Here is a 70,592-nt window from a genome sequence, read left to right as displayed (position 1 = left end):
AGAGCCCCCAGTGCAATGCTCTGTATACTTTGTCAGAACTCAGAATCATTTTTAATTAGCCAAATAAATGGTGTGATTCAACTTCTCTAATTCACCGCGTGTACTATAAGCATCCAACTAAACATATTAGACATTATAATCACACGTTCAATACGCGTAAAGCAAGAAATAATTTATACAGAAAAAGGGAAACAAGCACATGATGTTTTTCTCTCCTATGTATTTATTCTAGTGTGTAGCCTGATTTCATAGAGCAAGGACCCTTCCTCATGATGAGACAAAATTAAAATAGTTACAGGTACAGACAATTATGCAATGTCATACTCTATAATTATGGATTATTATTTTTTTTAACACTATCACTTTTGAATGCTTGCGCAATTTGTATGGCGTCATACAATTTAATTTGTTGCAATCCGGACAAGGAAATTGTTTCTTGAGAGTGCTTCCAGTATACATCGTTATCATATTGTATTTTTTTTTTCATATTTGTTTGAGATTTTGAGTGGATTCATCCCCCCTTTTGGTATGTACATGAGTGGAACCATCGTGATTCACGAATATAAAGACTGCAAGAAACATAATGATGAATGGATCAAAGTCTTTGCCGGAAATAAAATAACAAGATGAAGTAATTAAGCCGTTCACATGATCACATAAGGGGTTGCTTTCTTTAAGAGGGATGAAGGAAATTGTTGATGCTGCCCTCTGATTACGTTTTCAGTATATTTTTATCCAACAGTTCAAGAATTTTGTGTGAATTTGTACCTCAAAAAGACACAGAACACTTCTAAATTCTGAGAGTTAAAATTTCTCCTTAAATGTTCTGCAAAAAGAAAACACAATCACGAGATTGCTGATATCTTGACTTGTAATTTGATAATAAAGTGTGTTAGAGATCATCAAACTATTCTAAAATCACACTTAACCCATTAAACTATTTTTCGTTTTCTGCATGGTGAAATTGGATTATAATGAAAACCCAATGAAATTGCCCTATTCGTAGATTAAATGAGATGCCTGTCGACCCCAAGGGCACCAACAAAATCCACTGATCATATCATCACTGGCTAACGCCTCCAACTTTTGCTCCACCTTTCAACAACACAAAAACATCCAATTGAGGGTTGCTTGTGAATCAACTGATAAGAGTGTCGCAACTAATAATATTTCAGAGAGAAATACCATTCACTTAACTTGATGGCCTAAAGTGATTAGCAATGATGCAATATCATAATCACATAATTGTCCTTTCTTAAAGTAATTAAAGAGTATAAGTGCCCAGAATTTTATATTCAATGAGCTGCTCATTTTTGACTATGGTTTGGCTAACTGGCTTTATCCATTTTCAGCAGAAATATTAACTTTTGCTTGGAAAAAAAAATCCTAAACCAAATCTAATGATCTATTGACATTATTTAAGAAGTATCGTAGGAAGGTATATTCTTGATATAAAATAAGATGAAATAAGGAAAAGAACATTGACGTGTTGTTTGTGTTGTCAGCTGGCAAACGTCATCGGTGAGGTTTACATTGGATAAGGAAATAAAAAAATGGAAATGACTTTGCACTATTTTTTTGACGGCTTTCTACAAAAATAATCAAGTTTTTGTTAGAAGCTCCAAAGATAGTCTCTTTTAAAGGCTTTCCTAACTTAGGGATTTTGTGACTTTGAGTAGCGAATTCCTGCTAGATTTTGCACAAGCACGTTCACTGTCCTTTAAGTTCTAGGTATTCATATTTTTTCCTCTTAAAATTTTAAAAATTAAAAAATTCTTATGTATTTTAATTTATTTGTCCCTCCCGTCCCTCCAAAAAATTTCAAAAAATTTAGTTAATTCAAAAGTTTATATGCATATGTATTTCGTCTCCTCAAGCTACATTTCTTGATTCTATTCTGGATTGTACATATAGGTCTGAAATAAACAAATATGTTTAATCAGACAACAAAACTTAGTTGATTTCCCATGAAATTTTTATGTATAACTAACACACGTGATGAAATACATTTTGAACAGTGTTAATTTTCTAGAACATTTTCCAAATTAATTTTATTGAGGTGTAATAGAGAAAAGTTCTCTCCAATGTAATGGTAAAAAGCCTAGTCCCAAACTCTTGCTTTCACAATTGAACGTTGACTTTGACTTTTCGAATTCAGTACTTGGTATTATAACATTACATGTTTTTTGAAAAAAAGTACTGCTCCTTCATTCCTTCAAAAAAAAAAAATAAATAAAAATTTAGTCCTTCAAGTTTCTTATCAAATCAAATAAGCCTGTGACAAAGGTAGTAGTCTATCACTAAAGAGTAATACTTCTAGCATCATGGTATCATAGGATTTTTGTCTCATTAACAATGTTACGCTTGTTGATTCTAGAAATCCATATATTCTCGTCCCACTCTCAACAAATTACACATGCATACTGCCTTTTATTTCCAAATACAACGTTCATCAAACTCGAAGATTTGTATCTTATTTGTAGTACACTACAAAAATTTGGAATAATTACCCTCAAAAAAAGTTTTTTGAAGGGCCGTACCAAGCTAAAAGTGACAATCTTTGAGATACTGCTATGTAGTATTATCTATTCTTGGAACCAATCCACACCATCATGAACAAAAGACCAGAAAGAGTAGGCAAATTCTTCCTCCAATGGCGGTAATTAACCAATGAGCATTATCTTTATTTGAAGTATCCAAGTCAAAGGGCTGCGTCCAAAAACTCTCAAAGGTTCAGTAAATGGATAGTCCACTGAAATGTTGCTATTAGAAAGTGTGGAATCAGAGCTTCTAATGGAGCACAATTCACTGCACTGCAAGCAAGAGGTGCAGCTGCAGCGGCAATATTAGGCCCCATTTCTCTCTTTTGGTTGGAATCATAGGCAGACATTGCCGGAGATTGCTTGAATTGATGATTACCTTGCACCACATGCTGTGATTTTTCACTAGTTTTTTCCATGATGATTTCAGTTAATGTACGAGCTTGATTCAAGCGTTTACTAAGACGACCATGCCAATAAATTTTGACCTCATTATCTGTTCTTCCTGGTAGCTTCCAAGCAATGGCTGACCATCTGTAGTAGGAAAAACATCGCTACAGTGAGTAATTAGTATGACCGAAACATCTTTTTAGACCTAAAGCACGGCAAGAATTACTAAAGTAATGTTAGTAAAAAATCATACCTATTCCCGAATTGTTCATGTAGTTTGATGATTAGATCTTGTTGGGATCCAAGCTCGGAATAAACTACTATTAAGAAATCAAGTACACAATAATTTAATGACAAACAAGCCACAAATATGAATGATAAACGACACACAAGATTTAACGTGGTTCGACTCCATCATTAATCTTACGTCCAAAGAGAAAAAATCTGTTTTTTATTATGAAAGGGAAACCTTATACAAAAATATAATTTGAATCGAAATCTAACCCTTGTATACCATTTTTCATCTCCCAAGAATCATTTCTCATACCCCGTACATAAAACTACATGTCACCCTTGTGTGTTCTTGTGTGGTACTTTAAAGCATGTCAACCCACCTATTTATAGAGAATATTATTTGGCCAAAAACCAAATAACAATAAGAAATCAATGCTAATTCCTAGATTTCTACAGAATAAGAAATAACTTCTAAATCCTAAACAAAATAGAAAATAACTTGGCAACTACTTCAAATAACTAAATAATTAGGAAACCAATTACTTGCACATAAAACAAGAAATTTGCATAAAAGAAATTAAATTAATTTCCTAACAAATTTCCACGTTGACAAATATTTCTTTTAGCAACCACTTGCTTTTAACTACCAAATAATATGATACCAAACTATACATCTAAATCAACACCCTCCTGATATTCAATTGATTCAATTGGCAAATAAGCATGTGTAGTTACCCTAAATTCAACATCTAGTTGACTCATAAGAAGGTGTTTTAATTCACCATCTCCCTTCGTAAGATTTCTTCTCACTACTAATTGTAACTCGAGATCCCTTTGTGTGAGCTTTAACTCTAATCATTGAATCAATCAAGTGGTAAAATTACCATACTTCTTCCTATTCTCAAGACTGTTTTGCCATGTGTGGTTTCTAAGACTCTACCTACAATATAAAACTCATAACTATCAAAGTCTTCTTCGTTTGGAAATTAGATCCCTTTATTTCTTTAGAACACATGCCACACCACCTAAAAAATATAATTCGAATCTAAGAACCATCCGACATGAAATATCAACCATTGAAGTTGTGAGAATGTCTCCATCGGTTCATGTCCAAAATGGATAATGGATTTCACCTTTTTCTTGACTTTTGAATCACTTACCTAGATTCACCGTTAAGTATCTCCATACTTTCTAACTTCTCATCCTTTACTTTCAATGCTTCTTGTCAAACCCTTGAAATAAGGATACAACTCATTAAATTGTTCAATTAGTAACAGTTACCAACCCACTTGATCTCAATAGTCAACCAGGATCCAACTACTAACCCCGCTCTAATATCAGTTTGTTGGAATCCAAGCGCGGAATAAATTACTATTGAGACATCAAGAACACAACAATTTAATGACAAATAAGTCACAAACATGAAAGATAAATGACACATAAAATTTAATGTGATTCACCTCCATAAGATTTAACGTGGGTCGACACAACGTGATCTACTCTCGTAAATAGACTATTACTTGTAGTATATCACTCCTTTTTTGGGATTAGTCTATTTTTTTTAAGTACCAGAAAAATTTGACTACTACGTTTCTCTTTTGTGTGCTTTTCAAGTCAATTGAAAAAATTAGGAGTGTTAGAAGGAGAAATATCACTTGAAAAAATTAGGAAGAAAAAGAGATGTTGGTGATAGCGGCCAGGCAGAAAAGAAGGAGGAGGAGGAGGACTATAAAGAAGTTATAGCCTCAGTTCTTGAGTAATCCTGACCAGCGAACTTAGGCAGCTGGCGCCAATTCCAATGGCCATATCTCAGAACGTAGGCCCTTAACTTATTGTCTTCTTCTTCATTCCATGCACCTTCCTTTAATCCGTTTTTGTCAATTCTTGAGGATCTTACCATGTTGCTGATTCTGTCTTAGTCTCTGGCTTTCTCATCATCCACTTTTAAAGAAATACTAGTGCAAAATATCACTATATATATTGTACCAGAAGCTCTGGGGAAATAAAACGTGTTCAAAGTTAATTAAAAAAATTTGTTAAGGCCATAAAACGTGTTTTTTTGTCCACGATGGTGTATTCCTTAATACAAGTTGCGATCCCTTCAGGTGGAAGGATATTTCTTACCCTAATTGGCTAAACTTCACTTTGAACCCTTAATTATAGCCACACTTTCACTTTAGTATTTAAATTTAAATTTTGGATGCTTTATTCGTTGAAGTATAAAATTCATCCTACTTTGGTTTTTGAACTTTAATTTTCAATACTTTACTCTCTAAAGCATGAAAATGAAATCTATTCTACCGAATAGTGAGCAAGTGAAGTTTAAAATTTAAGTACTAAAGTAAGATGGATTTTATACTTTAAGAGATAAAGTATCTAAAAGTGAAGTTTAAAGACTAAAGTTGGATGAATTTTATATTCTAGAGGATAAAGTGTCAAAAATTAAAATTTAAGAACTAGAGTGAGTATATGTTTACATTTTAAGGGTTAAAAGTGAAATATACCCTACCTTAATTGCACGTGCAATGGGAGATAATTGCTTATTTACAATAGGTTTTACTTTAGTTAAGTTGATTATGAACGAGCTAATTACTGAGAATCTATTTTTAAAAAAATCATATTTGTATTGGATTAACATGTCCTACATTGTAGTTACATAAATATTTTCTTTTGTTTTTTTTTTATAGTAACCATTATAGATGTATGGTATATGTGTAAAAAGTAAAATTCAAACTTAATTGAAGTTATATATATCATACATCCATAGTTGCAATTAATGTAAAAAGTTTATTACACTATGTAGGAGAGATTAATACATATACCTTTAGAATTTTTTTTAAAGTTTGATTTAGTATGTTTTGACATGGTAAAAGCAATATTCAAAAGCATATTGCTGGTTGTTTCTCACAGGAAGTTTTTTCAGCTCAAAATAATTAAAAGAAAGAGCCAAAGTCTATCAAGCCAATCTCAAAACATCTTCTACCTTAAACTAAAAAGGGCATAATTTAGCTAAAAGTCTTCATGTGAAAAAACCCATCTTAACGTCTTGAAAATTAAGTTCCACCAGGAGGAAATGAGAATGGGAAGGATCGAGCTCTTGGAGTTGTACGAAATAGGGATCTGATCACCAAGAAGACTTGACATCAGAACCTCCATATTTAAACGTCTATAGGTAGAAACGATTTTAAGTTTGTGAGTCTATTTAAACTCGTTACAAGTTTATTTATTGATTTGAACAAGTGTAAAATTAGAATTGAGGAATCAAGGTCTCTGAGTTTTCTAGATCACTTCTTTAAAACTCTCCCTCATTTCACTTCGTCTTAATAGTCATTTACATCTTTAAAAATGACACACATCAGAAGATGTTCACTTGAAAAATATTTTTCATTTTTTCTTTTGGAATTTTTTTTTATTTTGTCATATTTTCCCCCTGTCAATGTACATATAAATGGTTGGTTTTGGGCTGAAGGAAAGTACAACATGAACTAGTGCATGAATGAATATGAGGCTGTATTAAACAATTTTAGATCAGCATATTGCCAAAGAGTCTGAATAGTCAGTGAATCTGAACACCATTCATTAGGTTGCAGAGGGCTAACAAAAGAGGAGGAGATCGATAATTATAAAATTCATGGCTCCCGACAATAATTTTTTTGGATTCCCACACATCTGAGATGGTCCAATGCAAGGAATCTGTTGCAGTGGTCCGCTAATTGCGGTAGCAAACTATTTCTTAACAATGTGAGCATTATTCAAGTTCATACAACTAATTATTGAAAATTTAAAATTGTTTACATGTTTCCTAATGGAATCTTGATCAATGATCTAATTCAAGAAACATGATGCATAGTTACAAAAGGTGTGCTAGCTGATGATAAAACCTATGCAAAAGGAGAACTTACTGATTCAATTCCAATAAGTTTTTCTCCTCAAAGAAAAGTTCTTGAAGATGCTTTTTAACCTGTTGAGATTATTGTACCACCCATAATGTTCCTAAAATCTCATAGTGATACATTCAAGATTCTTGTATGAAAAAACCCAAAAAAAAAAAAAAAGAAATTGTTGGATGAAATCGTACATGAAAAGAAAGACCTAGGTTTCTACTCAAAACTTATTTAGGCAAAATAAATACTTCTTCCTCTGTTTACACAGCCAATATATGCAAGTCTTGGTACTCCTAACTTAAAACGGACAATCATTTAGCTATTATATGAGTCATTATTGTAAACGAGTGATGGATGTATAACAACAGGAAAATGAGATATTATATGAGTTATCATTTGCCCCTTTCATAAGAACGAACAAAATGAATTGAACAACGAAAAGCGATAGATGGTAATATATCAAAATTATAGCCACAGATGGCCATTCTAAAGATAACCCCGTAAATTCCAACCCATATACATGCTATTCATCCAAAACATCATATACCCGGTCTACAAAGGCGAACGACTGACCCCAAAATATTTGACCATTATTTAGCTAGCTTGGACGTCAAAGTTTCCTTTTGCTTATGACAATTGTCCTTCCCAGGATGCTTGGATGTAACAGGTTGAAGTTAACCGGATAAGTCACCGAAAGAGAAAGGAAATATAAGCCAGTGCTCAATTAAGTAGATATATTTTGCTCTTCTAGTGATGATTAATTATAAACATAAGTAGCAATTTGGGAGAAATAGCTTAATTAGGAAAATTTGACATAACTTTTCTTGTGCAATAGAATCTGTTTTAACTTTCATGCAAACTGCAAAGAACTGTTTTTCACTCGTGATATATAAATGACAAACTCTTTTATCATTACCAGTTACTTAAAATTACCATGTACTCCTAAACTATATACCCTTATGTAACTATCAGATTTTAATTCCAACTCTAAACTCACGATAGTTAATATATTTATCTACCTAAATTCGTGTCAATAAATTTTGAATTCATGCCATATTTATGAAACAGCTATGTCTCGTTGTCAACAACAATGACTTTTTTTTTTATTTAATTGTATCTAGTAGGAAAGAGATGGGATTTAATAAATGAGGAGGGGAAAAGGGATTAGAATCCAAAATCTCTAAATCATGAAGGGTTAATCTTAACTACTAAATTAAAGCCTTCTTGATTGAACAACAATAACTAAAGTGCAAAATATGGGGAAAAGAGTTTTTATTCTACAAACTCATACGCAGATTGGTCAACACAAATTAGAAATAATTGGTGATTTTCTGCAAGTAAATTCAAAAAAAAGTGATAAGAGAGGGGAATGGTGCTCGGGAACCTTTATAACATGTTTGTACAAGTTTTATTGTCACCATGGCTTCTCCCAATTAATTGATTAATGTGGCACAACAGAAGTCCAAGGCAGTAAATTGCTAGGAATGACAGTTTAAAGGGTAAATCACAAATAAGTTATATCTCAGGGGGCTTTTTGCAATTTTTCCAAAGATAAGGATCTAATCTTTATAGTAATGTACAGTAAGCTATTTTTCTTCAATGTCCTTGATCTTAAGGCCACTGTGATCTATCTATGGAGTAGTTACACATTGGTAATCCTTCAGATATCTAATTATCCCGCTTTTATTGATTGAATTCGTGGAACCAATCAAAACTATCATCAAGAAAAGAGGAGAAAGGGTGCATGAATTCCTCCTCCATAGATGGTAACCAGTTGTTAAACGATGTATCCAAGGCAAAGGGTTCAGTCCAAAAACTCTCAAGGGGTTCAGTCAATGATTCCACTGAACTGTTGCTATCATCTGCAGCCCAGTCTGCACCATCAAAAAGTGTGGAATCACAGCTTAGGGAAGAGATATCCGTATAAGCATCAAGAGAATCAGCAGCAGAAGTTGTTGGATCCACTTCTGTCTTTTGATCAGTACTGGAACCAGATGTAAACATTGCAGAAGATTGCTCATTTTGATCTGCATCATCTATATGCTGGGATCCTTCACAAACTGGACTTTCTTTGTAGCGCTTTTTGAGGTGAGTGTGCCAGTGATTTTTTATATCATTATCCGTTCTTGCCGGTAATTTTGCTGCAATGGTTGACCATCTGTGATAGGGAAAATACAATGGAGTTAGTACTAAATTCGATTACCTATACATCATTTCAGTCTCAACAGCCATACATTGGATGTTGAGACGAATTTTAGCCCTAAAATCATGGCAAGACTTGCTAGAAAAACGACTTTAACTTCATACCTGTTCCCATATTGTTCATGTAATTTGATTATTAGACCCTCCTCTTCGATGGTATACTTGCCTCTTCTAACACCAGGCTTCAGGTAATTCATCCATCTCAGTCTGCAACTTTTGCCACACCTAGATAGACCTGAAAGACACCTTAATTTCGTAAGAGAAGCATATAATCCAGAATCAGACCAGAAAATTTGCAAACAAGAACAGTAGCTAGCTTTTATCTGTTGTCTTTGTTAGACTGATAAAATACATATTAATTTTGAGGAACAAAATATCCTGAGCTGCTTACCGGCAAATTTAGGCAGCTGCCGCCAGTTCCAATGGCCATATCTCAGAACATAGGCTCTCAGCTTGTTGTCTTCTTCTTCACTCCATGCCCCTTTCTTCATTCCATTTTTGTCAACTGATGGGGCTCTCACCATTTTGCTTCTCTACTGCCTTGTATCTTTCTCAGCCACTCTCAGAAACTATTGATCTGCTTTTAATGAGGGAAGTGAAGTGAGCTTGTGCAAATGTCAGTAATCAGTATATATATCAGTAGATAGCCACAAAGACTTGGAATTAGAAACGTGCTCAAATGTATAAATTATTCAGATGATAAAACGTGTTTTTTGTCCACATGGGTTAGACCTCATGAGTAATTGATAATATTCAAGTAGGTCGCAGGAGGTTTCCCAAAAGTTCTAATTGGTCAAGCAATGAAAAATGGCTAAGTGTCTGAACCGACCAATATAATGATAATAATAACAATAATGATAGACAGAAACATGGCTAAGTGGACTTCAAATATAGATTAGATCTCGAAGATTTGTTTTATATAGTTTAAAATTTTGAGGGTTTTCTAAAATATTGGTAGATTAGATCTCGTCTTAACACAAACTCTTTTTTATACATGCAATTCTACTAATATATGTTATGGTGGTTAGGTTTGTATTCCTCTTTTAAGGATAGTTTGAGTATTTACATCCATTTTCTCCAAGTCTTTTAATTTGTGTTAATGCATGAGTATCAAAATAACTTACATTTCATTATCTCCGGTAATCATTGGAAAAAGGAGGTCTTCATATATTCTTCACTTTTTACTTGGAATTAGTTTATTTGTTGCTCTTGGAGGAAGTGGTAGCTAACAGTAGAGTGCTTGGAGTAAGGATGTAACTAGCAAGCTTTGAAGTCACAAAATAGTGATGGGATTTTCAGCCTCTTACTGTACAAGGTGTAACATGGCAATTCAACATTCTATTTTCTTATGAATTCCAGGATGATTTTTCATATCTTTGGAGAACTTGGGTTCACATGTTGAAAAAGAATCTGAACGCTAATTAACAAGAACTACTGGTAATTTTCAAAATTCACCAGTAAATTGGCTTATGCGTTCGTTATATTAACAGTACTGATCATGAAATAAAAGGGATCAAATCCCTTTTATTACTCAATCTGTATATCCTCTGTGAGAATAATTTTCCACTATATAAGTTGTGTAGTTATTCTAGTAGTTAATGCACTTATATCTTTCATGCACGTGTAGCATTATAGCATCCGCATAAACTAATTACAATCATGCATGTTGAATACGCGTAAAGATAGACATAGTTTATATACACACAAGAAGTGCACACAAGATGTTTCTCCCTGGCTTCCATTCCATGTATACACCAGTATTCTGACTTCAGAGAGCTAAGACCACACCTGATGATCAGGGCAACTTAGAAAGTGACATTTATAGACAATTATGCAAATTTTAGTGAGAAAATACCATTCATGATTCATGACTTAGGCTTATCCGGGAACTAAGAACTTAGTTGGCCTAAAGTGATTTGATTTTGATTAGTGATGGTGCACAACATCATAATCACATAATTGTCCTTTCTTGAAGTAAGAGAACAAGTGCGTATATTACATATTCAATGAGCTGCTTTTTTTGACTATGGTTTGGCTTTACCCATTTTTAAAACAGAAATACCAACTTTTGCTTCAGAAATTCCAAAAGCAAATCAAATGATATGATGACCTTGCATCAGCAAATTACGGAAGTATCTTAGGAAGGTACTTTTTTTTTAATTTAAAATAGGATGAAATTGATAAGAGTAGAGTAAAATGAATTTTAACTTAAATTTGACATGTTGTATGTGTCGTCAGCAAGTAAACGTCATCGGCGTGGTTACATTGGATCAGGAAATTCAAAAAGGGAAATAATTTTAATATTACTTTTTGATGGGCTTTTTGCAATGATGATCTCAAATTTTATTTGAAATTATAAAGATAATCCAACTTGGAGTAGAAGACTTCAATGGACACTGTAATTGCGAAAATTACCTCCACTAGCGGATTGTAATGTATAAACAAAATGAGCTAATTATAACGTGTCAAATTATGTTTCTTTTGGAAAGAAATCTCACCCCAATAAATAAGTTGTAAGCCGCAAAGGACATCTTCTCAATTCTAAGTACCAAATGCAAGAATGAAAATCATATGATGTACAAACATATGAATAGAATGTAAGTATTGAATCATATTACGTACAATAAGGAAAACAAAATATAAGGTTGACAACAAAAATAAAAGATTGTTAAACATGCAAACTAAGTATAAATATCAACTCACAAGATGTAAAATTAAACGAACAAAGGATGAGGATCTAATATGTAAAGCTAATAACTCATGACACAACCCGAGCTAGTACTCCCAAGTCGCAAGGACCTTATTTTGGGAAGCTTTCGAAAAGTTGGACTATCTTTGTAATTTTGAATAATAATTAGATTAGTTTTCTCAAAAAACAACAAAAAAAAAACCCACTTATTGAAGAGCAATGTTGGAACACATCATGTGCGGGAAATAGACAGTGTGAACTCTCTCTGATCAATTACGAAACAGACAGAACATAAATTATTCAACCACAAGGTGTGAACTAAAAGTAAAAAATAAAAATAAAATAAAAATAAAGGGTTGAACAATCATGCATCATTCAAGGAGTTTCCTACGAATATTAGATAATTAAAATCTCAAGATTTGTGCTTGATTTTGGACAATGGTGACTTTCCAAGAAAGTCATTTGGAAATGGAAGAGATGTCCTTATCCTTCAAACTTAAAAAATGTTATCAGAAAAGAAAACAACGAAGAAAGAGCATGCGAAAGTGACGCGGGAGAAAAACTATCGAATTTTATGGTTCCATCATCATATACAGCGAGAGAAATAGCCGTTGCCATCGCTAGGAATTGTCAATCTCAAATTCCCTACATTCCGATTGATTTTTCAAAATCAGAACACGTTTTCTTTTTTATTTTTTGGTCAAATTTAAGATAACAAATCTCTTTATGAATACCACCCAATTTTTCTTTTTTTTTTCTTTTTTTTAACATACTGCCACCCAACTTTAATCTTTACAATTCAGGCTTTAGATGCTTAATTCTCCTATAGTACGTGCGTCAATATATCTTAGGTACAATGGTATGCGTTTCTGGATAGTTGAGATAGCTGGCTCTGTAAATCAATTTATGAAGGGACTTCACGATGAAATTAACTGTCAACCAACATATACGGGAGATACATCTCTGAATTAACAAGAACATATGATGCTGATGCATGTGTGAAGCTTGGAACGTCAAAGTTTACTTTTAGTTGTGAACATAGTTCTGTCCAACCACCATACAAGTAGTAAAAGGAGGCTGGATAAAAGCTGGCAAAGAGACGAGGGCAAATGATGTTGAATGTTTTTTGATTAACATATTCATGGCCATCCTTTTCCTTATTTATAAATTAATAGCACTACGTTGATCGAAACATAGAAAAGGTAAAACTACGCCATGATCTTTGAAGAATTTTGATTAAGGAGCTTAATGTGAAAATTCAACTTTTCAAAGTGCTCACAAGCAATTGGTACTTGTAGACGTTTGAAACTGAAGTTCAGACAGCTTTTGATGCGCTAGGAGTATTGTATACCATTGGCAAAGTTAGACAATGAACACTAAACACTTCTTGGGAGAGTATTTGGAATACTATTGATCAACAATACCAGTAAAAATCGCAAAAATGCGAGTGAAAATTGCCAAGTCCTTTGTAACAAATTAGAGGATATAATGGTCGAGGTTGAAATTTTAGGACGTAAAGATTTTGGGTTAAAATTTTTTTTTCCTTTCTCGTTTTTTAAATTCCATCCTTCTTTTTATTGGAATTTTTTTTTTTTAAAATAGAGGGTGGGATTTGTTAGATTAAGGGACTAGAGATAAAGTAGGAGAATAAAGAGTGCGGTCACTTTCTTTATTTATCAATTTGAACTTTAACCGCATAGCATTGTCAACTTGGTATTTGCTATTTCTATTTGGAATAGTAAAAAAAAAAAAAAACCTAATATTTTGGTTTCAAATCTCTTAAATGCGACACCTGGATTGGGCTTCATGAGTCCAAGCAATTACTTTTATTCTACTCAACGTAATTTTGATGTGATTGGGAGGTAACCAATTTGAGCACACGAAGCTTTGGATAACACTCGTCTTGACGAGGAAAGTGTACTAAATTCGGAGGCCCAGTTGTTGCAGGCATATATAGTATATTTTTGCTCTCTCTCTCTCTCTTTCCTAGGATTTCCTCAGAAGCTTTTGATTATGCTCTGTAAATTCAAACCAGTCATTTGATTATGCTTGAAGAGGAAAAATATAGTTATCTCATCAAATATACATGATGACTCGACCAATTATATTTTTCCCTCAGAAGTACTTAGGATTAAGGTTGAGGATATGAAGGGGCCAATATTGGTGAAAACATTGGACGTGCAAGTGTTATTAGTCTACAAATTAAAAACCGATATGCATAAAGAGATCAGGCAATCCTGCACAAAATTAAATGTCATGTTGATTCTTTAGTTGTACAAAAAACCTGAAAAACTACACAATATTGAGCGCAAAACATAGAGAGCTAGATACTCTTATGAAGGTATTATGTTTGTATTCTTGAAGTGCGGTAAACAAGTATAATCCTCGGAGCTTCCAAATTCAAAATTTTAATTGAATGCTGATTGAATACTAATTAGTGCAGAATAATCAGGCCACTTTTATTGTATCAACTCGTGAAACCAATCCATATCTTCATCAAGAAATGAGGAGGAAGCGTATGTAAATTCTTCCTCAACAGGTGGCAACCAGTCATAATTAATTACTTTAAGATTGCTATATGATGTGTCCAAAGCAAAGGGTTCGGTCCAGAAACTCTCGAAGGATTCAGGTAATGATTCCACTGAACTGTTGCTGTCTTCTCCAAACCAGTCTCCACCGTCAAAATGTTTTGAACCGCAGCTCAAGGGGGACAACTCGCAGTTAGTATCAGCAGCAATTTCAGTCTCCAATCCTGATCTATTTTGATCAGTAGTGGAATGAAATATGGATATTGCAGAAGATTCCTTATTTTGATCTGCATCACTTTCCATGGGTTGGGATCTTTTGCTAGTTTGCTCAATTTTATCCTTTGGTTTTGAATCTTGTTTGGTGCGCTTTCTGAGATGAGTGTGCCAATAATTTTTTACTTCGTTATCCGTTCTTCCTGGTAATCTTGCGGTAATAGCTGACCATCTGCAATTGTGGAAAAATCACTTCAATCAGGAATGACTACTAGCCGGACCAAAACTTTATTTTATTTTAGTTTTTTGCCTCTCTCAGAAGAAAATTAAAAATGAATTCAAGGTTAGTTTAGCCATTAAAACATGTCAAGAAGCTCTGCAGAAGGGATAGTAACTTTATACCTGTTTCCCAATTCTTTATGTAACTTCAGTATTAGTTCCTCCTCTTCCTCACTAAAGTTGCCTCTTTTGACACCAGGCCTCAGGTAATTCATCCATCTCAGTCTGCAACTTTTACCACACCTAGATAGACCTGAAAATCACCACAATTTCATTAGAAGAAGATACATTATTCAGTGTCACACCACAATTTACTAACTTCACTGCATTAACATTTCTCAGTTGCTGCAAAGTTCAGAATGATTGACACAACCACATCAAGAAAACAGTAGTTTTTTTTATGGTATACCTGCATTGTTAGACTAATTGCAGAACAAGATTTGAAATATTAGAACACTTCTTCTTAGTGACACAGACAAATCTATGGAACAATAAGGTTACACTTTTTGCGAATCTATCGATTTTAGTTTATTGACAAAATAAAGGACTAAAAGAATCAAACTAGAAGAAGGATCAAGATGGTGGCAGCATAGAGGAGGATGACTGAAAAAAACCGGCAAATTTAGGCAGCTGTCGCCAATTCCAATGGCCATATCTTAGAACATAGGCTCTCAATTTATTGTCTTCTTCTTCACTCCATGCACCTTTCTTCAATCCACTTTTGTCAATACATGTAGTTCTCACCATTTTGCTTCTCAACTCTTTTTTTCTCAATTTTCAATCCCTCAAAAGCTATCGTGCTTAAGGAGTGAATTCAGGTTGTCCGGATAACTAGTTTATATATAAACAAAAACGTGTTAGGCAACAATTTTTTTTATCATCTTCACAAAACGTGTTTTATCCACATGCATGCGCAGATCTCAAAAAAATAAATAGTACTTGTACAGGATTGACTATTGAGATCCACGCAGGTCATGGGAGGTTTTCATAGACTTCTAAATTCTAATAAGACAAGCAATCAATTCTAGCTTAAATGTGGACAAATCCAGCATTAGATCATGTTTAGGTTTTTAAATTCTATTGCCTCCTCTTACTCGGAGGGACCGAGGAAACTGGTCCAAAGGTGGACTCAGGGTGTTTGGTTCTTTTCATGTGTGGACTCGGGATCCAGGCGAGGACCACTTTATAGTCTGCGTAAATTTTAGGGGAGCAGAAAATTTTAAAAATTAAGGCATGATAATACAATTCTTGTGTTGTTGATGTCGCCGGGTTTGCCCTTAATTCCAGCCATGCAGAGCAAGAAGTGGCTAGCTAGTTTTGAGGGCTATTTTTAGTAAGATTTGTGCTGCAATACTTGAGCAAATAAGGTGCGGAAGTATAGTGATATGTGGTTCAAGGAGTGGTTTAGTAACTTAGAGGTCCAACATTTGGGAAAAATGCAAGCAGATGATTTGTTTTTGGGGATGATTTCAAGAATATTTTATGATAATACTTTATTGGAAAGTTCGTAAGTGATAGTATAAAAAGATGGTTGTGGAAAATATTGAGAAGTTTTAGCAATTTATAAAATGATTTTTCTAAAAGCTTGCCATCTCAACACGCTAAGGTCCGTTTTTTTTTTGTAAATTATATTGTAGCAATGTACTCTATGTAAGATTAAAAAAAAGGTAATTAGAAAATATGTTCAAGGAATATTTCAAAAAAATCCTGAAAAACTCACAATCTGAACAAGTCTTAAATTTTCTTCCGATGGTGAAATTCTCATTTTTCCATAGACAGTACCAAGAATTTGACTAAATTGATGTGAATTCGAACATGCATCTATACTTGCTCTCAACTTGTTTTTGTCTTTTTAGTTTTCTTTTTCTTTTTCTTTTTTTTCTGGGTCGTTAGTCTTTCTTCACTTCAACACATTTATCTTGAGGGGAGTCCTCAACATTTTCCTTCACTCTTAGCCTAACTCTGTAGGAACTATTCAAGACTGAAGTAAACTTCTCAACAGTCAATTCATAAAAGACGTATAACACTTGAAAACGTGCTCAATCGAAGATACATAATTCGGCCACAAAGCGTGATCCTATCCACATGGGGCGGCTGAACTCGTTGGATGTTTCCTTTTTTTTTTTTTTTTTGACGAAAGTTAGATATATAAACCTAATCCCAGAAGAAATCTCAAAAACCGGCAACTTTTGAGGTCCTTTCAGGGACTTATAAACCCAACCCCAAACCCCCCCCAAGAACCGATGTGGGATGGCAACCCCACAAGGAAAAGCCAGTAGGCCCGCTGCTACTAAGAAGTGACGACCCCCCACGAAACCCAGTATAACTACCCTTGCAGGAATTTGCCTCTTGACCCATTCCTAAGAAATGGCTTTTTTTTTACGAAAGTTAGATATATAAATCTAATCCCAGAAGAAACCTCAAAAGCCGGCAACTTTTGAGGTCCTCCCAGGGACTCGTTCGATGTTTCCTCAAATGTCGAATCTGAGTTTACTATTGCCTTGTACATGAAGCTGACTTTCCCCTCCAACGTGAAACAATGAAGGGAGAGAGCAGCCAATTTCATGGCCACATATGGCAAACCGTGTTGTACTTAAAACACAAACAAAAAAAAAAAAGAAAAATCATGGATTTAATTCCTATACATAGTCTAGTGCTCCGGTATATTAAATCGGTCTGTCTAACTGGTACCCCATGGGCACTCGTTGAAACATCATAATTTTTAAAATGTAAAATTGATTAGAGAAAGTAAATAAATATAAGCGAAGATAGGTAAGATTAAATAAAAAGAGTATGTAAATACAAATAAGGGTAATAATTGTTAGTGTATATATATACATGATAGGTTAAGTGAATATTAGATGTGTTAACGAATGTTCTATGGACGCCCATTAGAAAAACTCATATTAAATTAGTCGTAGAGTAGGCTAATTCAGTAGGAAAAGATTTTGTGATCACTTTTCTATTATTATGGATTTTAGTATTTTATGATGAATCACAACACCAAAAAAGTCCTTAGTAATGTTTAAAACAGTAACAAGCCATCCGAAAAGTGAAGTAGGGCAGACATCCGAAAACTGTCTTTGTGGATGTGGATTCCTGGCGTCTGAAGGAGGTAATCAAAAAGGTGGCTAGCCATGGATTTTTCTGAGTACTTTGTCAACTCAAACCAGTGAACGCTGTGAATGAAGGTACAAGATATTAGGGTTCAAAGCATACGCATATCGACACATGTCCCAGATGCCAAAGAGTAATGAAAAAGAAAATGACTTAATTAGTTTAGATTTGGACCACGAAAATTATTGTATGGTTTTTAGACTAGAAGATTGAAAGGTAAGATTTTATTCTCTTTTGTCAACATTATCAGATATTTGGGTAGGATTGGTCTACTAGTTCACTTTTAGATCATGCAATAACTATATGAATATTCTTGCATAAATATTGTACATCTTTTATCATCAATTTTCTTACATCATCGACTAAAATATACCACATGGTCTATAAATAAATAACAAACAAGCCTAGTTAAGTATTTTCCATATCCCGTTTGGATTGCTATTTTTTGAAAAAAAAATATTTCATAATGATTTGATATATATGAAATAAAAAGGTGATTAAAAAATATATTTGTAAAAAACGTAAAATTTTTGAGAGAAGAGCTTCTTTCATTCTCCACACTTTGATAGTAATAAAGAAACCGCACACTTTGGTCTTTCAAGATGGCACTCGATGCACTTCCAACACCCCTGCCAAATGGACGGGCTGTGATTCAAACGAGCCCCAGATCTGGCAATTTTTGGCTTGGGTGGGCTTTTCGTCTTTTGTTAAACAGATCAATAAATGAGACCCAGGAGGTCAGGCCTTCTAATTTACATGAGTGGGCTTTTCCACTTTAGTCATGTCATATATATATAGTAAAAGCACCAATATGATTTGATGATTCAGTGTTTAGTGGTTTAGTTTTTCTTTCCTCATATATCCTTATTAGTGGTATTAATTACTTTAATCTATTTACAAATATAAATGTAATTCCAAGTATTATTAGGGCTTTTTCCGTACTACCAACCTTTAAGTTTTGTTTTAGAACTAGAATCCCTTATAGAATTGAAATTGATTTGGAATGGTTATAGCCTTATAGGTTATTTTACTTGAAAAAACCTTTCTGTTAAAATTTAATGACCAGGCATTAGTGGCCACATTATTAAAAATCTTGACTAACTATGTGTATATTAACCTTCTTAAACTTTTATAAATTCCTGCCAAATTGATTAGATAAACAAAGAGAGAGCATATTTGGAATGATTTCTTTAGGCTTTTCACTTGAGCTGATACCAACTTTGCAATACATTTTGCTCAAAAAAAAAAATACTTTGAGATATATTTAATTAAAACATTTTTATGCAAAAAATTTGATATGGAATAAATTTCAAATGTAATGACTTTTGAAAACCAAACAGCTGTGGAAAGTAATTTCTTATTACAAACATGAGAAATTAAACAATAATAAGAAAAGATTTTCTTAAGACTAAGCTAACTACTTTTGACTTTTTGAAAGGAAAATTCTCACTTGAAACTAATGAAAAAAGACTAAGCTCCAAACCTCAAGCAAAATAAAGAAATTACAAAGATAAATCCCTGTACACATCTCTCTATACTTGAAAATTTTGGCCTGACAAACATTATAAATCATGTTTCAATTCAATTTCATAACAACTATTGGCAAACCCATCCATATGCACTTGTCTATTGTTGAACAAATACTTTGTCAATCATAAGTATGAAATATTAAAGTTATTTCTTTGATCCACTATATGGCCCGCTAGCCATTAATGTAAACTAATAGCAATGATTTAGTAATAGTACACTCATGACAAAAGAATAATTCAAAAAAAAAAAAGATATTTAAAGGAAGAAAAAAGGGAACCACTCAAGTCAAAGTAAGAAACTCCAATTTCTTAATAATCCACACCGAATTTTTTAAAGATTCTTAAATGAGTCAATATTCTTTAGGCTTAGGGAATTAAATATGATAGTAAAATCTATCTGCAATCAACGTATCGAATAAAAGTACGAAATAGGCATTTAGTAGATTGAAGTTGGTAAAGACATTTAGTCTTGATTGAATTTGGATAAAATATCTAGATGTACTTTCTAAGCAACAAAGAACCAAAAAAAAAAAAAGAAGAAAAAAAGCTACAGAAAAGAATGTTGTAAGAAGAAGTATCTTTTAATCTTTAGGAAAGAATGGTATATGAAGAAACTATCTGTTAATATATTAACTTATAAGTTGGTATGACATATAGCTTGTGTGAGACTCCGAAATTTTACTTGTCTTTATATCTCTCATTTGAACTTACTTGCCTTAGATTCTTGGTTGAATGTGAGCCAAAGGAGTGAATTTTGTTAAGAAAAGTTTCATAACCTTAAGTTATTAGAAAATCTAGAAATTTTTGCAGGAGACTCTGCGCAGCTTTGGAAAATTGGCTATAATTTCGTATAGGAAAGTCGGAATTGAGTTTCGTTTGTTGCTTGAAACAAGACTCATAGGGCTTCCTACGGTATAAAATTTAGAATTTGATTCAATCTCTATAAATGCCAGAAAATTTGCAAAGTTGACTGAAATTTCTGCCATGCACAAGTAAACATAGGAATGTTGTAGTAGCTTATGGCTCAATTTGGACCAACTTATGAACTAAATCTCTTTGAGGTGTCTTCTAAAGATTCTTAGTATTTGAAGTCTAGTTTTTAACAAGCTAAGTTATATAAATTTTTGATCTTTATAACTCAAGTTATAATTTTTCTAAAGGAAGGGTATAAGTTAGGGTTTTTGTGCATACTTGGTGTGTGTTTTTGTGTGCATTTTGGTAGTGTGATTGTGAGGACTTGTAAAATCCCTCATATTTTTGTAAAAAGTCCCTTTTATTTGGAATCCATTATTTTACAAGAGTTTTACTACTCATTCACTTTCTCAATAGTTACAATTAATCATAGAACCAAGGGTTTTCCCTTTACTTTCATCGTTAAGGTAAACTAGGGTTTTTACGTCTTTTGGTAGTGTGAGTAATCGGTACAGAGTGTGTACTAAATTTAGTGATTAAGAGTGAGTTTTAAATAAGAAAAAGTGTATGATTAGAAGTAATAATAATAAGTTAGTGAATTATAAGTGAAAACCCTAGTACGTGCGAGTTAAGGAAAAACGGTGAGAACTCGACATTTTTCTTATTTTCTAGCCCTAATTTAATTCCGTGCATACATTTTCTATACTTTCATTTATTATATTAATTTTCTACCTATTATTATAAGGGAATTAAGTTCCAAGACATTTTCCGCTATAAGTTAGTTCATGTGACATTAGTAGTGTATATTGAACATGGGACCCGCTAGTGCGGTACGTGCGATAATTTTTAACAACTAGTTCGTGAACTATGGAGATAATTGCAAAGATTAAACGTTATTGGGGCCATAGTGTGAGGATTAGCAAAGTAAGATATTAGGAACCTTAGAGCTTCTAGGATTTTCCTAAGCTCAATTGTGATTGGTGGAGAAAAAGTATCTTTGACCTTAAATTAAATATCTAAGTTGTTAGTAAATGAAAGGAAAACAAACAAAGCCAAACATTAAGACAAAAAAGAGAGGGAGGGCGTGAGCTCCTTGGATAGAACAAGAGAAAAGCTTCAACTTTGGGGATCTTGATTTCTTGCTCAATCTTGCAAACTAACCAATAGATTCACCAAATAATCCATAGAAGTTGCTTAGGAAGGTGGATTGCCATCTTGGAGTGGAGAGTTTTGGTGGTTCAAGTTTCCTAGGGGTTGTTGTGCTTCTCCAATTCTAGTTAAGGATGGTATTAGTTCATGGTTGTGCTACTTATTGGTTTACAAGTGAAAGTTATGGCTTGTTAGGTAGATTTCTATGGTTTTAGTAGTGGGTATAGTAAATTCCAGCTTTATAGTGTAAATTTCAGCTTTGATTGTTGGAAATGATGGTTGTTCTTGATGGTCATATGTAGTAATGCCTATACTTAGTTTATGGAAGTAAATTTATGGTTAAACCTTGTTATTTTTGTAGCATATAACATTCGGTTAGCATGAAGGGTTTGGATTAGGGTTTTGGTTGATGAACTTCTATGTACTCTTGTGTTAGTGATGAACTGCCCTGTTCTGACCAGTTTCATTCGGCCATGATGAAAGCTAAATTAGGCTTAGGTTAAAGCATGAAAGTTGTAGAAAATGATGTTATATAGCTTCCTGTAAAATTTCAGCTCGATCAGAGTACTGTAGCATGTGAAATGATAGAAATACCCCTGACTGCCAAAAGCCTCATTTCGTGGACAGTTTTGAGATTTCACAAGTTTGGCTTCATTTTTCACCTTGATCCGTATCAAATCAGCCTTTTGCCAAAACACAAAACTTTTATCCCTATGTTTCAGCTTTCCAACGCATCTGAAAAGCCCTCAAACGGAATTGTGTAGCTTGAGTTATTGCCGTTTGAATTTAGTGCTGACAACCAGACTGACCATGAACTTTGGGTTCTGTAATTTGCAAATTCGACCTAGATCAACTATGAACTGGGTTAAGTTGTCTTCATAAAAGTTGTAACCCTTTTGCTTAGTTTCGAAATGGTATAAGGTATACCCCAATCCGATAAATGTAGCTCCAGTTATGATCAAAATACTATAAGATGTCAAATCTGCTGTTTAGCTTTTTGTCTTCAAAATTGATTTCCGATTGTATTATTACACTTGTGTTATAATTGGATGATTTTGGAGTCTAATTGAAAGGCTATGATGGTAACATTGCTTGTGTGTGACTTTGGGGCTGATTTGAGAAAAATAATGAAACCATAAATGGCTGAAAAATAGGTAAATACAAAGGGCGTGCTGCTCAAATTTTCATTCGAGAACTAGACGTGTGCACTTGTAGTTTGAGCGAGGAGTTGGGGTTGAATTGAGCTTGAATTATCTAAGTTATTCAAATCCTCTTCATGGAGGTATTTAAGCTAGAATTTGGCCGAAACTTGTACCCTTGAAAAAACAAAAGTAACAACTAATAGAAATACGTTTTTCTTGTCTCTTCGACTTGAATGGTGATTTCAAAGTTTAATCGTTTCAAAGTTTCAAAATTTTAAGAGCGAGCATGAGTTTTACGAATATTCTCCAAATGAGTTTCAATTACTTGATTCTCGTTAAATGAAACGTTTAAGTTTCGAACCTTAGTGATTTCAAAGCTCTTAAATGGTGTTTTGTGGCAGATTTGGACTCCCAACAAGGAGTAATACCTGAACGTGATCCGTAGAAGCACTACATCTTTGGTGAGTGCTTCCAAATACCTGATTGAACTTGACACTTAATTTCAATACTTGGCCAATGTGATGGAATGATATTTGATTGGTATAGTCGGGCAAGAGTGTACTTTATCGCACTTGCCCTAATGTGATATGCACTTGTTTATTGTTGCAATTGACTTGATATGCTTGTGCTTGACTTGTAAGTGCTGAACGGCAGTATGTACCACACTCAATCTGAGTGAGAGGTGCCTCTCATTCCCGTCTCCGTACTTTAATCTTGATTCAGTCGATTGGAGATGTTATCTCATCGACTTCTTGGGGATCCCAAACCCCACTGGCTAGTTAATCGAGTCGAGCCGGCAAGGGTTTGGTCGATTAGATAACGAACCATGGGTATCTAGTGTTGTCGAGTGGAGTGTTATCTCCTCGACTAATCGGTATGCTCGAGTATTACCACCAGTATTTATTGAGGATTTTGGGCCCAGTAGGAGGTTTGGATGGTGGACGGAGATTGTAGCGAAATGGTGCTCTACTGGACTGGTTACTTTGCTTGAAAGTTAATGGAGTGTCAACTACTACTTGATCAAACTCTGGTGAAGCAATGAGAACTTGGCTCCTGAGAGCCATCCGTATCCTTATACTTTGAAATGATTATTGCTTATTGGATTATTGTTTCTTTTGAAAAACAAAAACACTTTATACTCGCTCATTTTGAGATTTGCTACTTGAAGTGTTATTACTCATTTTCTTGACTTGTTATACTCGCTATTTTCCTATTCTGATACTTTCACTTCTAAATAATGGTTAACTTGTTATTTGGAACCTCACTGGGTTTTTAGCTCATTCCACACCATTTGTTTTCCTTACAGGGGGTATGAGCGAGGCGTGAGACTTGTACTGACTAACGTAGACTAGTTTTTTGAATTTTGTAATTGTGCTCGTACTAGTCGCTCGATTACGGTTGAATGTATTTAGAACTCCAATCTTTTGATGTATTTGGGGTTGTATGGATGTTTGAGACAGAAATGAATGTAATTGTACTTTCCAAAGTTGGTAACAGTTATTTCCTTTATTATTGAGGTTGTACTCTATTTGAGTTGGAGTGAGTGAGTGAGTCCTGGTGAGAGTTGTGCAGGCGGTCCGCTAAACCCTAAGGTACGTCCTAGGAAGAGGTGGGGTCGTCACAGCTTGACCTCTAAATCTTCTAACAAAAATGAAGTTTTGTTATTTTGTTTGTTTAGTTTTAACATATTTGGTAGGATTGCGAAACAAATATCTAATTAAAAATATAATTACATTTGACAGATGTAAGTAACAAATTGAATAACATTGTCCCTCAAAACAAACTGAAGACTAAAATCTAAACAAGAATTAAACAAGTAGACTAACATGAGAATATTAATTCTTTAACCAAACATTTATATGAGACATTGTTAAATCACAATTATAACTTGATCTTACAAAATTATTTCTGCTAATACTCTTTTTCATTTTTTATAATATGAAATCAAGGAGAGGCAGGATCCAACCTAAAAACGTGCATGACATCTATAGCATAACCATAACCTTCTTGTAGTCTTCTAAAGTGTTTCTATAATTCAATTCATGCACAATACCCTCACACATATTTTCTTTAGAAAAATATAGCTAGTTAAGAAAAGACAAAATCAAAGTAGCTAATTACACACTAATTGTTCATTTTTTTTGCCATTTTTGTTATAAAATAGAATTTATAATTCAAGTATCTCTATTTGCATCTTCTGAAAATTTGTATATACACAATAATCTTGTAAATTAATAACTATTAAATTATAAATTTAACCCTAAGCAAGATACAAGACAACGTGCAAATGCTAGTTTTCCTGAATAGACGAAAACGAAATGATTTGTCCTCCACAGGGTCATTTCTTGGCATGCATGATCAAGGCCCAAGGTTCGAACTATACAAAAAACCCAACTTCTGTTTAGATCGAAATCGTCGCTTCATCTCATGTCTGTATCATGGACCAAAACCTCGAGCTTTGTTGTCAATTTCAATACTGGGAATCGATAAAACAGGCAAAGTGCATTTTGGTTTGTCTTGTATAGGAATGGGAATGATTGGAAACCAGAGTCTGGCGACTACTTGGCTTGATGCTTAATTGTTTTCTTTTTAGTAAGCGAGTTTTCTAGCAGGCTTTCTTGATCCTCCCTAAAGTTCATGATATATATCAAGTATCAACCCGGGCAGAGAGACCTATAAATTTTGAAACAGTTCTTCTTAACCTTTAAGGGGAAAAATTAACCCTCAAAATTTAAAAGGGTGCTGTTCTTTTTTTTTTTGAGGTACAAATTCGCACAAGATTCTTGAACTGTTGGATAAAAGAGAAGAGCATCAATAATTTCATTCATCTCTCTTAAAGAAAACAGCCACTTAATACGTGATCATGTGAACAGCTTACTTCATCTTGTTGGATGCTGTTAATCACTATTCCCGATGATTCCACTGATGCATAAACAAAAAGGGGGGATGAATCCATTCAAAAACTCAAGCATAATATGATAACTATAATGTATCTTGCACGCACTCTCAAGAAACAATATATTTTCCTAGTGCAACTTGCAACAAAGTAATTGTATGATGCATTGCAGGTTGCGTAAGCATCCAAAAGTTTTAGCGTTCAAACAATAGTCTATGATTAATTAACATGATGATGAGCATATGACATTGCATAATCGTCTATGTCTGGTGTAATATTTTAATTTGCCTGGGGTGAAAAAAATTAATTGCCCTGATCATCAGGAGTGGACTTTATCTCTCTGAAGTTAGAATACTAGCTAGTGTATACATGGAAGCCAGGGAGACACATCATGTGCTTCTTGAGGAAAAACTATGTCTAGGTTTATGAACCCACGTTCTCGATCTAAGGAATTAATTAAAGTGTAGTGACTAACTGAAAATATTGATGAAAATAAGTATACATTCTTATCCTTGGTTATGCAGGGAGCTTAATCAAATTTCAGAGGCACTCAATATTGGCTTTTTTTTTCCACCAGTGTTATATATATATATATATATATATATATATATATATATATATATATATATATATATATATGGAAAGTTATAAGAACAGATTATAAAGAAGCCAACAAATACAATAGTTCTTCTAACATTTTCTCATTCTGGCATTCGCCTTTAGAAAATGTAGGTAAGTACAATATGAAGAGAAAGGAGGGACTTAAATTGTGCCTTTCAAATTTTACAGGGTTTTGAAAATTGAATTGCAATATAACTTTTTTTTTTTTGAAAAACAATCCTGGAATTCATAAGAAAATAGAATGTTGAATTGCCACGTTACATCTTGCACAGTAAGAGGTTGAAAATCCCATCACTATTTTGTGACATCAAAGCTTGCTAGTTAGATCCTTACTCCAAGCACTGTACTGTCAGAGGTTGAAATTTTATGAACCTTCACACTACCACTTCCTCCAAGAGCAACAAATAAACGAGGGAAATCCAAATCAAAAGTGAAAAATGTATGAAGACCTCTTTTCTTTTTCCAATGATTACTTGAGATAATGAAACATAGGCATAGTTATTTAAGGTACTGGCAACTACTTGGCTTGATGCTTAATTTGACTATATGACTGATGAGTTATTCATTAGGGTTTAATATTAATGAAAGATTCCCGATAGATAATTTTCAGGACTTTTCACCTACATTCCCTCCTCTCGAATCATTCAATCCATCTCTTCCCCAAACAAGAGACTCGTAAAAACCTAATGCCTCATCCCTAGATATATCTTTATGTTTATACACACAATTTTGTACTGGTTGTGTTTAGAGTAAGAAAAAGATAGCATATTTTATATAATCAGTTGGCGCTCAAATTACCACTCTCATTATTTCAAGTCTCAATCTCACATCACTTGCAGATAAGACTCAAACAGCCCATTACACCGCCCAATAGCACAAAAAAATATACCATTTCACGTTCTAGAGGACTTCTTGTTTGATTTTTTAGTTTTATTTCATTCTAACCACTTCGGTTCCACTTTTATATGTATTCAAATTGTAATTCCCAAGAAAATTTGGTGATCGAATTCAAATTGTCTTTCACTTTCTATTAGAGACAAAGAATTGCGAAAGAGACAAGGTTAGGAGCCACGACAGCAAAAATAATCCTGGCCACATATTCATTCCAATTATTGGGCAAGCATTTGGCTATCTATAGACTATAGTACACAGTAGAATTGCATGAAGGTATGGTATTAATTTTTTATGTTGTTCTTTAAGATTTTTGTTATTGTCCTCATTCAATCTTGGTTACACCAAACGTATCAAAAAGAAAAAATTTGTGACAAAATGCAATTACTTTTACTCTTTTCTTTTTTGTGTTATCATTTTTTTATTTGCCACTAGTCTATATAATTGAGATGATGCAGACTCCTGCAAAGTTACTAAATATTGCACATAAATTTTCTTGATTATTGATTATTCAGCCCTGTTTACAAGTCTAGTAATGGAGAAATCTGTGCTACTGTTCATTGCTGCACCATATATGGGCCATTTGGCACAATCTGTCCAATTAGCCAAGCTCATGCTTGAGAAAAGCAATCAACTCTCAGTTTTATTTCTAGTCATGAAGGTGCCCGTTGATCCTGAAGGCACCATCAAAGTCCAGAACATCATAAGCGGCTGCAATGTCGAGCGCCTCCGCTTCCACCATCTTCCGACGCCAGTAAACACCGATAACTGGTCATCAAATAAAGGGTTGTTCATAAATCAGCTAGTAGAGTACCAGAAACCTCATGTCAGAGAAATTGCCTCGAAAATCAAAGGTCTCTCTGGCTTCATACTTGACGTACCCACCTCCACTTTGAGTGATGTAGCTGAGGAATTTCGGGTGCCTAGCTACATCTTTTTCACGTCTAGTGCTGCTTCTTTTGGGCTTATGCTACATGTCCAATCCCTCCAGGATGAGCATAACCAAGATACATTTGAACTGCTCAAAACAAGTCAGGAATTGATACTGCCTTCTTTTGTTCAACCGGTTCCGATCACTGTCCTACCAACTGTCATCACTGATAAGCTGCTGTGGTCATCAAGGATGCACAAGTTAATCCAGTACTGGAGAAAGCCCAAGGGATTGATTATGAACACATTTTCCGAGCTTGAAGATTTTGCTCTCGATTCTTTCGTGAAAGATTCAGCTTATGGCAAGACAGGACTTCCACGAATTTATCCCATTGGGCCTGTTCTAAACAGGTCTGAAACAAAGATTAAAAGCCATTCAGAAATAATTGAATGGCTAGATAATCAGCCACCGAATTCAGTGGTGCTTGTCAGCTTTGGAAGTTTGGGAAGTTTTGATTTAGATCAAGTGAAAGAGATTGCCAGTGGGTTGGAGCAGAGCGGACATAGGTTCCTCTGGGTTCTGAGGCGGCCCCCAGCAGAGAAAGGAGGGTTTCCTAGGGAGTATGAGAATCTTGAACTTGTGCTGCCCAAAGGGTTCTTGGATCGAACGGCTTTCATTGGAAAAGTTATTGGTTGGGTGCCACAATTGGCTGTATTGTCACACTCTGCGGTGGGAGGATTTGTGTCACATTGCGGGTGGAATTCTATATTGGAGAGTATTTGGTGCGGCGTGCCAATTGCGACGTGGCCTTTGGCTGCAGAGCAACAGTTGAATGCATTCCATCTGGTAAAAGAGTTGGGAATAGCTGTGGAGATTAGCCTGGATTACAATGAAGCAAAGGAGCATCAAGAACTGGTGAGAGCAGAGCAAATTGAGAAAGGAGTGAGGGAAGTCTTGGGCAGTGGGAATGACGTGAGGAAAAGGGTCAAAGAAATCAGTGAGAAAAGCAGGGCAGCTGTGCAGGATGGTGGATCATCTCATTTGTGCTTTGAGAATCTCGTGACGACCATTTGCAGCGGATCCCACGGTGGGAGATGAAAGCGTGGTATAGTCAAAGAGTAAACGCCAAGGTTGATGTCAAGGAGCTTGAAGGCGTGCCAAATGTGGTCAGTCAAAATTCAAATGCTTCCGGTGGGAATCAACTGAAGAGATAAGAGCAACCTCATCGAATTTTAGAGGCATATCCAAAGGCTTTGCTTTTTTTTTTTTCCCTTGGAAGGATCAGAAATTATTTAGTTCATTTGATTACAGTAAAATTTTTGTATGTAGTATTGTTTTTTTTCTTCAGGGATACCGACAGAGATACTAGGACAAAAAATTACGGCACAGTGCCTATGCCCAAGGGTTCAGTGCTAGCTGGAAAAATCATTGTGTGACACTATAGGCTGAAACGCTTCGTTCTCTAAAGTTTTGAACTCATCCCACATTAGTCTAATTGTTAGTAAAATATGCCAAAGTAATATGATGCCTGCCACACTCCGTCAATAGAAGATTGTAATTATAGTTAATAGATAATTGTGATTATCTTAATAAAGTAATTGAGGTAGCAATTATTCCACTAAATATTGATTGAAAGTGGGATAATTTTAGTACTTCAAGATAGTAACTGTGCCAAATTAAAGTTTAAATGCCAAATTGAGAAGATTATAATTCAATGGTGTAAAATGGAACTAACCCTACTTAGAGCAATCTGAAAATTTGTGTGTACTACAATGACTCGGATTTATGGATTGTTCCTCACGCAGAAGAAAACTTGGCTACCACCAAGAATGTTTTAATTTGGCTATCTTTGATCCATCACAAGACATTTACTTGTCAAACCTCTTCTTGTTGAGAGCATACATGCATTGTAAGTACATTTGTATTCGATTGTGCATGATTCTAAGTGTTTTACATTTGGACCAATCCTTATTTAGTTTAAAATATGATAAACAGAATTCTTTTTTTTTTTTTTTGTGGACAAAGAAACCCGCAACCGCTACTCGAAAGTGCGCATTGGGTAAACCCTGTCCCGTGCAATAGCTTGCTAACCATACAGAGGAGTAAGACGCACTAGGCAAATCCTATGCCACGAGTAGATGTCCCAGAAGAGATTCGAACCCGAATTAATAGGAAGGCATGAGACCAACTCGATAAACAGAAAGTGTTTAAAACCAAAAGATTCTACTCTTAAAAAGTTTACTAGAATGATAATCTACCAATTACCTACAATCCCAAACGAGGCCCCGAAAATAGTAGTGTTCCCAAATTACAATGAGTAGAGCTTAACCCGACTTTAAAATATTATAAAGGAAAACTGTGGTATACTGGTACTGGCTCATAGTTTATTACTTCAGTGGCAAATATTATAGTTAACATGTTTAAGCTCAGGTTCATTTGATGGTCCATATCAGTAGGACAAAATCATAATGGCAATAATTTGCAAGCAAAATTTTATTAATTGCTGACATTTTTTGTTACTTCCCAATATTGGGCAATTTTCTGATGAGGTGGTAAGTTGTCTACTTCTGATCTTCCTCGTCTTCCTTGTCCTTGATAAAGAATACTTGCTCAAGCCGTTATTGAGTGCATCCAAGAAAGCTGCGTTTAGACCTTTTCTTTAACTCTGCAATGGAGCTAATGGTCATTGTCCCACCTTTAATTGGTCATCTGACACAATCTGTACAAATTGGCCAAACTCATACTTGAGAAAAACAAGCAACTATTAATCTCAGTTCTGGTCATGATTCATAAAGGTGCATGTTGACCTCCAAGGCACTAACAAAATCCAGACCTCCACCGACGACTGTAATGTCGAACGTCTCCACCTCCAACACTGGAAAACACCGATAACTGGTCATCAAATAGAGGGCTTTTCCATTTTTTTTATCCTAATGATAACAGTTGTATAATCTACTCTAATCTAGTCTAAGGGGAGAGGAGTCACAATTAAGTGGCAAGAAGTTACACGAAAGTGACAGTCACAATTAAGTTGCAAGTTTGGTGGAATCCTTGACCTCCCCCTTTCCAAAACTTATAAGTCTTGGGGTTACCAACAGCCCCCAAGAGGCTGTTGGCAAATAGAGGGCTTTTCCTGAATCAACTAATAGAGTTCCAGAAACCTCATGTCCGAGAAATTGCCTCGAAAATCAGAGGTATCTCTGGATTCATACTTAACATGACCGCCTTGAATTTGATTGATAGGATTTAGTAAGAGTCTTATCTAAGTGAGTAAATTATTTGGGAATGGAATTTTTAGCAAGTTCCCTACCCATTGATACCTCTCCACATTTGAAGGATGGCTGTGGAAGTAATTAAGTTCAAATTGTAATTCCCATAAAAAATTTTAACTCCACTTTCTTTCTAAAACTTAAAATCTTCTTCATTACTCCCATGGGAGAAAGGATAGATTATTATTTGAAATATTATTTGGAATAATTACTGTAGTATTTTTTGTGATGTGATGTATGTGAGATAAAAAGGTGGGTTGGGAGATGTGTTTATGATGCAAGCGAAATATTATTTGGGATAATTTCACTATTCAAACTAGGGCTGCGAATGAATCGGCTCGCTAGCGGTTCGAATATGAGCTCGATTCAAATTCGGTCAATATCGAACTCGAGTTGAGCTCGAGCTAATCAAGTCGAACTCGAGCTCGAGTTCGAACTCAAAAACATGAAACTCGTTGGCTCGCGAGCGACTTGCGAGCTCGATTATATATTTTTTATTTTAATAGTAAAATTACATATATATCTAGGCCTGTCAACGGTTCAGGTCTAGACCCGGACCCGCCCTGGATCCGTGAAATTATTGTGGGTATGGGTAGGAATTTAATTCCGTTATCCGGACCCGGATCCAGATCCGTTTTGTCAAACAAAAAAGGGGTCGGATACGGAATATAGTATTTCAACCCGTATTAGATCCGGATCCGGATATAAATGGATTAATAATTTAAAATATGTATATTTATCAATATAATTTTATTAGGGTGATGTATTTGAGTAAAGTCAATTTGATTTATTTTCTTATTTGGTCTTTTTTGTATTAGTTAGAAATTAGTGTACAAATATATTTTTTTTCTCATTTTTATTAAAAATTGTAAATTTTCATAATTTTTTTCGAGTAGACTCGGATCCGTCGGATCCGGATCCGGAACATAGAGTAGAAGACCCGTAGGGTAAACGGGTCGAATCCGGATCCGACCGTTGACAGGACTATATATATCCCTAATATTTTATTATTTATTAAAAAAAATTATTATTTTACTTATTTTTAAAAATAAAATAATAATTATTATTATTTTATTTTTTAAGCTCGAGATTGACATTTTGAACTCGTCGAACTCGAGCTTCATAAAATTAGCTGGAGGCTCGGTTCGAATAGGCCAAAACTTGACTCGACTCGACTTGTTTGCACCCCTAATCCAAACAAACCCCAAATATGATATTTCCCATAGGAGGGGGTACTCTCTTTAGTTTTTAGTTTCTCGTGTTTGAATAAATTCTTTTTTAAAATTTTTCCAGTGAGAGATTCTTCTCTCCTAAGATCTTCTAGTGAGAGTTTCTTCTTTTCTAAATTATACTAATGAGAGTTTTATTCTCTCTTAGGTTTTTTCTTGTGAGAGTTTTTTAGTTTTTATCTTTTTTTATTTATGAAATTTGAGATTTTGTAGATCTAGAATCTGGTTTTTCAGATCTGCAATTTTTCCATTATTATCAGCTCTAAATATCTCTTTGAATTTGAACCAATTTAAGTTAGACTTGACTGTCTCCAGACATGCACAGATATATTGGACTACAGTGATTCATCCAGATGAAAGATAATAGGAGTATCATTATTATCTTTGTTTGTATTGATTTTTTAAATCTGTTGTATCTATTGATTTCAGATCTATATGTACACTTAAGATCCTCGGTGACATGAATCCAATGCCAATTCAGTGCCACCTCTAATATTGCGCCAAGTGTCCTATTATTATTTACATTTTAATTTTCTAATAATTCAAATTGATTTGATTTAATACAAATTTTCTTAACCCTTTAAACCTTTAAACCAAAATTAACCGATCGGTTTAACTCATATACCAATACTTTCATCATCTTCAAACTCTCCACCCCACTCCGATAAGGTCCACACTTCACTGCCCATTCCTTCTTCCTCCGATGAGGTCCTTTTGATTCCTCCACCAGCTCCGCCATTCCACGTGGCATCATCTTCACTGCCGATTGCCTCACCGTCAAAGGCATCTTCACTGCCGATTTTAATACCAATTCCCATACACCCAATAGCACCCAATAGCACGCTACACCCTGTTGCGAGTCTCTGTCTCCGTCCCTCTTTTCTCTCTCGTCTTCTCCCCATCTGTGATCGAGCTCTTCCGCTCTTTCTGTGCTTTTTCCCAGGATTTTGAGACATTCGGTTTCGAGTGTTTCTGAATCTCAAGCTCACAAGTTAACTTTCCTTTTGATTTTTTGCCAAACCAAGGTAGGTTAGTTGATTTTCTTGTACTTTTACTGCTTTTAATCGTGTAAGATGGTACTCTTAATATGATGCTGTTTTTGGATGAAGAACGGGTTAATCTTCTTCTTTTTTTTAAAGTTTAATTTGTTAATTTAGTCAAATTTATAGCTTTTTGTGGGATTACGTTCTGATTATTCAGTGTTTGGTTTCAAAGATTTTACTGGTATTTATTTATTGTTTCTGTTCTTGAGCTGTGGTAGCAGGTTTCTGTGGTTGTAAATTTAGCCACACCTTAACTTCGAATTGAAACTTAAGTTATTGTTCTGCCCTCAAAATTAATTTGAAACTAAAATTTTGAGCTGAAAAAATTGCAGTATAAGTTGCTATTGTCTTCTAATTGGTGCTTGGCCTTAAGATTACAGTCTGGTAAAGGTTGACACGATGAGCCCATGAAGAATTTAGATTGGCTAAGCTGTAGGTGCATATGTGTTTGTGTACATGGATGAATGGTATATGTATATGGGTATACATCATCTTTCTTTTGATGCCTTGAATGGACCCAAGCTCATAGCCATTTTGTTCGTTATTGTGCAATTTTGTAGATCTCCCTGACCTGCTATGGAAGATAGTAGCCTGGGGTAACAGCATTTGAAATCATTGTTTTTTCTAATATTTAATAGTGAATTATCGGTCTTGGGTCATGCTCTCGTGATTAAATTGTTCTTGGGTCATTGTTTACTTCACAGCAGCCTGGTGTGGACCTTGTAAGATTTATGTATTGGAAATTGTAGACATATGTAGCACTCTGGCTTTGAATGCTTTATTCTCATTTGCAGCATTAATATTTATTTCACATTTTCATAGTAGTTTGATCTGTAATTTTCTTTCACCATTATCTTGTACAGGTAAGTTCATATCTCCTATTATTGCACAGCTGAGTGAGAAATATCCTCATGTCACCACGTACAAAATTGACATTGATAAGGTAATAAAGACTACATGGCAGAAATTTTTCTTTTAACAATTGAAGGGAAGTTTTGAAAAAAATTTTTGGGACCGTACAGGACACTCATATCATGTTTGATCAAAGTGTTTCATATTTCACTTGAATCTCAAATAAGAAGATCTACTTGCCTTACCCTATTTTTTAATCTATCATGCATGGTCAAAGGCTCTTTATAGATTATTGGGTGTGATTCTCCTTTCATAATCTCTTCCGATATAGATTATCATCAATAGTAGCAACTTGAAGTGCAATTTCTATGCAACAAAATAGCTTCTTTGCAACTCTTTTCTTAGTCTTTTTGTTAATTCTCTTGTTTTACACTTAGCTTACTTCCCTTGGCTTATTACATGCAGGACGCTCTTGCTGAAGCATTAATGAAATTAGGAATCCATTCTGTGGTACTACTTCTTATCAGTAACTTCTCATTTTGCTTTTTTCAAAGAAAATGGATACATAGAAAGTATAGGGAAGTTTCTTACCACATTGTGAAAAAAGTTACAAAGAAAAGATGGGCAGTTAGCTGATTTTCATTGAGGTTTAGTTTCTTAAATTTCAAGCCAAAATTTTATTCCCTGAAATGGTTTTGTATTGTGGATAGATACTTCTCTCCATTAATTCAATAGATGTCTGGGCTATTGTAAGGTTACAAGGGAGAAAACAAAAAAATGAAAAGGAGCGTAAAAAGTGAACAGTTCTAATGAGTACCATTATGCTGCAGTAGCTTCCTGAGCTTGGATTTGTATACTGCTTTTTTCTTTGTTGCCTCATGATTCCAGTTAAAATTTAATTTTCTTTAAATGGAATAAGTTCCATATATTGGGGATGTGGAAAGGATTTATACCCATTAATATGTTAAAATCCTAGTCAAGTTTTTGTTAAGAATATGTGCTTAGTTAATTAAGTTCCTTCTCAAATACCCAAGGTTTGCATCAACAGAGATTTTTTTTTTGTTTTTGTTTTTGTTTTTTCACTTCAAGAGACCAGAGCTTGGATGATGAATTGAAGTCAGTTTGTGGTCTTACTTAGCTCCCATCGGCATCAGAACGTACGAAAATGACTTCATGATCTTTTGGAGTAGTTTTAGTCTTGTACTCTTCTGACCTTATGCATATGATTTAGACGAGTGTAGGTCCTGTCCCGTCCTCATGTAGGTTGATGGCAGTTAATCTCCTATATGCAGAGAACTAGAGATTCCTCATCTAATGATTCTTATGACAATCTGATGGCTTTACTGGCTGGTTTTGCTGTTCAATTAGAAACTGACCATATATGATTCTAAACTGATGTAATCTTGGAATTCGTGTTGGCTTGGACACAATGGCCTCATATGTTTGATGTACCATATTCATGTTGGTATTTTTGCCCTCTCCTCTGGCACCAAGCATAAATTCACCATCTTTTCTCTATTTGTTTGATAATAGAGTCTTAAAGTCATGAATGAACAACACACCCAATTTATGTTACAACTAGTTTATCATGCAAACTATTCTGTATAGTTTAAACTATATCGATGTTTTCTTAAACACATGGACTCAAGAATCCCTAAGTGCAAGTTATTCTTGTATTTAATCCAATTGTGGGCAACAGTCTACAAGGAGTTTTTAAGTTGCTTTACATCTTAACTAGTTCATTGATTGCTATTTCGATGCCAACGGCATTTGTTGCAGCCCACCATACACTTCTTTCAGAACGGGAAAAAGGCATCCGAGATGGTCGGTGCTGATGTTAAGCAGTTGAACGCGACTATGGAAGAATTGTACAAGTGAGTGTCTGCATATATGGAAGTAATCTTACCACGGAATATACAGTGGTTTTGACTAGATTTTGGTTTGGAATTTATTTTCTTCAAATTTAATACTATATGCTGGGAAACGTTGAGGGTTTTACAGTGGTTTGATATGCAAGAACTGTTTTATATATATATTTTTTACTTCGGAACCTTCATTGTTATGTTTAAGCATGACCATCCAGTATATGTGGAATTGAAATTTTTGAAAGTTGTGGAAATATGATTCAAACACAATATTTGTTGGCCAGAATGTGCAGGAAATGTGTTTTCTTTCAGTTGGGACGTTCTATCAGCTGACTACTCCTTCTTTTCATTTTAATTAACTTTTTATAGATCTGGTTTGATTTCTCTATTATATTCTATCTTTGATCTTACTAATTTAGCTGAAGGATGTTATCGTTTTCCTTTTTCAGTCTGTCCATGAAGGTCGCATTTATCAGTTGAAGTTATTTTGCGACAAGGATTATCCTGAGAAGCCACCAAGTGTTCGTTTTCATTCTCGGATCAACATGACCTGTTGATCCTACAAACTAGTTTGAAGGAAATCATCCTACAACCAGTTTGTTGTCTTGAGTTTGTATTTTAAGTTGGATAATTTTTTAGGAAGTACTACTATGAGCTGTTGGTGATGTTGACCTCAATGCTAGTGGACAGACAACTTAATAGTTAGTGAACTGTGTACCTTCACCTTTTTGCAAATAGACCTGTACATTCTGGAGTTTGGGAAAAAGACAGAAAGTTGGTTTGCCAACATTTGTAAATGTTGTATGTTGTATGGTTTTCCTTTTCTAAACATGTGTTTCTTTTGGAATGCAATTAACTTGCTACTAGACAAGTAATGTATGAATTTGAGGAATGAGTTCCCTAACTGCACTAATTTTCCGCGAGGAAAGATCTAAAGCACCATGAGCAAATGTTGGAGACCTCTTATTATGTCTTGCAAAACCTATTTCTCTAACTCTCTGATAAAACATCAATCCAAGCACAAAAGATCAGTTCCCAAATCCAGATAGCAAAGCTGTCTCAAAGTAATACGAAACAGAGGAAGGGATAACCATAATGAATATTGCACACAGAATATTCGACTAGGTACATATGGCCAAACTATGTTGCACATGCCGGGATTTCTAATGCACCAAAAAGACTGAATGGGTTCAGCACCAATCCCTCTTTTGTTCACTCATTCAATCTATCTGTGACTTCTGCACACCTCTTCATTGCAATCAGCTCCAACTTTTTGTCCCATAGTATAAGAGTTGTCATTCAATTCAAACTGATTTATTTTTGCTCCTCCGAAACCATGTAATTCTTGAGCCTATGGGTAGATTTGCATCACAAAAAAAAAAATGAACACATAAATAAATGGATGAATAGAAAAAGACGATAAATAATCTTTTCTTAAAGAAATAATTATTCATGATCACAACAATAATAATTTACCTTAAGCAAGCCAGTCATGTTCATGGAACTGAAAGTGCATAGTTGGCCATAATTTTGTTGATACTGTAAAGATTCTATCATGCTCACCTCATTTGTATTTGCCTAAAAATAAAAATAAATAAGCACATTTATAAATAGCTTGATAGTGAACAATATATTGTTTGGAACATGTATAATACTTAATTGTTAGTCAACATATAATGTCAAATTATTACCTCTTGTAGTCCATGATGTTGTATACTGCATCCTGTAGATACAATATTTATAATATCTCCTACAGGCTAATGAAAAGAAAAAACAAAGATTAGAATCATAATATAAAAAAATATTGAATTGCAAAGATAGTAAAATTATAATGTAATAAAACCTCATCATGTGATGACGCTGATAACTTCATAGTTACACTATTTTGCAAACTTTTTTTTGTTGATCTTCTTCTCTTAGTAGCCTTCTCTAGACTACTCCTCAGTCTCTTGCCTGAAATAGTTTTCGTCTTTTTTTTGATGCCCTTGATATTGATACCACTTGCATTAGTAGTATTATTTGTGGGGCTGGAACCTTTTGTTGCATTTGACATCTCATTGCTCAACCCCTCTTGATGTAACCTTGCATCAACCAAATCCAACATTTTCAAAAGGCCTTCTTTAGCAATTCTATAAGTTTCTTCTGCTTGTGCAGCTTTTGTGACCAATTGAGTATATAGTCTACACAAATCTCTATAACGCTTCGTAAAAAGCACTTTCGGATCCAAATCATTATTGATATTGCAAGAATCATTGTCTGTAATATATCCTGCTTTTGCTTTGCTGGTCCATCTTTTTATTATGTATTGACTAGGGATCTTCATGATGTTTCTTACATTAAGAACTTTCAGAGAATGAGAGCATAAAATTCCAGAGAATTCAAACTTCCTGCAACTACATGAAATCTGATCACCTATTGCATCAAATCTAACCATATGATAGTTTTTTCTGCCTTTAGGAGTGATCTTATACTCTGTCACTGTTCCAACCTCACTGTAGGTGATTATACCACAATCATGAGATTTACCCCACTCAACTTCAAACCATTTGAATACTTCAGGAGTATACACACTTGCAACTTGTTTCAAAACATCAACATCAAATGGTAGTACTGGAGTACTCATATATGCTCTAAAGTTGGCTTGAAGTTCTTTATATCTACGATAATCAACTAACCTCTCAAAATGATTGAAAAACTCATGAAATTTATTCTTGTAGGTTACATACCTTTTTATCACACTATTCATGCTTTCGCTCCTTTGAGTTGTTGTCATATCTGCACAAAATGTTTCCCTTCCATACACCAATGCCCATTTTTCTATAATTTCAAATATACGTTTTAACCAATCATTGTCCTCAAGACCATACTTCTTCAACATAGAATTCCATTCATATATAAAGTCTTCTTCTTCAACAAAATCATATACACATCTACTGAAATCATTCGCAAATTGTTTAAACTTTTCGAACACATGACTGAGATGAATAGCTGCATTTTGAAATATATGCCATATGCAAAGACGGTGACGTGTTTCAGGCCATGTAGAAATTAGTCCTTTAGCCATTGCTGCGTCCTGATCCGTAAGTATAGTGTTTGGTTTTTTCCCTGACATGGCTCTCGCAAAAGTGTCAAACAACCACTCAAAAGTTGAAGTAGTTTCATCATATAATAAAGCAGCCCCAAATATTGCAGTCTGTTTATGATTATTCACTCCAACAAATAAAGCAAATGGACGGCCTTCATTATTCTTTCTGTACGTCGTGTCAAAACAAACAACATCTCCAAAACTTGCATAATCTACCCTCATTAATCCATCAGTCCAAAAAATATTTGTAATCAAAGCATCTTGATCCACTTGAATTGCATAGAAGAAATTAGGATCCTCTAATTGCATTTTTTGCAAATATTCAAGTACGCCTCCTGTATCTCCAACTTCCATTTGTATTGTTCGTTTAGAACATAAATAATTCCTGTAATCCTCAGGAATGAAACCTAAGTTCTCCCGTCCTCCTACTTGTAGTGCCATAAGTTCATGAGAAACTTTTGGTGCTATACCCACACGGTATGCCATATCAATTTCAGCTGCATGAATAGAATTTATCTTTCTATGTGATCTGTGTAAATGACTTTTGTTAGGACTTGAAAGATAGTGATTATGCTCAATGATCAACTGACATATACGAAACTTACCAGTTTGTCTACTGTTAACCTTCATCTTCGCCGAACAATTAAATCGTGTTTCAGGACGAGGGGCTCTTACATTGAGATCTCTTTTATCCTTTCCTCGTTTTCCTTCAGCACTACAACAAAATACCCTATCCATGAGCTTACCATTACTATCTTTGTGGAAGCTACTTCTTTTGATTCCAAAACCAACTTCCTTTGCATATGCTAAGTAAAAATTATAAGCATCTTCTTCACTCTCAAATTCCATGCCCATCTTCGGAATTAGTTCAAAAGGAATCAATGTATGAATTTTATTTATATCCTTTATCACATTTAAAACTGGTGGAGTGGAAACCTCATCATTGGTAATTTGATCTATCTTGTCAAAATCCAACCTGCGACAGAATGATACCTCAGTTTCCATAGAAGCCTTAGCATCCATATCCTGCAACCTTTTAAGAGTCGTGACACAAGCAAGACTTGCTCTAACGCTTGACCCACTGGAAGCTCTTTCTTGTTTTTGCTTTTCCGGGCTTTTTCCTTTCAACAACCCTGGAATCCCGTGTCAACAAAAATCACCTAAAAATGACAACTAAACCACCTATAAATGACAACTAAGGTCAAAAGCTCCAAATTTGACATATAACGAAACGTGAAATGCAAGAAGGCAATGTTCCAGGTCGCAATAGAACACACATTTGACGTACAACTATACAAACAAAATAATAGATTACTTTTGATTTAATCATCATGTTTTCAAGATCAGTACATGTATGTTTTAAGAATTTCATGCAAGTTAATTGCAGTTCAATAAGGAAAAAATGTAAGCAAATTTTTTCCCTCAATAATTTATTAAAATAGTTGAATTTCCAATTCTACTTGTTCACTACTACTACTTGCAACTAGTCAGAAAAGCTATTTGTTACTTCTTGTATCTTTTTTTTTAATTTGGTACATTAGTAAAATTTATAACAATTCTTGAAATAATGAATAATTTTTTAATCCCACAAAGTAACTTATTTTCCAGGTATATTACAATTAGCGTGTAAGTAGTCAATTTGACCACTCAATTAATATTTAATCTTTCCAAACTCACAATTCAATGTAAATTTCACTTTAATGGAAATTGAAAATGAAGATATAAAATTGCATAACATAAGGTAGGGTGATATTGCTTATGAGTTGTTAAAATACTTACGAGTTGTTGTCTATTTCCTAACTTTCTTAATATTAAAAAAATTGAAATTCGAAATCAAGATCATGGAGCAAATAGTGATATTGATTTAATAAATCAAAGCTGAAAAACTCAAGACTTAAACCGGATGCAAGGTTGGATAATTACCTGAATAATGTGAAACGTTTTGGTTTGTTCTTTGCTGGAGAAAGCTAGGGATGGTTGGACTTTAATTTGAGTACTTCCCGAATCTTTGTAGTCAATTTGCTTCAATAGTCGGCCGCTGCAGTTTTAGCTTATTAGGCTACGGTTGATTGTTCTAAGCAATCAACGATAAAAAGGCTTGGACTTTGGAGGCAATTGTTTAGGGTTATTTTTTTCTTTTTCCTAAAGGAACCGATCTTGAGTGGTTGCTGTACAAAAATATTGGTAATGGAATTAGACCGGTTGGTTAATTTGGTTCAAAGTTTTAGAGGATAGAGAAAATTTGTGTTAAACCAAACCAAGTTGAATTATTAAAAAATTAAAGTGCAAATAATAATAGGCCAAGTAGCACAATACTATAGGTGGCATTGGATTGGCATTGAATTCATGTCACCGAGGATCCCAAGTGCTATATGTATCGTATCATATTTATTTAATGTACTTTCTGCCATTAGTGTAGATTTTTTGAATGAAATGATTTTTTCTATAAAAAAAATTGTAATTCCCATGAAAATTTGGTGATCTAATTCAAATTGTCTTCTACTACTTCCAATTCCAAAGAATTGTGAAAGAGACAAGGCTCGGAGTTACGACAGCAAAAATAACCTTGGCCACATATTCATTCCCACCACTGAGCAAGCATTGACTACCTATACTACATGGTTGAATTACACTAAGGTGGGTTTTGTGTTAATTTTTTATGTTGTTTTGTAAGATTTTTCTTATTGTCCTCATCCAATTTTGGTTTCAACAAACTTACCAACGGCTTGTGTGAAAAAGCACTAAATCATAAACCGATAATGTGTATTTTGCCCATTTTTTTATTCGCCACTAGTCTATATAATTGAGATGATGCAGAGTATCGGTTACTAAAAATTGCACAAAAATTTTCTTGATTATTGATTATTGAGCTCTGTTACAAGTCTAGAATGGAGAAATCTGTGCTAGTGTTCATTGCTGCACCGGTAATGGGCCATTTGGCACAATCCGTCCAGTTAGCCAAGCTCATGCTTGAGAAAAACAATCAACTCTCAGTTCTAGTTCTAGTCATGAAGGTGCCCATTGATCCTGAAGGCACCATCAAAGTCCAGAACATCATAAGCGGCTGCAGTGTCGAACGCCTCCACTTCCACCATCTTCCGACGCCGGAAAACACCAATAACTGGTCATCAAATAGAGGGTTGTTCATGAATCAACTAGTAGAGTTCCAGAAACCTCATATCAGAGAAATTGCCTCGAAAATCGAAGGTCTCTCTGGCTTCATACTCGACTTTGGCACCGCAACTTCGATTGATGTAGCTGAGGAATTTCAGGTTCCTAGCTACATCTTTTGCACTTCTGGTGCTGCATATTTTGGTCTCATGCTCCATGTTCAATCCCTGCAGGATGATCACAATCAGGATACTATTGAATTGTTCAAAACGAGTGAAGAATTGGTTGTACCTTCTTTTGTTCAACCGGTTCCGATCAGCGTGCTGCCAACTGCCACAACTGATAAGCTACAGTGGTCAGTGAGGATGCGCCGGTACCAATATTACAGAAAGCCAAAGGGCGTGATTATGAACACATTTTCCGAGCTCGAAGATCATGCTCTCAATTCTTTCTTGAAAGATTCAGCTTATGGCAAGTCAGGACTACCACAAATTTATCCGGTTGGGCCTATTCTAAACAGGTCCGAAATGAATTTAAAAAGCCATTCACAAACAATTGAATGGCTGGATAAACAGCCACAGAATTCAGTAGTACTTGTCAGCTTTGGAAGTTTGGGAAGTTTTGATTTAGATCAAGTGAAAGAGATTGCTAGTGGGCTGGAGCAGAGCGGCCACAGGTTCCTTTGGGTTCTGAGGCGGCCTCCAACAGAGAAAGGAGGATTTCCTGATGAGTATGAGAATGTTGAACTTGTGCTGCCCAAAGGGTTTTTGGATCGAACGGCTTCCATTGGAAAAGTTGTTGGTTGGGTGCCACAATTGGCTGTATTATCACACCCTGCTGTGGGAGGATTTGTGTCACATTGCGGGTGGAATTCTATATTAGAGAGTATATGGTGTGGTGTGCCAATTGCTACATGGCCTTTGGCTGCAGAGCAACAGTTGAATGCATTCCAATTGGTCAAAGAGTTGGGAATAGCTGTGGAGATTAGCTTGGATTACAATGAGGCAAAGGAGCATCAAGAATTGGTGAGAGCAGAGGAAATTGGGAAAGGAGTAAGGGACCTCATGGATGGTAAGAATGAAATGAGGAAAAGGGTCAAAGAGTTTAGTGAGAAAAGCAGGGCAGCTGTGCAGGAAAATGGATCATCTCATCTGTGCTTTGAGAATCTTGTACAGACTATTTGCAGCGGATCCCACAAATGGAGAGGTGAAGGCGCGGTTTCGAATGCCAAAATTTAAACAACACAGTTGATTTTAAAGTGCCTGAAGGCGTGCTGAAATTCGTCTATCAAATACTTTAGACGAGAATCAATTGGAGCGATTCAAACATCCTTATAGAACTTTAGAGGCATATCCGAAGGCATCATTTCTTCTCATGCTCAATGGGAAGCGTGAGCACAATTATTGTTTAGGATGAAAATATTTTTGCGTAGTTGTATTCCTTGTACCTTAGAGATTAACTAGTTTCCTTATACCTGAGAGATTAACTAGTTTCTTTCTGGGTATGATTAGAAATTAATTAGTTGATTCTTACTCGGATTGCAAAAGAATCATGCTCGCGATCCGACTCGGTCAAAACTTGATTCGAACTTGGTTAATATCGAATTTAAGTCATGTTCAAGCCGATCAAATCGAACTATCGAATTCGAATAGAATATAGAAAAATTCAACTCGTTAACTCGTGAATTAACTCAAATATATATATATATATATATCCCTAATATTTTTATTTTTATTAAAAAATGAAATGATTTATTTATTTATTTTTTTAAAAATAAAATAATTATTTATATATATTTTTAAGGTCGAATAGGTTAGAGTTCGAGTTTAACTAGAACTGAATTTGAGGTTGAACTCGAGTTCGACTTTTATATCGAAAGTTCAACGAGTTTGAGTTCGAATTCATGTTTGGTAAATTTGTGGCCTCTTTTAGAGTTCCCTTGAACTAAAAGGGCAAAAAGGATATATTTATCTTTAAAGCAAGTTGATGTAGGCTGGTATGGACCACATACAATAAACTATGGTTGCCGTATTGAAAGTGCAAATGCCCTTGGTCTGTCAAGTATATTTAAGAAATAGAATAAGGTCTGTACTCTGTACCAACTCTCTTATTTGTCTAAGGATTGTTTATTATTGTAATCGAATCAGTCTTTTAGTATTTTAAATTTCGAAGATGCACATCTTCCAAAATAATATTGAAAATGAAATCCTTACTTGTTTTACTTGAGTTTTGTACTTAGAAAAATTGTGTGGACTATGAGCTACTCGTGTTCAGAGAATTGTTTTAGAGGCAAAAGAAAGTTGGCTATCCTCAACCATCCATTAATTTGGCCCTGTTTCGCACTTACTGTTTTGGAGCGTTACGTGCACAGGTCCTTCTAGACTTCTAGTATTTGATAGTGCATAATTTTGAAATTTAAAGGGATAATTACAGAAACCTCCCTTGAGGTTTTTGATAATTTCACCCAGTTCTCCTCATGTTTAAAAAATTTTACTTACCTCCCTTGGCATAGTAAAATACCTATAATTCCCTCCACTTGATAGACAATTTTAAATTTAAGGCAATAAATTTACAAAATCCAAAAACATATATTCTTTTCTATCTCTTGTCTATTTTCGCTCCTCTTTTTTCTAATTAATATTCCCTCTTTTTATTATCTTCAAATTTGTGGATATTAGCAAATTGAAGTTGCAAAATTAACAGAGAGAGTGGATTATGTGTTGAATTAGAAGAAAATGAAGAAACTCACAGTGATAGATAAATAAATAATGAAATTGATGATATAAATAGGAAGAAGAATTAAAGATGTGGAATTTATAATATTTTGTTTGTTGTCAAGAAAAACTTTTATATAATGTCAATAATTACATAAGGATTTCTTTCATTGGATTAGAACTTTTTTTGTTATGATTTTATTGTGGAGGTAGAATTTATTCTCTACTTTTGAGATATTAATATTTTTAAAACTATATAAGGGTTGTAGTGGCGATTTTAGGTCAGATTAGCTTATATTGAAAAGGTATTGGAGCATTGATATTTAATTTTGGGGTATAAAATTAGTTGTCAATGGAGTTTTTACGTGTGTGTATGTGTTTTTTTTACATGGCAAATATTGATATTGTATATACAATTTGAAGTTTTTTGGACAACTACTTGATTTTAGAATTTATACGTGGATGGTTGTTAGGGATTGGGCTTGTTGATTTATGCTAAGTATGAAGAAAATAATTGAGTATACTATATTGCTCTTTCTTAGTTTTGTGCAAAAGGGCAATTTAGGATTTTTGTAAGGAAATCTATCTTGTTGAACCTATATCGTCACTGAACAGTAAAAGTAGGGGGAGGTATATGTAATTTTTAATATCTGAAGGGAGCTCTTTGTAATTGTTAAAAACCTCAAGGGAGGTTTGTGAAATTATCCCAACTTTAAATATACATCAATGCTTATTTAGTTTGAATTTATGATAATACAGCAATTTAACAAGGTCCCGTTTGATTGCAAATTTTAAGGGATTTTTTTTTAAAATATTCTATTTACACATTTTTCAATGATCAACATCACTTAGACAAAGTGCAACAATAGTAATTTTGCAGGCTAAATTAAGTAGTTCCTGACGTTGGTTTTACTTTTCAGCATTTGGGTAATCAATTACGCAAGCAAGGAGTGTTTGGAGATTTATATGGCAAACACTCTAAATTTCAACTGTAAATGAGGAAGTGAGGAAGTAATCAAATTCAACTTACAATTCCCACGAAAGAGAGTGATCTTTTCCAAATTGTCTACCGCTGTCTGTGGAGAGGAGTAAGCCGGCGTCCTTGACCCAAGGCGGGAGAGAACCTGAAGTTAAGACGAGCAAAGATAATCTTGGCCACACCTTCCAATGCCAAATATTGATTGTGATTTGCGTAAGATTTGGTTGACTGCAATTAACACTGATTAGTTCCTGCATTACGTATTCACTCCAATTGATTGATTAGTTAGACATTTTTTATTGGAGAAATGGCCAACATAGTCCTTCACCTTTTTTTCCTGAAGTAAATTTTGTCTTTAACTTTTATTATTTGTTTGACAAAAGTTTAGGAGTAGGTGATATTTACTAAGTTCAAGATATGTCACTAGACGACTTACCGTAGTTCTTATAAATCACTTATCGATATCGATGATCCTTTTTTTGATAAAAAGAAAATTTATTAATAAATTATTGAAAATCGTCTAGCATAATTTGATCTACATCACTATTCTAATGGCAGATTAAACATGCATTAGAAATTATAGATCTGCAATTTAATAGACATAACAGATTTCAAAGATTATGAACAAATTTGAAAAATACAAGAAATTTCAAGTTTTCTTTTAACAGATAAATCGTTACAGCTCCCTTCTGTAAATGTTGTAATCGCCAAATCTATTAATCGATGGTTTTAAACTCTAGTAGTGAGGATAAAGCCCATCGAAATATGTCCAAGATCCAAAAAAATTTCAGATCTAACATCCCAATTTGAAATAAATTCAGATCTAATAACAAAAAAAAACACAAAAATCTCCATAGGAATCTCAAGAAGAATAGAAAATTCTCACTAAGAATCCTTAGGAGAAACAGAAAACGCTCGCTAAGAAAACATAGAAGAGACTTTATTAGAAAAAAAAAAACAAAATGAGATCCATGGGAGTGGTCTCCATCTCTAAGAAAAGGCTTTTGAAAAGATGAAGTAGTAGAGAGAAATTGAAGAAAATAAGAGGTAGAGAGCGGTACGCAACGATGGTCCTTTAACTGGTAGCGATATTCAAAGCAAAATGCATTCAACACAAGAGCCAAGTTATTGCCAATTCATCCACAACATATTGACAATTAGTTAGACATGCCATGTACATATTTGTTAGAATATTCCTTTGTGTTGAAACATATGTTGCAATAGTAGATTCCTCTAATCTTTCTCTTTTTTTCTCATTAAGGAAGCACAAAATAGGGGTTGTCACAATCTAGATTTAAATCGGAACCGAATCGGCATTTTATTGAATTGGTATCAGATCCAAATTTTGAGAACTGAAACCATAATCATGACTAAATTTTCAGATTTAAGTTTCCCAAAAGTTTGAATCGGAACCAAAACCAGTGGTTTAAGTGCCGTTCAAACTATCTCAAAAAATATTTACTAGCTAAACTTATTTGGCCAGTTTAGAATTCAATATCAATAGTCAACACCTAACACCACCCGTCCCAATTTCAATCCAATAATTTTTGTTCCCATCTCATTAGTAAGTTTAAACCCATAACTAATTTATTTTCAAGACAATCCAATCTAATTAACAATGAGGTATTTTTTTTTATATAAAAATTTCATCATTTTTTCTTTGACCTTGCACATGATAATACAATAAAGTTCTTATTTTTTTCTACATTTATTGTCATATTTTCTTAGAATCAAAATTTTAACAGCAAGTGTTTAAGTATGATTAGAAGAATTAGAACCATAATCGAAAGAAATCGAAATCAAATCATACCAAAATTGGAGGTTTAAGAACCGTGACGGTCCATGTAAGGACCGATTCAAGTTCCATCTTTCAAAAAAAATCAAAACCGTCGTAACCGGTGGTTTTGAAACTGTGGCCATGTCTAGCACAAAACCACATTAGACATGAGCAGTTTCTATATAAACGGGATGGGATGGGAAGGAATATTGCTCAAACCTTTGTTGAGTGTATCCGGAAGGCTGCATTTGGCCTCTTCTTTTTAGTGTCCAATGGACAAACCTGTGCTGGTGGCCATTGTTGCACCTTTAATTGGCCATTTGACACAATCTATACAATTAGCCAAACTGATACTTGAGAAAAACAATCAACTCTCAATTTCACTTCTGGTCATTAAGGTGCCTATTGATCCCCAAGGCACCAACAAAATCCAAACCTTCATCGACGGCTGCAATGTCGAACGCCTCCATTTCCACCACCTCCCCCAACCAGAAAACACAGATAACTGGACATCCCATAGAGGGCTGTTCGTAAATCAGCTACTAGAATTTCAGAAACTTCATGTCAGAGAATACGTCTCTAAAATCAAAGGTCTCTGTGGATTCTTACTTGATGTGATGACCACAACCATGATTGATGTAGCTGATGAATTTCAGGTTCCTAGCTACATTTTTTGCACTTCTGGTGCTGGTTTTATTGGTCTTATGCTCTATGTCCAATCCCTCCAAGATGATCATAACCAAGATACAATTGAATTGTTCAAAACAAGTAAAGAATTGATTGCACCTTGTTTTCTTCAACCAATTCCTGTCAGCGTCCTGCCTATTATCATAACTGACAAGCTACAATGGTCAATTAGGATGCACAAGTGGGCACAACAGTACAGAAGGGCCAAGGGCATCATAGTGAACACATTCGCCGCGCTTGAAGATTATGCTCTCAAATCTTTCTTGAAAGGTTCAGCTTATGGAAAGTCGGGGGTTCCACAAATCTATCCCATCGGGCCAATTCTGAACAGGTTCGAATCAAAGATTAAAAACCAATCAGAAATAATGGAATGGCTGGATAATCAGCCAGCCAAATCAGTGGTTCTTCTGAGCTTTGGAAGTTTAGGAAGCTTCCAATTGGATCAAGTGAAGGAAATAGCCAATGGGTTGGAGCAAAGCGGCCAAAGGTTCCTTTGGGTTCTGAGGCAACCCCCAAAAGAGAAAGGAGGATTTCCTACTGAGTATGAGAATGTGGAGCTCGTGCTGCCTGAAGGGTTTTTGGATCGAACGGCTTCGATTGGAAAAGTTGTTGGTTGGGTGCCACAATTGGCTGTATTGTCACACTTTGCTGTGGGAGGATTTGTGTCACATTGTGGGTGGAATTCTATATTGGAGAGTATATGGTGTGGTGTGCCAATTGCGACATGGCCTTTGGCTGCAGAGCAAGAGTTGAATGCATTCCAATTGGTCAAAGAGTTGGGAATAGCAGTGGAGATTAGCTTGGATTACAATGAAGCAATGCAGCATCAATTGGTGAAAGCAGAGCAAATTGGGAAAGGAGTAAGGCAACTCATGGATGGTGAGAATGAAGTAAGGAAAAGGGTTCAAGAAATCAGTGGGAAAAGCAGGGCAGCTGTGCAGGAAGGTGGATCATCTCATTTGTGCTTTGAGAATCTCATGCAGACCATATGCAGAATCTTCCAGAATGGGTCCTTGGTTCCCAGCTAAGACCCTTAAATCCTACCAATTTTGTTTCATAATGTGCTCTATGATCTTTCAAGAAAGTATGGAAAAAATAATGGTGTTGGACTTGAAGAATTAACTGCATCATTATGGTCCTTTCTTTAATTATTTAGTTCCGAGAATGTAAGACAGGATTTGGTTTTTCAAGAGCTTTTGGACAGTGGATCTTCACTTGTATTCAATTTCCAAAGGGATTGTTTAATTGATTTTGTTTTTTCTTGTTTTTTGAAAACGAAGCATGAACTCTTGTAATAAAATAGTCCTAAATCTTGTAATGCACCGACCTGGTTTCTAATGTTCCACATTTTATTGCTTTTTTGTTATGCAAGTGAGAACAAGTATTCGGACATTACACCTGTAGCATTCTGATTGGTGCCTACTAAGTCCAATGAAACGGAGCTACCGTTTTCATGTTCCATGGTTGGTGCTAGGATCAAATTCTATCAAATTGCGACAAAGCAGCCATTTCTTTGTAAAAGAACCTAATAAGTAAAATTAGAAATAAGGCATCTTAGTCCCTTCCAATAGTTTTGATCAGGTATTCAATACTTGACTACTTTGACCAACTCAAAAATGATAGCACTATCCCTCTCATAATCTACATTTTTTTTTGATAAGTGAGAAGACTTGAACCCAGAACCTCTTACTTATAATCCAATCCAACTCTCCCTTTCTTTCCCACCCCCTTCTACTAATGTACGTAAATTTAAAGAATAAAAACCTACTCTTTAACAAATAACTAGCTTAATACTATGTTTACAAAATCTGGCTGATTTTATTTTTGTTGTTAATATTGTCATCAACAATATTTTTGAACTTAAAGTCTAATAAAGCAAAGAATATATATGGAAATGGATACTAGTCCAACAAGAATAAGAAAAAGAAAATCCTATGGAAAATTAATAAAAGAGGGTGTCTTTGATTTTATCAATTTCATATTCTCGCGTTCATTACCATATAGAGAAGATGGTAAGTTTTGCAAGCTAGAAATTATTTGAAATGTAAACACGTAGAATGTGCATTAACCACTAGTTGTATTATTAATATGGATATGTTCATTCATACGCTAACTTTTATTTTAGACACTTGTACCATACAAAGCTATCAAAATATTCCAAATCAACCAATAAAATCATAGTTGAAGAAATTAAAGTAGACAAGACGCACGAATTCACTGACTTCTTTGGGATTCCTAAGCAATATGAAATAAAGATGGACTAGTCGATAGGGGCATAATGTGCACTACACTCTTTAATAGTTCACTACGTCATGGTAATTTGAAATAAAATGTTAATTTTTGGGTAGAAATGGTTTAAAGTAAACTTTTGACATGCAACATGGCAAATAATTGATAACTTTAGATTGTAAACCGTCAAATTGAATGTTAAGGATGCGAAGTGAGAATCAATGAAAGTAGAACATATTCAAATACTGTGCTGCGCCTGCAGGCAGCCAAACGACGCCGTTACAGCTACACTTGCATGGCCCTTACAGCTTAATACCCTAAGCAAATCCCAAGAGCCGGACCATCTCCGATCTTGCGGCCGGTTGGCAATGGCCTTCTCGCGGGACTCCAATGACGTAAACAAACTTCCGGGACTCTGCCGCACTTGCCGGCTCTTTATATCTTGATAAGCCATCTCCGGTGGAAACTTCACAGGCCCAAACATCATGTACCACCTTGGTCTTGCAGTCTTTTCTTTCATCCCAGTTGCATTAAAACCTTTGTTCGAACTTCTCGTCGACGAGCTCCGCTCAATCTCTACTTTTTCAGCCCTGGCGAAAGCGCCCGCTGCCGAGGGGGAATTGTACTTGTTTCCATACAACTTTCGGTAGTCTAAAGACCGGCTAGTCCTCATGAACTGATGCTGGTTTCTTCTAGCACTGTTGGACAGGCTGGTTTTTAGGTCACTTAACGACTCGGATCTTCTACGATGGAAGCTTTGTTGTTTCTCATGTCTTGTGAGTTGATGATGCTTGTGGAAATTGTGAACATTGGGCAGACGAGAGGGGTTTTCTTGGTATGGCATAAGCTTACCGCAGAAAATGATATCTTCTGCATGCGACATCTGGGAGTTTTTGTCGCTCAAGAACTCGAAAAGCTCTGATGGATCAGAAAAGGATGATCTTCTTCGATCTTGGACCTCGATTTCATCCGAGTTTAAGATAAGCCCGCTAAGGGAAAGGGCTTCATCTGCTTCTTCTGTTTCTGCCGCAGCTAGCTGATGGTGATCATCTTGGAGATGAGGAGTTTTGTTCTTGGTATCATCATCCATTTTGGTTGAGAATTGGAGAGTAGTGTAATAAGAAAGGAGAAGGATAAAATGCTTGGTGGACACAAATGATGAATTGCTTGTTCGGGAGGATTTAATAAATATGCATGTCTAGACGACGGATAGGTATAATTTAAGCCGCGTATTAGTCAACTGGGGGAAAAGAAGGGAAAGAACAAGAGGTCAGGACAATGGCTGGATCAAATGCTTCTAGAGCAAGATGATATCTAGAACATTTTAATAAAGAAAGAAAAATGTGTTTCAGTTATTTGCAGATATATTTATTGTATGTCCTGTCAGAAAAGAATCTAGGGGAAAAGCTGGTGGATATGCATGCAAAAAAAAGGGTTTGTGTAAATAAATAACTTTATTTGCATTTATTTGGGGGTCAATAAATGTCAATGTTTGTATTTATAGTGTGAAACCTAATATAAAAGTGAAGTGCGTGATTACTAACTATACTAAGTGCTACTTTTGTTTCACGTCAATGTCTTCTAGAATTAACAAGAGAGAGCAAACGGATGGGACGAATACGATACACGCATAAGTTCCTAGTCTTCTAGAACAGTAGCAAAACTTAGCTTGTGCAGTTATAGAAAAAGGAAATCCTGCTTCTAATATAACTAGCGAGGAGGAGGGGGGGGGGGGGGTGTGGGGGGAAACCATTAACCATGTTAGGAGGGTCTTTTTTAAAAAAAAAAAAAAATTAAAAGGCAGTCTGCAGAAAGCATATGGAAAGTTTTAGTTCAGGCCAGCTCTGGATAAACATTAGTAGAAGATTGATCAATTTTTCATATAAAGGAGTAAAAAAGTTAAGGAGAGAAAATTGGCAGTTAACTTTCTATATATGAAGCTGAATGTTTAATTCAACTTTACTTATTTAAACCAATTTTTTCATTTTTTGTTATCTAACTTAAAAAAAAAAAAACACACACACACACACAATGGAGATTGATTCCACAAAACAGCTATTTTGGAGAACTACTAAAGGCTGTAAACATATTCAAGTACATACAAGAATTAGGCCATAAGAATGTGGACATAATTAAGACCCAAATATACAAATTACACTTTTTTTCATACATTCCATGAATTTTCTCCAACATTGATTTATGATCTATCATGCAATCAATTTTGAACTTTTATGTTTGGTATCACAATGTAATAAAATCCTAATATAGTGAGCTTGTTGGAATTAATTTTGCAAAGGTTAGTGTTAGAGAATGCAGAAGAATTCTCAATTAAAACAACTTACTTTTCGTGAGAGAGATGATTGACTTGAAGATACAAAAACGTACGAATACGAAATTACTAGTTAAGATGGAAGTGACATTCTGCAGAGTTTATCTGCTGAAGTTTCAACCTAATACGAATTTAAAAACAAAAGAAGATAAAACTTTATGATAGCAAATACATTAGTAGGTGCAAGAATAATAGTTAGGTAACACACCTCTATAACCTTAAGTTGAAGTTCCAAACAAATATAACACTCCCTCTAATTTATTTATATCACTTGAGATTATAGGTCTTGTTTGGGATTGCGGTTCTTTTGCTAAAAAAGTACTTTTATCTTTTAAATACACTTTTACGTGTTTAGTGAGCATCATTCCCACGATTCAGGAGCAAAATTTTGGCCATTAAAGTATTTTTGGTATAAATTCAAAAATGGTGCTTTTAGAACAATTTTTATGTTTAAAAAAATAAAAAATAACTTTAACAATTTTATTATAAATTTTTAACTAAATGGAGAGATAAATATGTTTTAGAAATTCAAACTTATGTATTATCAACTAGAAAAAAAGGTACTTATGCAAGTATCTATCCAAACAATACGATTAAACACTTAAGAAGTACATTGATAAAATGCTTTACTGTTGAAGTGCTTCTTGATAAGCTATTGCAACTGCGAATAGGTCCTCAAATAATTGAGTATCTACAAATTAGCAGGTGAAATATCTCAAAGATAGGGGTAAAGAGATATGATAATAATAAAAAATAGTCATTAGCAATGATCAGAATCACAGTATGTGTCATTTTCAAACTTTCCTGGGTGTAAATGTATGCTATAGTTGCAAATTTTAAAATTAAATTCAAATGTTGTACTTATGTCATGCATTAGGGATCACATTATTTTCATACTTTTCTGGGTCTAAATAAATGCTATGTTTGCAAAATATAGAATTTAAATTCAAATTTTGTACCTATGCCATGCATCAGGGCTGATAATATTATCGATAGGCACTAGCGATAAACAATAGCGTTCAATTTAACCATTGATGCATGCTGCTAACAGCGGGCCTGCACCATGGGAAGAAAAGTAATCAACAATAGCTCGCTAGCTCTATATGTAACCAGTGATACCAACTGCTAACATCCGTCCGGCCCAAAATAACAGTAAGTGATCATTGGTAGTAATCTTGCAAAACCGTTATGTCTGCATTTGGCAACAAAACATTGTTAACTGAAGCCATTTGAATGCAATAGAAAGAAGAGACGAACGGACTGCACAAGAATATGGCCAACGGCTAACGACACCATTAGGATTGGAAGGGTGGATTGTTAGTCTGGATGATTTTACAAACTCTCCCTAAAGAAGTGTGGAGCACCAATTTTGGTTGGAGAATTGTAGTTAAACCATGTCTATTTTCTATTTTCAAATTTCCTACAACATCTGTTTTCCTGTTTAGGAGGCTTCTGAGTCGATATGCGTTTTGATATTTTAAGCCAGAATAGGATTTATTTAGGATATATTCTGATTGGCTGGTTTGGGTGTTCAACTGCGTGTCGGTTTTAGTTGTTGCCATGGTTTGCCGTCACGGGTCGTGATCACGGTTGTTCCACATCCGTCGTAATATATCGATTAAATATTGGGTGATACGCAAGTTAGAGCATATAAAGCTTTTAAAAAAAATTAGAAAAATTACTAAAAAAAAAATACTATAACCAGTACAACTATCAAATTAAATTTGAAAAAACCTATGTTAACATAAATACTAGGTAAGTATTTCAAGAAAGTGGTGCTACTCTAATTATTAATATATAGTATTAAAAGCAAATTTTTTTTTGTAAATATAGGGGGAAATTTGCTACCGATTCATAATTACAGGGGTACTTTGTAAGTAAGTCTAAAACCAATCCCCACATAAAAATATTGTCGTCTTCCCTTCCATCCGAAAAAAGGTTCTCATCTTCTCCAATTGATCCGCATCTCTTTTTTGCCTGCATCCCTAACTCTACTTTTCCATCCATTTACTATCCTCCTCAAAACCCACTTTCCCACTCTATTTGTGGGTGTTCACCATTGCAATGCTTTAGAAGTTGATTCACTGCAAATCCGAGCCCGAGTAGCAGCACTTGTAAGACGGATCCGACAACGAGAAAAATTTTTGCCAAATGGCCTCAAGTACGAAAGGTTCTTGGATCTATCAGTAGAGATTGATGAGAAAACTTGATTACCAGCCAGAGTTGGCTTTCTCTGAAGTCCAGGTGATGAAATATTTGTTTAGAATACTCGCTTCTTTAGCAGTTAGGGAGGGAGAATTTGTTGAAACTCGAAGCTAAACTCTCAGCCCTATTTATATCTATGCTGATCGAATGCTTTTGGACTTTGCTTGTGATTGATTTGTCTGCCGTCATGGACTTTGGTTATTTGACTCACGATTTGACTCGGCCAAACTCAGCGAGTTTTGCCAATTTCTTGTCGATCTGAGTTGACTCGGTCAATATCAACCGAGTCAACCCGAGTTAACTCCAATCCTGATCAAACAAGTGATTCAGATGTTGGTATGGTACTGATAGCTGCCGTTCCGGTTGACTCGGGCGAGTCAACTCGGAACCGACCGATATGGCGAACTTGGCTGTTGCTTTGGCTTATTTAAAGGGCTTTACGTTTGTTGTAACCAGCAAACAATAAGAAAGTTTAGTAAAAGAAAAGTAGCCTCCCTAGTCCTTTAGTTACTTCATTTCTGGCCTCGGGAAGTTGTTCGTCTTCCTCGTTTGTTCACAACAGCGTTGCAACTTGTTTTCGATATTTGAGGGCCTACAAGAGTTACATTTCTTTCAGGCTCTTCCTTTCTTGAATCTGTTTCCAATTCTTTCTCACCAATGGAGAAAGTTGCACTAGTGATGGTGGTTTCACCTATAATGGAACATCTAACACAAGCTCTAGAGTTGGCGAAGGTCATGCTTCAAAGAAACAATCAACTATCAATCACAGCCCTTATCATGAAAATGTCAATTGACCCTGAAGGCACCACCAAAATCCAGTCTCTGATCGCTAGCACCAACGTCGAGCGCCTCGACTACCAAGACCTTCCAACTCCGGAAGATACCTCTGACTGGAATCACACACTCTGGCAAGGCTTCTTGCAGCAACTCATTGATTATCAGAAAATTCATGTAAGACGAATAGCCTCAAAAATTAATCATTTATCAGGATTCTTATTAGACTTGTCGTGCATGGCTATGGTTGATGTAGCTGAGGAGCTTGGAGTTCCTACCTACTTATTCTTCACCTCTAGTGCTGCTTTTCTTGGTCTTGTATTACATTTTCAATCCCTTGAAGATGAGGATCAAAAGGAGATACCGGAGCTTGTGAAAACTGGGATGGACTTCACTGTCCCATGTTTTGCCAACCCGGTACCAATCACAGTGCTACCAAAACTAGCAATCATCAAGGAATATTGGTCAAGCGGGGTCCTGTTATTGGTTCGTGCATACAGGAGGACAAAAGGCATTATAGTGAACACCTTTGCCGATCTTGAAACTTATGCTATTCAATCATTTTCAATCAAATCTTCTTCCTATGGTAACTCAAAACTGCCACCAATTTATCCTGTTGGGCCAATTCTGAGTAGATCCCAAATCAAGACTCAATCTACAAATGACAATTCAGAACTAATGAATTGGCTGGATTGTCAGCCTGAAAATTCTGTAGTTTTTCTCTGCTTTGGAAGCTCGGGAGCTTTCCAGTCAGATCAAGTGCACGAAATAGCATACGGCTTAGAGCAATCTGGGTATAGATTCATTTGGGTTCTTCGTCAGCCACCGGCCAACATTGGAGGATTGGCCAGGGAGTACGAGAATCATGAACATGTTTTGCCAGATGGTTTCTTGAACAGAACGGCTTCAACTGGAAAAGTTGTGGGATGGGTTCCACAATTGGATATTCTGTCACACCCGGCTGTGGGGGGTTTCGTGTCACATTGTGGCTGGAATTCAGTATTGGAGAGTATAGTCTGTGGGGTACCCATTGCCACTTGGCCGTTGTACGCAGAGCAACAGCTGAATGCGTTCCAATTGGTCAAAGAGTTAGGAATTGCTGTGGAAGTCAGTCTGGATTACGACCAATCGAACCCAGATGAAGCTTTGGTCAGAGCAGAACGAATTGAGAAAGGAATACAGGAACTCATGGATGTTGACAATAAATTGAGGAAAAGGATCAAAGAATTTAGTGAGAAAAGCCGGCTAGCAATGGAGAAAGGTGGATCGTCTCATTTGGCCTTGGACAATTTTATAGAGTATATCTGCTCTAACCACCATCAAGTGTCGCAAGATGAAAAAATTTGAGGATTTTTTCTGTGACCTTATAAATCAAATTAAAACTGTTGTTCTCATATTTGTTTACCACATCAAATAGAAGAAGTTTACCACATGCTCATATAAAAAAAAAATAGAAGAAGTTATGGTGTATGATTTTATCAATCTCTCCATTTGATTATTTTACCAAATCTTTTTCCAAACGGTTAATTAGTTATGAAAATGAGGAGCAAATATACATTATATTTTGACATAGATTGCGTACATGCCTATAAACCCCAAGAAGTGCTTTACAAAATGGAATTTGTTTGGGGAGCAACTATTGAATGCCCTTCCAATTGGTGAAAGAGTTCAAAATAGTAGTGGAAATTAGATTGGACTAAATGAATTAAGCTAATGTGCATCAACCTTTGGCGAAAGCAGAACAAATAGAGAAAGGGATAAGAGAAGTCTTGGATGGTGAGAATGAAGCAGTAGAAGGGTCGAAGAATTTGGGAAGAAAGTAGGGAAGTTACGGAGGGTGGATTATCTCTAGTGAAACATTACATCTAACTACTAAATAAAGACATAAAACTACCTTCATCAAGAAGTGCCATGTGAACAACTTAAATTGACTTGGCATTCTTTGATTGGTTTGTTATTTTAAACCTGCCTTCACTAACATTTGTTATCTGCAATTGACTACTTGACACGTGTTTTTGGTATATGTTTAACCGTGGAGGGTTGGTTTAGGAATATGAGTGCTTGATTAAAATTAGTGATGCAAATGGTACAAATGCATACAGTTTTCAATAATTTCCTATGGACACATTTAACTCTTACATTAATTTAGCACTCATTTAACTGTTTCAATTTCAATTAAATGGGCCAGAAAATTGGGTAGACACTCAAACGACTATCTCGCTTTTACAATATGAGTTGAAGCCTTAATTGCCTGCATTCTTCCGTTTGGCTCTTTTTGATTTCTTTGGTTTCAGATTCTTTTGTGTTCCTTAGTCTTTGGTTTCAAGTGAAGAGCATAACCTTGATAAGGCTTTGGAAGTTTTCAGACACAGGTTTCTTTCTTGGAGAGAAAGTGCTCACAACCAGTATTATCAACTAGTTACTACCATACAAAGATTTGGCCTCATGTGCACTTTATCCTATCTTCAACTGTAGTTCGTACGTGTTTCACTTCCCATTCTTATAGGACCCTCCCTATCAGAAACTTTTTATGATGCTTTATTATCATTTATTAGCTTTAGTATTTCTTATCAATGCTAAAAAAATTATTAGGAAAGAAATTTTGCATGAGAAATATGCTCTATGAAAATTACCCTTTGATGTTACATCGGATCGCGTAAAGCCTAAATGTGTCAACAAGAAAAGAAATGGAAAACAAAATGCTGTACAATTGTGGAATTCAATGGTGAGAAATATTGGCAACGGTGGTATATGTCCACCTAGTGCCAGAAAGAACGAAGATAATAAATGTAGCTATTTTACTTCTTCAAAGGTTATAAATGACTCTAAAAGTTTCTCGTTTGGTTTTTTAACTTTTAAAGGTACCTATCCGTCAACTTATAAATTTGATTCTAAATAATTGTTCGAGGCCAAATCTAGATATTAGGTTAATTATAGTTTTATTCCCCGGTGTTCAGTTTAATTAATGTCTATTTTGCCACTTTAAGTTTTTAAAAAAGGCATATTAAGCCTTTTTAATAGTTTTGGTTAAGTTTTAATAATTCACTAATTTACATAATATAAAATTGTCTATTAGGTACTTAAACTTTTTGTTACTTATTTGGTAGTTTATTTATTTGGTCCCTAAAGCAAAATCTAATTAAGCCAACTTTCAAAATTTTTCCAAAAAAAATTTAGTTTAATGTTAGTGTGGCTCATCCTAAGTTTATAAATTAGCCAAATTTCCCCCACTTTAGTGGTCTAGATAAATATTGAACGTTGACTAGTTCACTATATATGTAAATATATATCCTTACATATAAATATATGTGTGTGCATGCGTACACACACATGGATGTGCACGCATACACATGTTTATGTGTGTGTATATACATACGTGTATATGTGTACATATATGTGGATGTCTATATATGTGTATGTATGTGTGTATGTCCGTTCCTATATGTATTGGTCCCCAACAAAAACTTTAAAACATATGAACTATGGTTGAGAACGGAAATAGATTTAAAACACATGAACAGTTGAGAAGAGAAAAAGTTGGCATAAACTCTTACTACTAATTAGTTGAAAAGAGTACATTAAAACTTCCTTGTGACATACTTTCCTTTGAATTTTTGAGGAAAAGCAAACGGTTACAGAAAATTTTCATGTTTTAGGCCCATAAGTTTCTTGCTAACCAAGCGTTAAAGAAATGCAAGAAACTTACTTTCTCTCATTTTCCCTCAACTTTCCTTGTCTAACAATTAGCAATAGGTGTGAAAAAAATAGGGCAAATTCCACTTTACCCCCCTGTGGTTTAGCGTTTTTTCACATAACCCCTCTATGGTTTCAAAAGCTATACATAACCCCCTTATGGTTTGGATTAAAGTGTCAAAGTAACGAAAATAGTCACTCGTAACGGCGTCATCTAAAATGTCAAAAATACCCTTATGTAAGGCTGAAATTTATGTATTAACCAAGGGGGGTTATGTGTATATTTTGAAAATCATAAGGGGGTTATATGGTAAAGTATTAAACCATAAGGGGGTTATATGGTAAAATATAAAAATCATAGGGGGTTAATGTGTCATGTATTTATAAGGGTAATTTCGACATTTTTAGAAGTTCCGTTACGATGGACTATTTCCGTTACTTTGACACTTTAATCCAAACCATGAGGGGGTTATGTATAGCTTTTGAAACCATAGGGGGGTTATGTAAAAAAAGGGTAAACCACAGGGGGGTAAAATATAATTTACCCAAAAAAATACTTCTCTGATGACAATATCATGCACATTTCAACTCCGACCACCCTTATGCATGACGGCGCTGTTTGGTAATAATCCGCTAGAAAGGGTTTCCGGTGGGTTGGCTGTGAGGGCGTATAGTTCCGCTTTCAGTAGTCACCCGAGAAAGGTACCAACATGGAAAAGAACAAGTTTGGTTGAAGAGCAGGCAATTTAGTTGGGTCAGTCCCAATTTGTTGGAAGCTAGTTTTGAGAGCGCGTGCCCTAGTTTTTCCTGCGACCACTGCCAGTAGGTCCAGCTCATGGTGAACACTGCTTAACTAACGATGTTCCAAGTAGCGTCCTCCCAATTTTTACAACTAGAAAGGAAATTTGGCGTTGCTGGTTCTTGAAGGCTACTCGTGAGTATATAAGGGCCAAGGGAATCATAGTCAACACATTTGCTGATCTTGAGCCTTATGCTATTAATTCTTTTCTAATGGAATATTCTTATGGTACGTCAAGATTGCCATCAATTTTCCGTATTGGTCCAGTTCTAAATACGTCCCAAATCCAAACTCAATCCACTAATGACCATTCAGAAATGATGGAATGGCTGGATATCCAGCCGGAAAAATCAGTTGTTTTCCCCTGTTTTGGTAGTATGGGAAGTCTTATGCTGGATCAAGTGAAAGAGTTAGCAGTAGGCCTTGAAAAATGTGGCTACCGGTTTCATTGGGTTCTTATGCAACTCCCCGCTAAAAATGGAGAATTTGCAGGGGAATTTGAAAATCACGGACTTGCTTTGCCCGAAGGAATCTTGGATCGAACGGCTTTGATTGGAAAAGTTGTGGGCTGGATTCCACAAATGGCCATTTTGTCACACCCTGCCGAGGGTGGATTTGTGTCACATTACGGCTGGAATTCAATATTGGAGAGTACTCGGTGCGGTGTGCCAATTGCTGCATGGCCAGTGTTTGGAGAGCAACAATTCAACGCATTCCAATTGGTGAAAGAGTTAGGAATGGCTGTGGAAATTAGTTCGGATTTCAGCGGAGCTAATGAGCATCAACCTTTGGCGAAGGCAGAACAAATAGAGAAAGGAATAAGGGAAGTCATGGATGGTGAGAATGATGTCAGGAAAGAGGTCAAAGAGTTTACTGAGAAATGTAGGCAAGCTATGAAGGAAGGCTATTCATCTCGTGTGGCCTTTGAGAATTTGATGTTGACTCTATGCAGTAGCCTCCATCAAGCTTCCCAAGTATTGGGGAGGTTTGGTAAAAACTAAAAATTGAAGTGTGAAATCTGAAAATTGAAATCTCATTCCTGAAGTTTTAATTGCTGTAATCACAAAATCATATCCATTCAGTTTGATAATCAATACATTTGAGTTGAACTAAAGTACCCTACTACATGCATGCTGTATTCAGAAATGAGAGAATTCTATTGTCAAGTAAGTTTAATAGAAAACAATACTTAATTTATTAGTTTTAAACATTTGCTGGATTATCAAACACATTTTTTCTGGTAAATGTTATTCCAGTTTTTCGCTTTGGTCAAGTGAACTAAGAAAAGATCCTATGGAGAATATGAGAGTGAAATTGTGGAACTATGTGCTCATAAATTATTTGATGTAACAATTGTTAGTTCAATTTCTCTGTAGCCATATCTTGTTTCAACAGGAGAAGAGTTGGGTTAGATATTAAGATAAAAGAAATTATAAGTAGGAGGTTCTGGGTTTAAAACCTTCAACTTACAGATAAAAAAAGAAAAAAAAAAATCTTGTTTCAGCGCAATGTTTGCCAAGGGAACAATAAACAGTGGGAAACATTGTTCCAACATACAACATTTTGTTTCCTTTGGCAAACAAAGTTCTAATAAGTTTTCAATGTGACAAGAACTCTTTAAACAAATAAAATAAGTATCAACAATGACCCAAAACCTAAGCTAGCTAGGAGAAACATTAGCCATGTGATTATAAGATTCTTGGTTCAACTCTGAACCTCTCTCCTTTCTCTACTCTTTATTATAAGATTTGAAATCTCTCTTGAATCGAAACAAAATAATACTAATACTAATATTGGGACATTTACATATCCATCGTAATTTTAAACTAATACTATGTGGGTATTACCAAACTACAATGGGATTATATGGTCAAATGCAAAGCCACAAGCAGAGTTAAGTGGATTTTCCATACGTTAGCATATGCCATATTTCATATTTCAAATGCATTTTGGGAGGGCATCCGGGTCGAATTGGAAAAAGTTTAACTAGATATCATTAAATTGGATCTGCTTTCTATTCAATTTATACTTTACGTAAAACAACACAGGGTCAAGCAAATACTATTGAACCATAGGAGAATTATGCGATAAAATGTGACAAGGAGGTAAATAGTAATTTACCCTTAAAACTTTTGAGAACAAATGTTGTAGTGAGGATACGTTGTTGTTATCTCTGTCGAAAGGAGCATCAAGACTTGATTCAGGCTATCAATTTTGCATGTAAAGATCTTTAATATGGCGACCTTGTTGCAATTCATTGTGCAAACATTAGAGTTTAGAGGAAACAAACCAATTCTCGATTAAAACAACTAGCTACTTTTGGTTAGAGGATTGAACAATTAATCATTGATAAAGGTACTTATAACTTAAATTGCTTCTCGAATGTTCATAAGACCACAAAATTCTATACGTATATATTTCTATCAATTGTTTAACAGGTTTGTGTTAAATGACAAAGAATTACACTGTACATTTAGATCATTTAAACTTCACTTAAGAGAATGATTAGGTCTCAAAAATTTGTGCGACTCAGATCACGTCTTGTAACTCGATTTTCACGCCGTGTGGGACCCACAAAAATATTGTTCTATTGTTACTCGCCGTTGTTTCATTGTTACACCTTATACAGATGATGTTACACCATGTACAAATGGTGTTACACCTTCCGGAGCGATTGTTCTGACAACCGCTGCAGCCCCGCGTACTCCTAGCACGATTTATCGAACCAATTGGTCAGGCGCTAGTCAAGTCATTTTAGGCTTACCCTTGTCACGGGCTTCTGGTAATCATTTTTGGTTTTGTTGAAGAAGCATTGAAGTCAAATCAATGAAGTTACGTTTGGTCGTCTGGATCCCTAAGTCCCAGCGAATCACCTTATTCCAAACAAATACAAGCACATGCTTCTGCAAGATATGGGACCGCCGTAGATATGCAAAATCTCTCAAGCATAGATCCTAATTTTGACAAGCAACTTCTATGCAAAATCTCTGAACTTATTAACCTCAAAGGGCATCCTTCTTGCGCTAGAACTACAATTCCATCCCCTCTTAACCTTCTTCTCCTGTATCAAATGGAGAAGTTTAAGCTCCTGATGATGGTTTCACCTCTAATGGGGCACTTGGCACAGGCCCTTGAGCTAGCCAAGCTGATGCTTGCAAGAAACAATCAATTATCAATCACAGCCTTGATCATGGAGCTGCCAATTGATCCCCATGGCACAGCCAGAATTCAGTCCCTCGTCGCTGCCACAAATGTTGAAGGCCTCCACTTCCACCACCTTCCAACACCAGAAGACACCTCTGATTGGAATATCACACATAGAGGGCTCTTCACTTTCAAGCTCCTAGAATATCAGAAACCTCATGTGAGAGAAATAGCCTCAAAAACTCAAAAATTTTCTGGGTTTTTGATTGACTTCATTAGCACGACCATGATTGACGTTGCTGACGAGCTTGGAGTTCCTACCTACTTATTCTTCACCTCTGGTGCGGCTTTTCTTGGTCTGATGCTTCATTTCCAAACCCTTGAAGACGAGCAAAACCGGGGCATATCTGATCTGGTTAAAGGGGTAAGCCATTTAATTCTCCCTAGTTTTGCAAAACCAGTTCCAATCGGCGTCCTCCCAGCTATAGCAACCCACAAGGAATATTGGTCGACCTTCGTTTTGAAATGGACCCGTGACTACAGAAGGGCTAAACGAATCATAGTGAACACTTTCACTGATCTTGAATCTAATGCTATTAGTTCTTTTTCATTAGATTCTTATTATGGTAAATCAAGCTTGCCACCAATCTTTCCTGTCGGGCCTATTCTAAATAGGTCCCAAATCCACACTCAATCTAGTGAAGATTGTTCAGCAATGATGAAATGGCTGGATTGTCAGCCTAAAAACTCGGTAGTTTTTCTCTGTTTTGGCAGCTTGGCAAGTTTCCATCCGGACCAAGTTCAAGAAATAGCTTATGGCATTGACAGAAGTGGTCATCGGTTCCTATGGGTTCTCAGGCAGCCCCCTGCAAAGGAAGGAGGATTTCCTAGGGATTATAAGGATCTTGAACTTGTGCTGCCCGAAGGGTTCTTGGATCGAACGGCTTCGATCGGAAAAGTCGTGGGTTGGGTTCCACAATTGGACGTGCTGTCACATTCAGCTGTTGGGGGATTTGTGTCACACTGCGGTTGGAATTCAACGTTGGAGAGCATCTTTTGTGGGGTGCCTATTGCGACCTGGCCTGTACAAGCTGAGCAACAGCTGAATGCGTTCCAATTGGTGAAAGAGTTGGGAATTGCTGTAGAAATTAGTTTGGACTACAATCAACAAAGGGAAAATCAAGCTCTGGTGAGAGCCGAGCAAGTAGAGAAAGGCATAAGGGAAATCATGGATGTTGAGAATGAAGTAAGGATAAGGGTTAAAGAATTCAGCGAGAAAAGCAGACTAGCTACAAAGGAAGGTGGATCATCTTATTTCGCTTTGGGGAATCTTATTCAAGACATTTGTTCAAGGTCTTCAGCTTAATTGGTGCTATGAAAACTGTTGTTAATGGAGATTACTACATGAACAAGGTTCAATTTATCTAAATATAAGACAAGTGCAAATGTGTAATCATTGATACATTCTGCTCCACAGTCTTTCGAATGTGTTGCAGTTGAATGAAACAGTTGAAAAAAAAAAAAAAAACTTTATCTGTTAGGTGAATCTCAAAAAACCTTGAGGTTTTGAGAACAAGGCACTGTCCTACTCTTGTTAAGCTAATCTTGTTAAGAATCATTGATACATTCTGCCCCCACAGACTTTTGAATATGTTGCAGTTGAATAAAACAGTGAAAAAACAGCCTTTATCTTGTTAAACTGATCTCGCTAAATAATCAACATTTCTTTCCAATTTCTGACCATTACTAAGAATTCAGTAAAATGAGATTTGTAGGCTGCAAATATCTTGCAGTAGAGTGGCTAGAGAGCTGTTGAGAGTGTCTTGATTTAATCTTTTCAACCCACACTTCACTCAGATAGCCCCAAATCTTCCTCCAGCCAGTTTCCTTTGTCTTCTCCAATGGCATAGCTATTTGCATGGCTTCTTCTGAGCTTGATCACTCTAACAACTTCAAAATACAGCAGATTACGAAAACTTTTTTTTTTTTAAAAAAAAAGACATAAGTGATATAATGCATTTGAAAACCTGAGCATTAGTAGTACTACTTGATTTGGCATTGGATCGACTTGGAAAAATATTTGTAAAGAAGTTCAAAAGGTGGCTGCCAAGATAGCCAAGATAGAAAAAATGAAGTTCACAGGTGTAAATTGTAAAACATCGATATTGACGATTCTTTCATCATAATTTTGCGGGACTTGGTTAGCTTTTCGCAGAATTTCGAGAAAATTATTCTACTAGTTCAGATGTCACGAGAAATACAATAATTTATGCCAGTGTACCTTAAACATTATAAGAAGTATAACAACAAAATTTAAATACATTAGCCGTGTTGTCGCACCCGGCTGTGGGCGGTTTTGTGTCGCATTGTGGTTGGAATTCAACGTTGGAGAGTATATGGTGTGGCGTGCCAATGGCTACATGGCCGTTGCACGCGGCACGCGGAGCAACAGCTGAATGCTTTCCAGGTGGTGAAAGAGTTGGGAACTGCAGTGGAAATTTGCATAGATTATTTTGAAGAAAAGAAGAATCAAGAGATAGTAAGAGCTGAGCAAGTAGAGAAAGGGATAAGGGAACTCATGGATAGTGAAAGTGAAGTGAGGAAAAGGGTTAAAGGGTTATCAGTGAGAAACGTAGGTTAGCGTTGCAGGAAGGTGGATCTTCTTATTTGTCATTGGAGAATATCATCAAAAGCATTGGGTGCCATTATTACTCTCTTAGGTCTTCTTCATTTTTTTTTTTTGGTCAAATGACAACAACCTATGCCTACTCCTATATATACTTTTTTGTGTTAAATAATGTGATATATATTTAAATTTGTTAAATTTAGTATTTAACAATTCAATAACTTAATAATTGAAGTACCAGATACACATGCAGTTGCTTATATTCAATGATTCTCATGCTTCTCGTACTAACACAATTTCCACTTTGCAACACTGAGATATACAGTTGCTTATATAAGCAATGGGCTGTTGTTCTTGCCTATTCAGAAATGAGCCCAAGGGCATCAAGATGATTGAGGGTAATCAAATTGAAGATCAAGTAACCAGCGGTAACTACGAGAAATTTCTAATTTTGTGATGAATTTTAAAAAAATTCTACAAAAGGGGTGATTTTGATTGGGTATTCCGTAGGGGGGGTCTTCGCATTTTGCGAATGCGAGCTCTGCTGAGCTCGCATTCGCAAAATGCGAGCTCTGCTTATTGAGCTCGCATTCCACGAATGCGAGCTCAATAGAGCTCACCCTGATATTTTTTTTTTTTTTTTTTGGGCTCTCATTAAATTTTTTCCAGAAAATAGTAAGAGCTAAATAAAATTTTTCAAATAGCTCGCATTTGATAAATTTGACCTCCAAAAATTGTATTTAATTTTTTTGTTAGATTTCGGATTTATAAGTATGACTTTCAGAAAATTAAATTCAAACTTGCTAGAAAAAAAATTTAAAATGAAATTTACGAGCTCCCACCAAAATGTATCTTTTTCAGAAAATGTTGTTTGTTTTGTAGAATTTGCCTTTACTAAAATGCTGTTGGTAGTAAAATCTTATTTTAAAAGCTCTACCAAAATCTTATATTTCGGAGAAATGTTAAAGAAATGTTATTTAAAATCTGTAATTAGCAGAGGAATAAATTTTTTTATTTTAAAACTTGCACGTGCCTAAAGTCATCAAATATGTGTTCTAAAAAAAATCATATTTCTTTTATATTAAAAAAAATTGGTAATTGTACGGTTGAAAATACGTTATTTTATTATAATACATTTAAATGGTGGAAAAAGTACACATGCATAGTTCTTTCTATTTCATATATCAATGAAAAAATAGAATGAAATTGTTAACATGTAAGGTATTGACTATATTTTATGAATAAAATACTAACTTTTTTTCCTTTTTTATCAAATAAATTTTTTTATCAAATTCTAATTTTCCTTTGTTATTAATGAATCGTATTTATTTGTTGACACCGACGAATTTTAGTTATAAGAATCTAATAGTTAATAGTCATTAATATCTGTTACAATTTCAACTGTAATTTTAGAAATTTCATAACGCAATGTTATTTAAAAAAATTATATAAGTTATTTTTATGAAGTGCATGTTATTTGTTTTCTTTGTTTTGCTGTTCAACAATTCCGAAATCTTTGTTTTGATGTTCGGCAGCTATGTTTCGATATTGCGTTCTGCTTCTCCCACTCACTTTTGTCTTTTTTTTTTTTCGAAATGGGTCTTGGCGGTATGTAGTGCGAGAATGCGAGCTCAATGTGAGCTCGCATTCCCGGAATGCGAGCTCAGTGAGCTCGCATTTTCAGAATGCGAGCTCAATGAGCTCGCATTTCCAGAATGCGAAGACCCTCTTTTGTGGAAACAAACCCAAGAACCGCCCTCGTTGTAGAATTCTTTTTTTTTTCCATCATAAACTGAGAATTCACCCCGGTAACTACTATTACTGCTTAATTTTGCCATTAATTCAATTTTTTTTATATTTTGTTCTTTGAATGATCGACCTCAGACCTAAATCTTTATTACATCAATGTTCTTACAAAGTACTGTTATAGGTAAATTTATTGTGTCTAAGCTTAAAACTGCCACCAGACATCTCTTAGTTGAAAATGTGATTGGTATGGGAGGCTGCGGAGTGGTTTACAAAGGAACCCTCGAATCTGGCCAAGTAAGATTTGGCATATTTCTTCATGAATTAATTGATGCAAATTGACTTTCACATCAATTTTTCTTGTCCCACGTTCAACTAATTTACTAGTAGTAAAACATTTCTTCGTGTCACTTACTTAACTTACGAAGATTACAAGAATCAAATGATCAATGAAATAAAGTATGAAACACGTAACTTCAGGGCATTTTGTTTGATGCATTACTCATAGTAGGGAAATGAGCACGTTTGCTCTATGCTTCTTGTTTGTTTTGATGAGTCAACCAATCAGCAAATAAGTAGAACTATTTGTTCTATCCTGTTACTACTTACTACTAGTTCTATTTCTAGTAAAAATCAGTACTCCTAGTATTTGAATAAATTTGAATTGATATTAGTACTTAAAATTTGTTTCCACCGAATTGAATGGATTGATTGATCACCATCAGATTGCTGCAATTAAATTCCTGTTTCACCAAGACGGATCGATACAAAGAGAACAAGAATTCAAGAACGAGGTAGAGATTTTACAAATATTAAGGCATCCGAATTTGGTAAAATTATATGGATACGCATCTGAAGGAAATGAGAAGTTCTTGGTGTATGAATTCGTGCCTAGGGGAAGTCTGGCCGATCATCTTGAAGGAATTGGTGAAAAACAGCCCCTGGATTGGAAAACAAGGGTCAACATTGCTTTAGGAGTTGCCAAAGGCCTCCACTATCTCCATTGCAGCGCCTGCCCACCCGTCATCCATCGCGACACAAATCTTCAAACATCTTGTTGGACAACCAGTTACAAGCTAAGCTTGGAGACTTCGGACTTGCCAGATGCGGGCCTCCTAAAGTCCTGGATAAATCCCACGTTACCACAAGAGTCTTGGGATCCCAAGACTACTGTGCACCAGAATATCTGAATTCAGGAAGCTTACGTTCAAGTGTGATATATATAGTTTTGGTGTTGTCCTGTTGGAGCTAATTGCTAGTCGAGTTGCATTGAATACGGATAGGCCGACTCCTCAGGATTGCCTCGCCTCGTTCATTCCGCAACGGATCTTCTGTCCCACACTCTGTGCCACTCACTGTCCTACTTTTTATTATATTGTTATTTCTCCTTCATAAACATCATGTTTTAGTTCTTTTTTATTTTCTTAAAATCCAATAACTATTAATTGAGTAATACACAACATTTAAAAAAATCTTGAATTAATTGAGTAATACACAAAATCCAATAACTATTAATTGACTGGTTGTCGAGCCTGTGCAATAATAAATATCTGCTCAAACAAAATGTAATTTCTGTAGATAGTGATAAGTAGGGTCGAATCCACAGGGACTGAGAATATTTGTCTCTTTTGAAATTCAAACTAACAATGGGGTTTTTTATAGCAATGGTAATAATTAAACTGTTCGAATAAAAGTAAATAGCCAACTAAAAATTAAAGAATAAATTATTAAAATCAAATTAATAATAACTAAGCTCTAGTCAAGAAATAACTTCGGCAATGGTTTACCTAATTGATTCTCAATGCAAAGGTAGTTCCAATTATTAACTAATAAATAGGTTATAATTGTCAAACAAGCAATGACAGTAAACTCCTCCTTACTGTGTCGATGACTAAGGTACGCCCGCTAATCACTACTCTAATCAAGAAATAATCTTAGGTACGCCCGTAAGATTTACTTCTTCAATTGCCTTATATATTAAAGGAGTTCTATTCTAATCAAATAACACACTACCAGAGTTATTTGAGATTAGCCTCCGTATTCATCTGACACAAATCCAATCATGCCAGTTGTCACTATTTTAGAGCAATTAAACAATTACGGATTTAACACTCCAATTGACATTAGATTGCTAAATTAATTCCATGTCCGAGCCCAAGATATTCAATTAACGAAACAACCATAAACACTACCAACAGGGAATATGCAAATACCAATAAATAAGAAAAATAAATAAAATTAATTCGATCTCACAATTTTTAGATGAATTAGAGTCTCCGTTGTCCCTTGACTAGAAAAAGAGATTTAATTCATCTTCGTTGAGGAAAACCCACACACAATTGCAGAATT

At 35.1% G+C, this 70,592-nt stretch overlaps 10 protein-coding genes and 1 long non-coding RNA gene across 11 annotated transcripts; 7 read left to right on the top strand and 4 right to left on the bottom strand.

Moving 5' to 3' along the window:
* Positions 1-8,599: 8,599 nt before the first annotated feature.
* On the bottom strand, positions 8,600-9,827 carry LOC113743449 (transcription factor MYB10-like). The gene is made up of 3 exons (XM_027271458.2): positions 9,642-9,827; positions 9,356-9,485; positions 8,600-9,206 (listed from the first exon to the last, which is right to left on the bottom strand). The coding sequence occupies exons 1-3, from the start codon at positions 9,772-9,774 to the stop codon at positions 8,732-8,734; spliced, it is 738 nt and encodes a 245-aa protein (XP_027127259.1). The 5' UTR covers positions 9,775-9,827; the 3' UTR covers positions 8,600-8,731.
* A 4,570-nt stretch (positions 9,828-14,397) lies between these two features.
* On the bottom strand, positions 14,398-15,749 carry LOC113743324 (transcription factor MYB14-like). The gene is made up of 3 exons (XM_027271304.2): positions 15,574-15,749; positions 15,083-15,212; positions 14,398-14,912 (listed from the first exon to the last, which is right to left on the bottom strand). Exons 1-3 carry the CDS (start codon positions 15,704-15,706, stop codon positions 14,399-14,401), a joined length of 777 nt encoding a protein of 258 aa, XP_027127105.2. The 5' UTR covers positions 15,707-15,749; the 3' UTR covers position 14,398.
* An 11,751-nt stretch (positions 15,750-27,500) lies between these two features.
* Positions 27,501-29,554, top strand: LOC113687877 (anthocyanidin 3-O-glucosyltransferase 2-like). Its single transcript, XM_027205400.2, has one exon. The coding sequence runs from the start codon at positions 27,752-27,754 to the stop codon at positions 29,183-29,185; it is 1,434 nt and encodes a 477-aa protein (XP_027061201.2). The 5' UTR covers positions 27,501-27,751; the 3' UTR covers positions 29,186-29,554.
* A 3,643-nt stretch (positions 29,555-33,197) lies between these two features.
* Positions 33,198-37,174, top strand: LOC140006605 (uncharacterized). The gene is made up of 5 exons (XR_011814323.1): positions 33,198-33,610; positions 34,492-34,571; positions 34,946-34,990; positions 36,260-36,354; positions 36,795-37,174. It is a non-coding gene; the product is annotated as an uncharacterized lncRNA (long non-coding RNA).
* Positions 37,175-37,208: 34 nt separating this feature from the next.
* LOC140007072 (protein FAR1-RELATED SEQUENCE 5-like) lies at positions 37,209-40,713 on the bottom strand. The gene is made up of 5 exons (XM_072049777.1): positions 38,189-40,713; positions 38,037-38,102; positions 37,822-37,923; positions 37,592-37,696; positions 37,209-37,343 (listed from the first exon to the last, which is right to left on the bottom strand). The coding sequence occupies exons 1-5, from the start codon at positions 40,451-40,453 to the stop codon at positions 37,209-37,211; spliced, it is 2,673 nt and encodes an 890-aa protein (XP_071905878.1). The 5' UTR covers positions 40,454-40,713.
* Positions 40,714-41,940: 1,227 nt separating this feature from the next.
* LOC113687794 (anthocyanidin 3-O-glucosyltransferase 2) lies at positions 41,941-44,090 on the top strand. Its single transcript, XM_072048777.1, has one exon. The coding sequence runs from the start codon at positions 42,319-42,321 to the stop codon at positions 43,777-43,779; it is 1,461 nt and encodes a 486-aa protein (XP_071904878.1). The 5' UTR covers positions 41,941-42,318; the 3' UTR covers positions 43,780-44,090.
* A 4,016-nt stretch (positions 44,091-48,106) lies between these two features.
* LOC113743484 (anthocyanidin 3-O-glucosyltransferase 2-like) lies at positions 48,107-50,041 on the top strand. The gene has a single exon (XM_027271514.2). It carries the CDS (start codon positions 48,284-48,286, stop codon positions 49,724-49,726), a length of 1,443 nt encoding a protein of 480 aa, XP_027127315.2. The 5' UTR covers positions 48,107-48,283; the 3' UTR covers positions 49,727-50,041.
* A 1,124-nt stretch (positions 50,042-51,165) lies between these two features.
* On the bottom strand, positions 51,166-52,017 carry LOC113687533 (uncharacterized). Its single transcript, XM_027205123.2, has one exon. It carries the CDS (start codon positions 52,015-52,017, stop codon positions 51,166-51,168), a length of 852 nt encoding a protein of 283 aa, XP_027060924.2.
* Positions 52,018-55,164: 3,147 nt separating this feature from the next.
* LOC140006303 (anthocyanidin 3-O-glucosyltransferase 2-like) lies at positions 55,165-57,717 on the top strand. Its single transcript, XM_072048135.1, has one exon. The coding sequence runs from the start codon at positions 56,119-56,121 to the stop codon at positions 57,580-57,582; it is 1,464 nt and encodes a 487-aa protein (XP_071904236.1). The 5' UTR covers positions 55,165-56,118; the 3' UTR covers positions 57,583-57,717.
* Positions 57,718-60,534: 2,817 nt separating this feature from the next.
* Positions 60,535-61,728, top strand: LOC113687532 (UDP-glycosyltransferase 100-like). The gene is made up of 2 exons (XM_072049776.1): positions 60,535-60,669; positions 60,856-61,728. The coding sequence occupies exons 1-2, from the start codon at positions 60,535-60,537 to the stop codon at positions 61,726-61,728; spliced, it is 1,008 nt and encodes a 335-aa protein (XP_071905877.1).
* A 1,838-nt stretch (positions 61,729-63,566) lies between these two features.
* LOC113743508 (anthocyanidin 3-O-glucosyltransferase 2-like) lies at positions 63,567-65,570 on the top strand. Its single transcript, XM_027271553.2, has one exon. The coding sequence runs from the start codon at positions 63,657-63,659 to the stop codon at positions 65,235-65,237; it is 1,581 nt and encodes a 526-aa protein (XP_027127354.2). The 5' UTR covers positions 63,567-63,656; the 3' UTR covers positions 65,238-65,570.
* Positions 65,571-70,592: the final 5,022 nt, after the last annotated feature.

The sequence above is a fragment of the Coffea arabica genome, chromosome 5e (genome assembly GCF_036785885.1).
Source record: "Coffea arabica cultivar ET-39 chromosome 5e, Coffea Arabica ET-39 HiFi, whole genome shotgun sequence".
Taxonomy (NCBI): Eukaryota; Viridiplantae; Streptophyta; class Magnoliopsida; order Gentianales; family Rubiaceae; genus Coffea; species Coffea arabica.
Note: the sequence above shows the minus strand (reverse complement) of the source record. Positions and strands in the feature narration are given on the sequence as shown.

Excerpts from the sequence above, each read along its gene's own strand:
- LOC113743449 (XM_027271458.2), bottom strand. The coding sequence starts at position 9,774 with ATGGTGAGAGCCCCATCAGTTGACAAAAATGGAATGAAGAAAGGGGCA. Across the intron at positions 9,486-9,641 it reads GCAGCTGCCTAAATTTGCCG|GTCTATCTAGGTGTGGCAAA; the intron begins GTAAGCAGCTCA and ends GGTGTCTTTCAG. Across the intron at positions 9,207-9,355 it reads CATGAACAATATGGGAACAG|ATGGTCAACCATTGCAGCAA; the intron begins GTATGAAGTTAA and ends TCCCTATCACAG.
- LOC113743324 (XM_027271304.2), bottom strand. The coding sequence starts at position 15,706 with ATGGTGAGAACTACATGTATTGACAAAAGTGGATTGAAGAAAGGTGCA. Across the intron at positions 15,213-15,573 it reads ACAGCTGCCTAAATTTGCCG|GTCTATCTAGGTGTGGTAAA; the intron begins GTTTTTTTCAGT and ends GGTGATTTTCAG. Across the intron at positions 14,913-15,082 it reads CATAAAGAATTGGGAAACAG|ATGGTCAGCTATTACCGCAA; the intron begins GTATAAAGTTAC and ends CCACAATTGCAG.
- LOC113687877 (XM_027205400.2), top strand. The coding sequence starts at position 27,752 with ATGGAGAAATCTGTGCTACTGTTCATTGCTGCACCATATATGGGCCAT.
- LOC140007072 (XM_072049777.1), bottom strand. The coding sequence starts at position 40,453 with ATGGATGCTAAGGCTTCTATGGAAACTGAGGTATCATTCTGTCGCAGG. Across the intron at positions 37,924-38,036 it reads AACATCATGGACTACAAGAG|GCAAATACAAATGAGGTGAG; the intron begins GTAATAATTTGA and ends TTTTATTTTTAG. Across the intron at positions 37,344-37,591 it reads GAGCTGATTGCAATGAAGAG|AGAGTTAGAGAAATAGGTTT; the intron begins GTGTGCAGAAGT and ends ATGTTTTATCAG.
- LOC113687794 (XM_072048777.1), top strand. The coding sequence starts at position 42,319 with ATGGAGAAATCTGTGCTAGTGTTCATTGCTGCACCGGTAATGGGCCAT.
- LOC113743484 (XM_027271514.2), top strand. The coding sequence starts at position 48,284 with ATGGACAAACCTGTGCTGGTGGCCATTGTTGCACCTTTAATTGGCCAT.
- LOC113687533 (XM_027205123.2), bottom strand. The coding sequence starts at position 52,017 with ATGGATGATGATACCAAGAACAAAACTCCTCATCTCCAAGATGATCAC.
- LOC140006303 (XM_072048135.1), top strand. The coding sequence starts at position 56,119 with ATGGAGAAAGTTGCACTAGTGATGGTGGTTTCACCTATAATGGAACAT.
- LOC113687532 (XM_072049776.1), top strand. The coding sequence starts at position 60,535 with ATGACGGCGCTGTTTGGTAATAATCCGCTAGAAAGGGTTTCCGGTGGG. Across the intron at positions 60,670-60,855 it reads CAAGTTTGGTTGAAGAGCAG|GCTACTCGTGAGTATATAAG; the intron begins GCAATTTAGTTG and ends TGGTTCTTGAAG.
- LOC113743508 (XM_027271553.2), top strand. The coding sequence starts at position 63,657 with ATGCAAAATCTCTCAAGCATAGATCCTAATTTTGACAAGCAACTTCTA.